Genomic DNA, 72,089 nt, shown 5'->3' with positions numbered 1-72,089 from the left:
TCTTGGAAAGGTTTATAAGAGATAGGATGTATAATCATCTGGAAAGGAATAACTTGATTAGAGATAGTCAACACGGTTTTGTGAAAGGTAGGTCTGACAAACCTTATTGAGTTCTTTGAGAAGGTGACCAAACAGGTGGATGAGGGTAAAGCAGTTGATGTGGTGTATATGGATTTCAGTAAAGCATTTGATAAGGTTCCCCACGATAGGCTACTGCAGAAAATATGGAGGCATGGGATTCAGGGTGATTTAGCAGTTTGCATCAGAAATTGGCTAGCTGGAAGAAGACAAAGAGTGGTGGTTGATGGGAAATGTTCAAACTGGAGTCCAGTTACTAGTGGTGTACCACAAGGATCTGTTTTGGGGCCACTGCTGTTTGTCATTTTTATAAATGACCTGGAGGAGGGCGTAGAAGGATGGGTGAGTAAATTTGCAGATGACACTAAAGTCGGTGGAGTTGTGGACAGTGCGGAAGGATGTTACAAGTTACAGAGGGACATAGATAAGTTGCTGCAGAAAAGTGTGGGGTGATTCATTTTGGAAGGAATAACAGGAAGACAGAGTACTGGGCTAATGGTAAGATTCTTGGTAGTGTGGATGAGCAGAGAGATCTCGGTGTCCATGCACATAGATCCCTGAAAGTTGCCACCCAGGTTGAGAGGGTTGTTAAGAAAGCGTACGGTGTGTTAGCTTTTATTGGTAGAGGGATTGAGTTTCAGAACCATGAGGTCATGTTGCAGCTGTACAAAATTCTTGTGCGGCTGCATTTGGAGTACTGCGTGCAATTCTGGTCGCCGCATTATAGGAAGGATGTGGAAGCATTGGAAAGGGTGCAGAGGAGATTTACCAGAATGTTGCCTGGTATGGAGGGAAGATCTTGGGTGTCATTCTCCGACCCCCCGCCGGGTCGGAGAATGGCCGTTGGCCGCCGTGAATCCCGCCCCCGCACCCGCCGAAGTCTCCGCTCCCGGAGATTGGGCGGGGGCGGGAATCCAGCCGCGCCGGTTGGCGGGACCCCCCGCTGGATTCTCCGGCCCGGATGGGCCGAAGTCCCGCCCAGGAATTGCCTGTCCCGCCGACGTAAATCAAACCTGGTATTTACCGGCGGGACCAGGCAGCGTGGGCGGGCTCCGGGGTCCTGGGGGGGGGCGCGGGGCGATCTGACCCCGGGGGGTGCCCCCACGGTGGCCTGGCCCGCGATCGGGGCCCACCGATCCGCGGGCGGGCCTGTGCCGTGGGGGCACTCTTTCCCTTCCGCCACCGCCACGGCCTCCACCATGGCGGAGGCGGAAGAGACTCTCCCCACTGCGCATGCGCGGGAAACTTTCAGCGGCCGCTGACGCTCCCGCGCATGCGCGGGGAAACTGACAGCGGCCGCTGACGCTCCCGCGCATGCGCCGCATTTCCGCGCCAGCTGGCGGGGCAACAAACGCCATTTCCGCCAGCTGGCGGGGCGGAAATCCCTCCGGCGTCGGCCTAGCCCCTCAATGTTGGGGCTAGGCCGCCAAAGATGCGGAGACTTCCGCACCTTTTTGCCGGCGCGATGCCCGTCTGATTTGCGCCGGCTTTGGCGCCAGTCGGCGGGCATCCCGCCGTTGGGGGAGAATTTCGCCCCTTATGAGGGAAGGCTGAGGGACTTGAGGCTGTTTTCGTTAGAGAGAAGAAGGTTAAGAGGTGACTTAGTTGAGGCACACAAGATGATCAGAGGATTAGATAGGGTGGACAGTGAGAGCCTTTTTCCTCGGATGGTGATGTCTAGCATGAGGGGACATAGCTTTAAATTGAAGGGAGATAGATATAAGACAGATGTCAGAGGTAGTTTCTTTACTCAGAGAGTAGTAAGGGCGTGGAATGCCCTGCCTGCAACAGTAGTGAACTCGCCAACACTAAGGGCATTCAAATGGTCATTGGATAGACATATGGACGATAAGGGAATAGTGTAGCTGGGATTTAGAGTGGTTTCACAGTTCGGCGCAACATCGAGGGCCGAAGGGCCTGTACTGCGCTGTAATGTTCTATGCTCTATGTTCTATGGTCCTATCAGAGGCTGTTCTATTGGATGATAAAGCCAATAGGAGGATGGTGGTTGTTGCTAGTATGACACCCACCTGATGTGTAGGATCGTTGCTGGATCCCAGGCCACAGATACGTGATGAAGGAGGGGACGTGGGGTGGGAGTTGCAGGGAAAGGGGGGTCATCAACAAGCTATGGGTGGGAGGGAGTGGTTCTCAGCAGGCTCCCCTTTCCCAAAGCTGGGTTACTCGGTCAGGTCAGTAGTGCCTTTGGTCTACCACCGACCCCCAGCCCACTGCGGGAGGCCACAAGGAACCCCGCTCCTCTTTGTGCTCCTTCTAAATAAGCCCAGAACCCCCCCTCCACCTGCTGCTGGTCAATACCAGTGGTCTTAAGATGAGGCCCTTAAGTGGACATTAATTGCCCACATAAGGGCCTGAATTAATTGTCCTTAAGGGCCAGCCAGTGGCCTTCCTGCCCTCAACTTACTTAGAGTGAAGGAGGGAAGGAAGAGGGGGTCCCCACCCATCAATCTCCCACTGATTAATTACCCCCCCCGCCCCTCACACACCCCTGCCACAGAGAGGACAGAATGTTCCATCCAGTCAGCTGTTCAAGCATCACAATCACATGACCCAAACATATTGCATGACACTCACTGACAGACTTCCTCTCTTGGAAGAGGCGATGACACAACCAGAGCCAGTAAGAATGAATTGGAGGAGGAAAGCAATGCCCCATGGATGAGAAAGTGGTGGCCATTATGGAAAGGGCCATAGGTGAGGCCGCGACAACCAGTAGAGCTGAAACTATTGAAGAAGGCGGTACTGTCAGACCTAATCATTCAGCTCACATCTCATTTGCTCCTTATCGAACAATCTTTTCTGACTTACAAGCTGCAGTTGGTGTAAGCAGAAACCTCTTACTTTCTCCTCTTCCCCCACCTCACCACAACCCAAACCTTGTCTGCTACACGGCAGCACGGTAGCATTGTGGTTAGCACAATTGCTTCACAGCTCCAGGGTCCCAGGTTCGATTCCGGCTTGGGTCACTGTCTGTGCGGAGTCTGCACATCCTCCCCGTGTGTGCGTGGGTTTCCTCCGGGTGCTCCGGTTTCCTCCCACAGTCCAAAGATGTGCAGGTTAGGTGGATTGGCCGTGATAAATTGCCCTTAGTGTCCAAAATTGCCCTTAGTGTTGGGTGGGGTTACTGGGTTATGGGGATAGGGTGGAGGTGTTGACCTTAGGTAGGGTGCTCTTTCCAAGAGCCGGTGCAGACTCGATGGGCCGAATGGCCTCCTTCTGCACTGTAAATTCCAAGATAAAAAAACAACCTTTCAGGTACCCAAGAATTGGTGCGGAGGAGAAGTGAGAAGACAGCGATGATGCAGACATGCCATCACTCAACCTCACCCTGCAACCACTGGCACTGAGCATAACGATAGCTTAGAGGTGGGATTTTCCTGTGGCAAGACACTGGGTGCAAGTGTGCAGCAGGTAGGACTGGGAGATGGGAGGGGGGTGGGGGCAATAATGGCACAGGTCCCAATTCACTGGAGCTTTGCTGCAGAGGACTCTGGTGCCTACTTTCAGGCTGCAGAAAATACCTGATACAAAACTGCAGATGCTGAAGTATGAAAAAAAACCCAGAAAGTGCCGCAAATACTCAGCAGGTCAGGTAGCATCTGTGGAGAGAGAAACAGAGTTAATGGGCAGGATACTTTAATAAGGACACGGGGAGTCCGCACCGAGTAAAAATAAGAAAAAAGTTTCATATATATATAGACCCCCTACTGGGTTCCTGCTTGGTAGGTGCCTTACTGGCTGACCTTATAGACACTGAGTAATTGAGATACCCCATCCCTAGCGGGTGGGAGCTCGTATTCTGTAAGGAGCACGGGGAAGACAAGCATTCCCACCTCCGCCGGCCGCGCAAATTGATGCATGCGCAGGAGCGCCAGCGTGTGCTGGCGTCATCCCAGCACATGCGCACGGGGGTTCTTCTCCGCACCGGCCCTGGCAGAGGTTGGCAGCGGCCGTTGCGGAGGGAAAGAGTGCCCCCACGGCACAGGCCCGCCCACGGATCGGTGGGCCCCGATCGCGGGCCAGGCCACCGTGGGGGCACCCCCTGGGGCCAGATCCCCCCGCGCCCCCGAGGACTCTGCAGGCCGCCCATAGAGCCAGGTCCCGCCAGTAAGGACCTGTTGTGATTTAATCCAGCGGGATCGGCCGAACTCGGGCGGCCACTCGGCCCATAGCGAGCCGGAGAATCGCCGGGGGTGGCCACTGCCAACGGCCCCCGACCGGCGTGGCGCGATTCCCGCCCCCACCAAAACCCCAGCGCCGGAGAATTTGGCAGCCGGTGGGGCGGGATTCACGCCGCGAGACAGACCACTGGGTGGGTGAGACCATGTTCCGAAGATCTTACAGCTGTGGCCCTGACGAATACTAAGCCCCTCCTGGCCTATGTACTCAGGAAAGATTATTCAGTGACGTTGCTGGCTGCCGCATACCTTTACCTGTGGTGGATCCCAGTCAGGAACATTGGTTGCCATCGAGACCCCTTGTATATTAAAATGAAATGAAATGAAAATCGCTTATTGTCACAAGTAGGCTTCAAATGAAGTTACTGTAAAAAGCCCCCAGTCGCCACATTCCGGTGCCTGTTCGGGGAGGCTGGTACGGGAATTGAACCCATGCTCCTGCCATTGTTCTGCATTACAAGCCAGCTGTTTAGCCCATTGTGCTAAACCAGGCACCTCGATTGGCATTTATTCAACTCCTGTAAACCTATCGCAGACACTATGTGAAACTCTTGCACTTTCTGCTGTGTGCTTTGTGTATGTTGCTTGTGTCATGATATGCGGACACACACATAATGATGTACAGACAAGCAGCTAATGGACACAGAGAACAGGACATGACCAATAAGCAGGCAGGACACTCAGGGGTGGGATCTGACTATAAAAGACAGGAGGCACTCACACTCCGCCTCTTTCCACTGATGAACATCTAGAGAGTCAGTCAAGGGTGTTGTTACAATCTCACACCCCCACCACATGGGTAAGAGCTAGTCTGGTTTAGTCAGACAGAGTAACCACACTTAAGTTAGCAGAGAGTCGAACTCACAGAGAACTGTGCTGATAGTTCAATAAACCTGATTGAACTAACTTCAAGGTCTGGAGTATCTTTTTGATCTATGCTGCATCCAGTTACAGCTAGTGTTAGACCAGTGTACCTAACACGACAGCTTGTCTATTGATGCAGGAATATGATATACTTTATCTGATTATTTCATAAAAGAACAGTCTTCATCTGAGAGCAGGGTGAACTGTGCTTTTTTAAATTCTTTCGTGGGGTATGGGCACTGCTGGCATTTGTTGCCTATCCTTAATTGCCCTTCAACTGAGTGGCCGTTTCAGAGGGGGCAGGTAAGGGTCAACCCCTGTTGGTCTGGATTCACATGTAAGCGAGACCAGGTTAGGGAGGCAGATCTCCTTCCCTAAAGGACATTAAGGAAGCGAATGGGTTTTTACAACAACCGGCAATAGTTTCATGATTACCATCGTTGAGACTAGATTTTAACTCTGGATTTATTAACTGAATTTAAACTCCGCCAGCTGCCATGGTAGGATTTGATCCGGTGTCTCCAGAGCATTAATCTGGATTACTGGTCCAGGGGCATTACCACTATGCCACTGTCTCGATCTTGGCAAAGAAGCCAGCAGTGAATACCTCTGACACATACAGCGACTGAATAACAAACAGTAATTGAATGAAAATAATACAATCCATCAATTATATGAAGGCGGTATGCAACAACATTTGAAACCCTGTTTGCTTGATTTATCCACAATGGTAAATCTCCTGTGGCATTATTTTAGCAATGCTCCAACACGCTGATAGTTTGGTGAAGTGAGGAGCTGACTGCAACAGTGTTCAATCCCTTGAGCCAAACAATAGGAGCTGGAACCCATAGTGAATCAAGAATGAGTGCAAGCAGCAAGTGGGCAGGGGAGTCACATGATAGTGGGAATTGAAGTGATGGATTGGTGAAAAGTGGCAGCGTGAGTGGAGCTTAGGGAGGAGAAGAATCAAAGAACAAACAAAGAACAAAGAAATGTACAGCACAGGAACAGGCCCTTCGGCCCTCCAAGCCCGTGCCGACCAGACTGCCCGACTAAACTACAATCTTCTACACTTCCTGGGTCCGTATCCTTCTATTCCCATCCTATTCATATATTTGTCAAGATGCCCCTTAAATGTCCCTATCGTCCCTGCCTCCACTACCTCCTCCGGTAGTGAGTTCCAGGCACCCACTACCCTCTGCGTAAAAAACTTGCCTCGTACATCTACTCTAAACTTTGCCCCTCTCACCTTAAACCTATGCCCCCTAGTAATTGACCCCTCTACCCTGGGGAAAAGCCTCTGACTATCCACTCTGTCTATGCCCCTCATAATTTTGTATACCTCTATCAGGTCTCCCCTCAACCTCCTTCGTTCCAGTGAGAACAAACCGAGTTTATTCAATCGCTCCTCATAGCTTATGCCCTCCATACCAGGCAACATTCTGGTAAATCTCTTCTGCACCCTCTCTAAAGCCTCCACATCCTTCTGGTAGTGTGGCGACCAGAATTGAACACTATACTCCAAGTGTGGCCTAACTAAGGTTCTATACAGCTGCAACATGACTTGCCAATTCTTATACTCAATGCCCCGGCCAATGAAGGCAAGCATGCCGTATGCCTTCTTGACTACCTTCTCCACCGGTGCAGCCCCTTTCAGTGATCTGTGGACCTGTACTCCTAGATCTCTTTGACTTTCAATACTCTTGAGGGTTCTACCATTCACTGTATATTCCCTACCTGCATTAGCCTTTCCAAAATGCATTACCTCACATTTGTCCAGGTTAAACTCCATCTGCCATCTCTCTGCCCAAGTCTCCAGACAATCTAAATCCTGCTGTATCCTCAGACAGTCCTCATCGCTATCCGCAATTCCACCAACCTTTGTGTCGTCTGCAAACTTACTAATCAGACCAGTTACATTTTCCTCCAAATCATTTATATATACTACAAAGAGCAAAGGTCCCAGCACTGATCCCTGTGGAACACCACTGGTCACAGCCCTCCAATTAGAAAAGCATCCCTCCATTGCTACCCTCTGCCTTCTATGGCCTAGCCAGTTCTGTATCCACCTTGCCAGTTCACCCCTGATCCCGTGTGACTTCACCTTTTGTACTAGTCTACCATGAGGGACCTTGTCAAAGGCCTTACTGAAGTCCATATAGACAACATCTACTGCCCTACCTGCAGGGCAAACTGGAAGGAAACAGGTGCCTCCCTGAAATGGCCAAAAAAAATGTCTCTGAAAGAGTGGGCAAAGATGAATTGCTGTGAATGAGAAGGTGTGTCATGAACAATGGACAGGGGAGAAGAGCAGCAACATAAGTGGAGGTGGAACGGAAAGCAGACTGGCTTTGTGAACTTGGAAGCCAGCTGCAATGTAGGAAGAAAAATGTCATCAACAGACTGGGGGGAATTGGGAAAACATTTGAGATTCAGCAAACCAGGGTGGGGTTAATTAAAACAACATCTCCAAATTGGGGTCAGTGTGGAGAAAACCCCGGTTCTATTTGGAAGAATACCTCTGAAGTAAAAGGAAGATCTACATAGTTCCTCCATAAGGATTGAGGAAGATTCCTACAGATACATTCTGCAGGGACCATTCCCTCTGGAACATCCTGGCCTACTTGTCCATCACCTCGAGGTGCTTCACTTGCACCTCCTTCAGTTTGGTCAACTGTTTTCGCTGCTCCCAATACGGTTTCCCTTACACTGGGGAGGCTAAATGCAGACTGGCTGACTGCTTTGAGGAGAATCTTCCCTCTGTCTGCAAACATGACCCAATCTTCCAGTCACTTGCCATTTCAATTCAGCATCTTGCTCTCATATCCACATGTCTGTCTTCAGCCTGCTGCAATGCTCCAACGCAAACTGGAAGAATCACACTTCATCTTCTGATTGGGTGCATGAGCCTTCTGAACCCAACATTGAGTTCAGCTACTTTAGACTATGAACTTTCCCTCTACCTTGACTCTCTCCTTGTGTTGTCTGTTATTCTGTACTTCTGGCTTGTCCCAACATAACTCCACTCCTTCCTCCACATGGACACTGTTCCTTGTTATTCAGTTATGTTCCCACTGAACACTGACCACTGTTCTCCTATTAACATATTTTGCTATCCTACCTTTGCCACTACTAACACTCTTCAGTCCCTAATGTCACCATTAACAGCCCCTTTGTCTCATGTCTGTGACAGCTGTGTCAATCTCTCCTTAGCTCCAACTACCATTGACGTTTCATTCTGCCCCATCCCCCTCTCCAAGTATATAATTCATCACATTTTTAATCCCCCTTCAGTTCTGTAGAAAGGTCAGCAGGGGCTGTTTAGCACAGAGCTAAATCACTGGCTTTGAAAGCAGACCAAGGCAGGCCAGCAGCATGGTTCAATTCCTGTAACAGCCTCCCCGAACAGGTGCTGGAATGTGGCGACTAGGGGTTTTTCACAGTAACTTCATTTGAAGCCTACTTGTGACAATAAGCCATTTTCATTTTCATACGGACTCAAAATATTAACTCGGTTTCTCTTTCCACAGATGCTGCCAGTCCTGCTGGGTTTATCCAGCATCTTCTGTTTTTATTTAAGTGAGCACTTACTGTATTCATAGAATCGTAGAATCATAGAATACCTACAATGCAGAAGGAAGCCATTTGGCTCATCGAGTCTGCACCGACCCTCTGAAAGAGCACTCTACACAGGCCCACTCCAGAACCTTCGAGTGGCTCAGGTTATTGTTGGGACATCTGGTGCAAGACTAGAACCAGGTATGGGTCAATCTGCCAACACTACCATGAAAGATTTTGTTTCCCTTCTTTCTCCTTAAGCCTAACGTTACTTAAATTTCCTCTTATTGATGTTGGCCCAATGCATCTGTTGCTACTGGTGTTAGACTTGGCATACCTTTCAAATAAGATTACTCCATTCATTTGCTTCCGGCCCTGTGCAAACTCACAAAAGCCCAAAGATTCCAAATAATAGTCAGTGCACCAGAAATTTCCTCCCTATTCTCTTTTATGTTATGGCTAGGATTGACCTAAAGTTTGACATTGCAAACTATGTCACATGTCAGATATAAACTAGAGCTCCCAAACCTTGTAACAAGTATTGAATCAAACCTCCATTTCCAGGATAGAGCCCACTGTTGTACAAAGCTCCAATCCCATTTTTCACACTGACCTTATTCATTATGCAGCCTGTTAGCTAATTGTTTGCTCTCAACGTTCCATGAGCTGAACGGTATTTTGGCTTCATCCAACCCACTTAGATATCCCGATATTGATGAAAAGCCGATGGTGTACTTCCTTAGAATGTAGAATTGATTTCAAGACATCTGGAGGCTTTTGGGAAGTTTGATGCATTAGCAAAATGCTAGGAATCATGCATGATGTATAGAAGGTAATTATGTTTAAGTTTGGAAGTAAAGCTGCTAAAGTGAATTAAAATTTCCAACAAAAAAATAAAAGTCCTGCCCTATGTTTTGGCTAGTTTGACATTTAACCATGAAAGATATGTTTCAAAGGAAATTTGGCTTTTACTTCTAGCCTCATCTCAGTGTCTACTCATTATTCCTCCCTCGTTTCCTTAATCACTATCCCCGTGTCATCATCTCTTTATCATTTCAACACTTCATCACCTTCCTATCATTCTGCCATTTCTTAACTCCTGCATATTGTAATCAAGCCCTCACATCCCTTTAATATCTCCCCAACATCAGCCGATTATTCCACTTCATCCCCTACATAATTTCTCTGTCATCTCATCATTAATTCATCGCCAGCTCATCAATATCTTGAAACCATGTCGTTATCATTGTCCAAATCTCTCTATAATTCCCAATTACAACTTACAAGTTCACGTGATTTTGAGCTGGTTGCTGACATTGCAAAAACATCCATCAACTGATCCCCATCAATACTAACATTTCCTCAAAATCTCCAAACTGCTTCATCAATTTTTCAATTGCAGTTCATAGGCAAATCTGAAGATAAATCCCACCTAGCTAGTTGACTATAAATATCAAACTTTGTCATCTTATCGCAATCAATCATTATCTTGTCCATTACATCTACCCATCATCATCAAGTTATCTTCTTATTACCATTATCTCACCATCTCCTTATCACTATCATCTGAAGAACTGCTCATCAGCTTTTTCCTCTCTGTCATCCATCTGATGTGGAAAGTGCAGGATTACCAGTGCTCATCATGTCAAATGTTGTTCTTCTCTCTGGGTGTGCTTATCTGTGTGTGCGGACAAATGTATTGAAGGGGACAAAAATGTGATTAGACAAGGGGACACAAATGCTGTGTGAAGAAATCTGCGGTAACTGAAGGTTTTTGAGACACTTCTTTTCGCTGAAGGCTCTCCTGCAATGATCGTAATAAAGACTTTCTGACTTCGACTTGCTCGACAGTCTGTGGCTTTTGTCCCACAACAGCACCTCATAAATCCTTTATCCCAGCTAATAAATTCAAACCTGGAGATAGATCAAAAATCAGCGTGAGTCATTATGAGTCTAGAATGCACACGGTGACTCCTCACCACCTCCTCATTATCATTTTATTGAGAACAAACAAGTGAACTGCCCCATTCATATTGCAAAACAAAAATCGCACCAGAGGGTTAAGAATTGTGATGCGAATATTGCATACATTAATCTCTTGCCTTTAATGGTGTTTCGGCTCTGCTTCAAAAGACAGAGAGAATTTGGGGAAGAACTGTACATACAATAATAAGGAATTGGATAGATCTGCGATTATGAACAGTGACACTTGTGGAATAGAGATGGCTGTAGCCTTGGCAACCTGAAGTCTGCTTGTCTTCTGTTTCCTGATCCCAGTTGATTGCTGAGAGTTACAGTTACTGACAATTAACATTCAGTGATGTGTCCAGCAGCTACTGAATGCAAATGTACGCAAGACATTGGTGAAGGAGATAGTCGGCACTCCTATCTCATTAACTTTCCCACACAATCTTGTCCAATTCCGCTGTCATGTTGTGACATTTGCAATAAACCTTTCAAAATGAAATTCATTTCTCCGTGGGGGGTGTAGCTCTTCCAGTTCTTGCATATTATAGAATAAATCGCCTTTAAATAGTCATTAGTATGGCTTCAAGTTTTATAAATTAGATTTGTCACTTCTGATTTATCTTTAATCCCTTTTGCTGTCTGGGCAGCTTCAGAAACTAGAAGTGTCTAAATTAAGCTAATTTTCCCAAATAAATGACCATTTTACTTGTACAGGTGTTCACTGATTCAAAATGTTCCATTTCTCTCCTACCTACCTGAATGTAATTTTTTCAACTGAAGCACTATTGCCCCTTCACTGCCTCACCCAAGACATCATTATTCATGGAGAAAGTTTTCCCTGTTTTTCTGATTGAAGTTCTGCAGCAACATACACTCAGGGAATTATTCTCACATACATGGCAGCTTGGGAGGTCTTGTGGCGCAGTGGGTAGCATCCTTGCCTCTGAGCCAGAAGCTCTGGGTTCCAGTCCCACCCCAGGACCCGATGGCCAAGGAAGGTGTGTCCATAACGTTGCCAAACAGGTTGAGTGTCAATCTTCAAAATCCTTCAACTTGCCAATGGCAGGTGGCAAGAGCTAGGGAGAGACTCCTGGGGCAAAATTCTCCGTAATCAGCGCGATGTCCGCCGACCGGCACCAAAAATGGCGCAAATCAGTCCGGCATCGCGCTGCCCCAAAGGTGCGGAATCCTCCGCATCTTGGGGGGCCGAGCCCTCACCTTGAGGGGCTACGCCTGTCCCGGACTGATTTTTGCACCGCCAGCTGGCACGGAAATGACATTGCCGGGATGCGCATGCGCGGGAGCGTCAGCGGCCGCTCACGGCACCCCAACGCATGCGCAATGGAGGGGGTCTCTTCCGCCTCCACCATGGTGGAGACCGTGGTGAAGGCGGAAGGAAAAGAGTGCCCCCACGGCACAGGCCCGCCCACGGATCGGTGGGCCCCGATCGCGGGCCAGGCCACCGTGGGGGCACCACCCGGGGCCAGATCACCCCGCGCCCCCCCCAGGACCCTGGAGCCCGCCCACGCCGCCTTGTCCCACCGGTAAGAAAGGTGGTTTAATCCACGCCGGCGGGACAGGCATTCCAGCAGCGAGACTTCGGCCCATCCGGGCCGGAGAATCGCCGGGGGGGGGCCCGCCAACCGGCGCGGCACGATTCCCGCCCCCGCCGAATCTCCGGTGTTGGGGAATTCGGCAACCGGCGGGGGCGGGATTCACGCCTGCCCCCGGCGATTCTCCGACCCGGCGGTGGGTCGGAGAATCTCGCCCCGGGGCGGGATTCTACGACCCCTCACCAGGTCGGAGAATCGCCGGGGGCCGGCGTGAAAACCGCCCCCGCCGTGTCGCGAATTCTCCGCCACCGGAGATTCGGCGGGGGCAGGAATCGCACTACGCCAGTTGGCGGGAATCCCCCGGCAATTCTCTGGTCCGCGATGGGTAAAAATCCCGCCACTGTCAACCCACGCCAGCCGGCGTGGATTGAACCACCTTTGGGACGGCGGAAAAAGGCGGCGCGGGCGGGCTCCGGGGTCCTGGGGGCGATCTAGCCCCGGGGGGGTGCCCCCACGGTGGTCTGGCCCGCGATCGGGGCCCACCGATCCACGGGCGGCCTGTGCCGTGGGGGCACTCTTTTCCTTCTGCCTTCGCCATGGTCTCCACCATGGCGGAGGCGGAAGAGACCGCCTCCACTGCGCATGCGCGGGGATGCCGTGAGCGGCCGCTGACGCTCCCGCGCATGCGCCACCCCGCAAAGTCAGTTTCACGCCAGCTGGCGGGGCGGATATCAGTCCGGCTTGGGCCTAGCCCCTCAAGGTATGGGGCGCGATTCTCCACTCCCGCGACGCCGGTCCGACGCTCTCCCACGATTCTCCCAAGCTGCGGGAATGGCCCCATCGAGTTCCGCGGGCCGCAGGCCTGAGAATCGCCCGAGACACCCAAAATGGCGATTCTCATGCACACCTGCTATTCTCAGGCCCGGATGGGCCGAGCGGCCAGCCCAAAACGGCGGGTTCCCCCCGGTGGCGTCCACACCTGGGGTATCATTCTCCGACCACCCAGCGGGTCGGAGAATGGCCGTTGGCCGCCGTGAATCCCGCCCCCGCCGGTTGCTGCAGTCTCCGGTACCGGGGATTGGGCAGGGGCGGGAATCGGGCCGCGCCGGTTGGCGGGCCCCCCCCGCTCAATTCTCCGTCCCAAATGGGCCGAAGTCCCGCCGAGAAATTGCCTGTCCCGCTGGCGTAAATTAAAGTACGTATTTACCAGCGGGACAAGGCGGCGTGGGCGGGCTCCGGGCTCCTGGGGGGGGCGAGGGGCGATCTGACCCCGGGGGGTGCCCCCACGGTGGCCTGGCCGTGATCGGGGCCCACCGATCCGCGGGCGGGCCTGTGCCGTGGGGGCACTCTTTCCCTTCCGCCTCCGCAACGGCCTCCACCACGGCGGAGGCAGAAGAGACTCCCTCCACTGCGCATGCGGGGAAACCTTCAGCGGCCGCTGACGCTCCCGCACATGCGCCGCCCGGAGATGTCATTTCCGCGCCAGCTGGCGGGGCAACAAACGCCGTTTCCGCCAGCTGGCGGGGCGGAAATCCCTCCGCCGCCGGCCTAGCCCCTCAATGTCAGGGCTCGGCCCTCAAAGATGCGGAGCATTCCGCACCTTTGGGGCGGCGCGATACCCATCTGATTGGCGCCGTTTTGGGCGCCAGTCGGCGGACATCGCGCCGTTGGGGGAGAATATCGCCCCTGGTCTCTGCCGTCGGGAAACAGCGCGGGAATGCTGGGGGGGGGGGGGGCCTGCAGGGGGGGGGGGGGGGGATCCTGCACCGGGGGGCACCTGAAATGTGGGGTGGCCCGCGATCGGTGCCCACCGATCGTCAGGCCGTCCGCTCTGAAGGAGGGCCTCCTTTCTTCCGCAGCCCCGCAAGATCCGTCTGCCATCTTCTTGCAGGGCGGACTCGGAGAAGACGGCAAACACGCATGCACAGGTTGGCGCCGGCCAACCAGCACATGCGCGGGTGACGCCAGTTATGCGGCACCGGCCGCGTCATGTATGCGGCGTCGCCTTTACACGGTGACAAGGCCTGGCGCGTGTAAATGACGCGGCCCCGCTCCTAGCCCATTATCGGGCCCTGAATCGGTCGGGATAGGGGCCGTTTCGTGCCGTCGTGAACCTCGACGGCGTTCACGACGGCGTGGGCACTTCGGCGCGGGAGTGGTGAATCGTGCCCAAGGACTCTGCCCCTCAAGATGCGGAGACTTCCGCATCTTTGGGGCGGCGCGATGCCGGACTGATTAGGGCCGTTTTTGGCGCCGGTCGGCGGACATCACCCCCAAAGTATTTCCTTCCATAGTGCAGGGTCAATACTGCACCCTACTTAATGTCATGGCCAAGAACAGCTAACCTTAGCTCACATATGTAATCTGGAACCTTTCTGGCCTCCGTGGTTCCCTACCTTACCATGGAGAAATGGAATTATGAAAATTGGTGCGCTGTCTGTTTTCCCCCCTTTAACATATACACACAGATTGATTTAAGCTGATGTCAGAAGGGAGAATCTGATGAGACATAGGCAGCTATGTGGTGTATTTTTTAACTCAGCCACCTCGCTATTTTCCTTAAAATTTCCCATCCAATCAGCAACAGCAAACTGTGCTGACCTGCATGACCTAATCTCAATGCCCCAATATTTAAAGAGACAATCCAAAAACGTAAGGTAAAAGAATTGGCTCTCAGAGAACTGGAAATGTTGCATTTTGGTTAAGACAGGCAAAAGCTGTTCCCTATTTCGATTAATTCTCCCGGAACACTCAACTATGCTGCGGGGGAGCTGGAAGGAGATGCTCTTCCCCAGCAGTGGGAGGAGGAAGCTAGCTGCTGAGATAGGGAAGACATTGATGCAGTTTACAGAGGAGGTCAGGAGCAGGAGTGTGATGCCACAGTCCTGTATTCAATGGAGGAAGTGGTTTAGTGACTTAAACGGGGCAGGAAAGGTGACTACAACAGCACATCCACGACATCATCCCTCAAACACATTTACCTTTCAGGTTCACCCATCCTTCGCTTTGTATCCACTTTCTCACATCCCAATCCAGGCAGCCACCATGCCCAGCCAAGCTATTCATACACTATATCATGCCTTTTCCTAACCAGAGCCCATCGTGAACACATTGACATCTTTTGCAGGAGGAGAGAGCACAGAGTATCAGTGAGAGCAAGAGAGCAGGAATGCGCCCTCCATACATCACAGAACTGATAAGGAAGCACTGAAGAAGAGTGGAGTTATGGTCCCTTGCTGTTGGAGATGAGAAATTGGCAATCTCCCCTCTATATGGTGACATGATTAAATAAAAGCCATGTCAAATTGTACGTTTAGTCATGTTGGTTTTGTTTTAAAAGCGAGTGAAATATGATCACTTTCATTGTGATAACTTGTTTACAACGTTCTAACCTTGCCAGGACTAATTAATATCTTTTATACTTCTTCATGGAGCCGGTGGCCATACATGGCAGGGGGCGAGTCAACAGCAAAGCTGCATCTGTCCGAGGGTGGTGCAGTGTCACAGGACTCATACTGATAATGCACCAGCTCAGATTTTCGCATCTCAGTTAGACCAGGAAGGCGGATAGTTGGGTTTTCACTGGCGACGCGCACTTCACAAGTGAGCAAGAGCAGATGATGGAGGGACGTGCTGAATTTAAGAGTCTGCATCGGAGGCTGGAGCCCTCTCAAGCTCTGCTCAGCTGGATATGGATGCTGTACCTCAGGGGCCATCGATGAAGAGGGGAATCATTGAGCAGCAGCAGACAATCAATGATGGTTGCACGAATAGGCCTTCAGAGTGCACTCTCGACAAGTCAGGGGGAATCATTTTTCCTGTGCTTCTTCATTTTGAGGTGGATCAACACTGCACAGGAACCAGTGCAATCAACAGCAACAGGAGAGGAAACAATACAGGAGGCCGAATTGGAAGTAGGTCCTCAGCACATCCAAGAGCTTACAGGATTAGTATGATGTACTCTCACATTGAGGCAGACGATAGGTTTAATGCCAATCACAGCACAACAAGGAACATGATAGGGCAAACCATCTGTCTGCTGAAGATGTGATTTTGCTGCATTATGACCCTTTCAGAAACTCTTAATGTTTAAATAGAAATCCAAATACCTAGTAATTACCTGACGGGACTACACCACACAACTTAATATTTTTAAACAAGAACAAAAATAAATTAAACAAAGCAGGCGCCACTGACTTAACATTATAATTAAAATGACTTACGTTATAAATCCAGTTCTGCATACTATTCCCTCCCAATGCCCTCACCTCACCTCCCCATCCCAAGTATTCCTGCATCTGGCAAAATTTTAATTTCTTTAGAAACCAACCCACTGCCTTCCAGGATTCACTAATTCTCCTCTCTATTCCCACTTTCTCAAGGTAAGATTTAACGGGATCCTTCCATTAGCCTTTGGTTAAGCGATCCTCCAACTTTTCCTTAAATACCTCAGGACTGTGGATGCCTCAGCTCCTTTACCTGGTTGCTGGCAGATAGCTAGTTGCCTTCTCACAGCCATCCAAGCTAATTCTGCTTTCTGCCACAAGGCTCTATAAGCATCACTGTGTATTTCTTCCTCTTGGCTCAAATGAAAATCTTCGAGCTTTGTTGCTCTTCATTCCAAACTGAGCTCCAGCCCTACCTGCAATCCGCTAGCTGAACAATAAGGTTCATACTTTCTCTGTTCAAGGTATAAGCCTGACTAATATTCTTCTCCTTTTGGCTCTCTCAGTTCTGTGAAAGTCAGCCTTTACCAAACCCCGATAGAATAAACTAAAGAACATTTTAACCCACAGCACATGCTCAATTCATTTTTTCCAATTAAGGGGCAATTTAGCATGGCCAATCTACCTAGCTTGCACATTTTTGGGTTGTGGGGGCGAAACCCACGCAAACACGGGAAGAATGTGCAAACTCCACATGGACAGTGACCCAGAGCCGGGATCGAACCTGGGACCTCGGCGCCATGAGGCCGCAGTGCTAATCCACTGCACCACCGTGCTGCCCTAGCTCATGCCCATGATAATATGACATAGCTGGGATGTACAGAATTGTAACAGAAATGTAAATTTTATTTTTACCTTCAACATAACTCTTTAATCCTGTAACCTATTGAATAATTTATATCTCTCATGGATGCGATTACCTTCTCTCCAAACTCACTGCATCCATCAAAAACCCCCATGTTTATAAATGCCTCGAGCAACTTTCATCTGAGAACAACATAAACAATTTTAGTCTGTTTAATGAGAAATGATAGCCCTTCTTGCTCCATTACAAGTTTGAGATGGGTTATCCAGTGTTACGGGTTTTTTTTACTATCCACATAATATAGACACAGCTTAAGCAAATCTAGGCTTGTTTAAATTGTCTTTACTTAAGGGTTGTTTCGCAGTTTCTTAACCAGGCATTTCTATTCATCTTACCGCCTCCAACCTAGGAGTTTTATCTAAAATATTAATATAAACTATGAAATTATATGATTATGACAGCACCCTAATCATGCTGGGATGGTCCCCAGTATGACCCAGTAAAGGTGTCACAGATAGTTGTGTGCTGTGCAGCATTCAAAAGGTCGGAATTCCACCTGGGTAGCAGATCAGGCAATGAGCAGAGAGCACCCAGCTAACATTTAATGTGTTAATTCAATGAAAGACAGGAAAGCAATTTGATTTAAATTATCTATAAGGAGTGCAATGAGCCAGAGCTCAGTGCATCATTCTGATGGAACCAGCAAAGTGCTCCTTTAGGACAATTTTTAAAAATTAATTTATGGAATGTGGGCATCGCTGGCCAGACCATTATTTATTGCCTATCCATGAGCTGCCCTCATGAACCGTTGCAGTCACTGAGGTGTTGGTACATCCATAGTGCCATTAGGGACAGAGTTCTGGGACTTTAACCCAGCGACGGTGATGGAAAGGCAATATATTTCCAAGTCAGGATGGTGAGTCACTTGGATGGAAACATCCAGGTGGTGGTGTTCCAGAGTATCTTCTGCTCTTGTCCTTCTAGATGGTAGTGGTCCTGGATTTGCAAGGTGCTGCCTAAGGAACCTTGGTGAGTTCCTGCAATGCATCTAGTAGATGGTACTGTTAGGACATTGTTGTCAAACCTTTTGTCTGTCTTGTATTCCCTTTTTATCCCCATCTTGCTGCCTGTTTGGATCTGCAATTTTCGGTTAGCTGCTACAACATTACTGCACCATTTGGGATTTCTGTTAAGCTAGGCAGAGCTGGAACACCCCTGTACTGATGAACGAGTCCAGGACGTTCCCTTTAGGCTCTATGGCAGAACCTAAATGGCATTACCAGTTATATACTTCAGGACATGGCCAGCTCGGTCTGTGGTGCCGCTATCAAATCACTTTTGATGATGGATGTTTGAAATCACCCACCCAGAGTACAGTCTACATTCTGCGCCATTTCCACCCTCAGTGCTTCCTCCAGTGCTGTTCAACAAGACGGAGTACTGATTCATCAGCTGAGGAGGGACAGAGCATGGTAATCAGCAGGAGGTTTCCTTGACCATGTTTGACCTGGTACCATGGAACTTCACGGGGTCCGGAGTCAATGTTGAGGACTCCTAGGCAACTCCCTCCTGACTGGATACCATTCTGCCGCCACCTCTGCTGGGTATGTCCTGCCGGTGGAACAGGACATATCCAGGGATGGTGATAGTGGTGTCAGGGACATTGTCTGTAAGGTATGATTTTGTGGGTTTGACTACATCAGGTTGTTGCTTGACTAATCATAGAATTATAGAAGTTTACAGCATGGAAACAGGCCCTTCGGCCCAACCAGTCCATGCCGCCCAGTTTTTACCATTAAGCTAGTCCCAGTTGCCCGCACTTGGCCCATAACCCTCTATACCCATCTTACCCATGTAACTATCTAAATGCTTTTTAAAAGACACAATTGTACCCGCCTCTACTACTACCTCTGGCAGTACATTCCAGACACTCACTACCCTCTGAGTGAAGAAATTGCCCCTCTGGGCCCTTCTGAATCTCTCCCCTCTCACCTTAAACCTATGCCCTCTAGTTTTAGACTCCCCTACCTTTGGGAAAAGATGTTGACTATCTCCCTTATCTATGCCCCTCATTATTTTATAGACCTCTATATGATCATCCCTAAGCCTCCTACGCTCCAGGGAAAAAAGTCCCAGTCTATCCAGCCTCTCCTTATAACTCAAACCATCAAGTCCCGGTAACATCCTAGTAAATCTTTTCTGCACTCTTTCTAGTTTAATAATATCCTTTCTATAATAGGGTGACCAGAACTGCACACAGTATTCCAAGTGTGGCCGTACCAATGTCTTGTACAACTTCAACAAGACGTCCCAACTCCTGTATTCAATGTTCTGACCAATGAAACCAAGCATGCCGAATGCCTTCTTCACCACCCTGTCCACCTGCGACTCCACCTTCAAGGAGCTATGAACCTGTACTCCTAGATCTCTTTGTTCTATAACTCTCCCCAACGCCATACCATTAACTGAATAGGTCCTGGCCTGATTCGATCTGCCAAAATGCATCACCTCACATTTATCTAAATTAAACTCCATCTGCCATTCGTCGGCCCACTGGCCTAATTGATCAAGATCCCGTTGCAATCCTAGATAACCTTCTTCACTATCCACTGTGCCACCAATCTTGGTGTCATCTGCAAACTTACTAACCATGCCTCCTAAATTCTCATCCAAATCATTAATATAAATCACAAATAACAGTGGACCCAGCACCGATCCCTGAGGCACACCACTGGTCACAGGCCTCCAGTTTGAAAAACAACCCTCTACAACCACCCTCTGTCTTCTGTCGTCCAGCCAATTTTGAATCCAATTGGCAACCTCACCCTGGATCCCGTGAGCTTTAACCTTCTGCAACAACCTACCATGCGGTACCTTGTCAAAGGCTTTGCTAAAGTCCATGTAGACAACGTCTACTGCACTACCCTCATCTACCTTCTTGGTCACCCCCTCAAAAAACTCAATCAAATTTGTGAGACCTGGGGCGAAATTCTCCCCCAACGGCGCGATGTCCGCCGACTGGCGCCAAACACGGCGCCAATCAGACAGGCATCGCGCCGGCCCAAGGTGCGGAATGCTCCGCATCTTTGGCGGCCTAGCCCCAACATTGAGGGGCTAGGCCAACGCCGGAGGGATTTCCGCCCCGCCAGCTGGCGGAAATGGTGTTTGTTGCCCCGCCAGCTGGCGCGGAAATGCGGCGCATGCGCGGGAGTGTCAGCGGCCGCTGTCAGTTTCCCGCGCATGCGCAGTGGGGAGAGTCTCTTCCGCCTCCGCCATGGTGGAGGCCGTGGCGGAGGCGGAAGGGAAAGAGTGCCCCCACGGCACAGGCCCGCCCGCGGATCGGTGGGCCCCAATCGCGGGCCAGGCCACCCCCCAGGGTCAGATCGCCCCGCGCCCCACCCCCAGGACCCCGGAGCCCGCCCACGGCGCCTGGTCCCGCCGGTAAATACCAGGTTTGATTTACGCCGGCGGGACAGGCAATTGAGCGGGGGGTCCCGCCAACCGGCGTGGCCCGATTCCCGCCCCCGCCCAATCTCCGGTACCGGAGACTTCGGCGGGGCCAGGATTCACGGCGGCCTACGGCCATGCCCCGACCCGGCGGGGGGTCGGAGAATGATGCCCCTGATTTTCCACGCACAAAGCCATGCTGACTGCCCCGAATCAGTCCTTGCCTCTCTAAATGCTTGTAGATCCTGTCTCTCAGAATACCTTCGAGCAACTTACCTACTACCGACGTTAGGCTCACCGGTCTGTAGTTCCCAGGCTTTTCCCTGCTGCCCTTCTTAAACAAGGGCACAACATTCGCTACTCTCCAATCTTCAGGCACCTCACCTGTGGCTGCCGATGATTCAAATATCTCTGTTAGGGGACCCGCAATTTCCTCCCTAGCCTCCCACAACATCCTGGGATACATTTCATCAGGTCCCGGGGATTTATCTACCTTGATGCGCTTTAAGACTTCCAGCACCTCCTCCTCTGTAATATACACACTTCTCAAGACATCACTATTTATTTCCCTTAGTTTCCTAACATCCATGCCTTTCTCCACCGTGAATACCGATGAGAAATATTCATTTAGGCTCTCACCCAACTCTTGTGGCTCTGCACATAGATGTCCTTGTTGATCCTTAAGAGGCCCTACTCTGTCCCTAGTTACTCTTTTTCCCTTTATGTATCTGTAGAAGCTCTTTGGATTCTCCTTTGCATTATTTGCCAAAGCAATTTCATGTCCCCTTTTTGCCCTCCTGATTTCCCTCTTAACTCTATTTCGACAATCTCTATACTCTTCAAGGGATCCACTTGATCCCAGTTGTTTATGTACGTCATATGCCTCCTTCTTCTTTTTGACCAGAGTCTCAATATCTCGAGTCATCCAGGATTCCCTACTTCTACCAGCCTTGCCCTTCACTCTAAAGGGAATGTGCTTACCCTGAACCCTGGTTAACACATTTTTAAAAGCCTCCCATTTACCAGCCGTCCCTTTGCCTGCCACCAGTCTCCCCCAATCTACCTCTGAAAGTTCCTGTCTGATACCATCAAAATTGGCCTTGCCCCAATTAAGAATTTTAACTCTTGGACCAGACCTATCATTCTCCATAGCTATCTTAAAACTAATGGAGTTATGGTCACTTGTCCCAAAGTGATCCCTCACTAACACTTCTGTCACTTGCCCTTCCTTATTTCCCAAGACGAGGTCAAGTTTTGCCCCCTCTCTAGTCGGTCCATCCACATACTGAATGAGAAATTCCTCCTGAATACACTCAACAAATTTCCCTCCATCCAAGCCCCTAATGCTATGGCTGTCCCAGTCAATGTTGGGAAAGTTAAAGTCCTCTACTATTACCACCCTATTTTTCTTGCAGCTATCTGTAATCTCCTTATATATTTGCTCCTCAATTTCCCGCTGACTATTTGGGGGCCTGTAGTACAGTCCTATCAAGGTGATCTCTCCCTTCTTATTTTTCAGTTCCACCCACATAGACTCAGTGGGCGAACTCTCGGACATATCCCCTCTAAGTACTGCCGTGATGTTCTCCCTAATCAAAAACGCCTCTCCCCCTCCTCTCTTACCTCCTGTTCTATCCTTTCTCTAGCATCTGTACCCCGGAACATTGAGCTGCCAGTCCTGCCCCTCCCTTAGCCATGTTTCAGTCATAGCTATAATATCCCAGTCCCATGTGCCCATTCATGCCCTGAGTTCATCCGCTTTGCCCGTCAGGCCCCTTGCATTGAAATACATGGAGTTTAATGTAGACTTTCCTTGCTCTCTGCCCTGCTTTCTCTGGTCATGCTTTACACACTCTCCCTTCCTGCCTTTTGTTTCTGTCCCCACTGACTTCCTACATCGGTTCCCATCCCCCTGCCACATTAGTTTAAACCCTCCCCAACTGCACTAGCAAACACACCCCCGAGAACATTGGTTCCGGTCCCATTCAGATGCAGACCGTCCGATTTGTACAGGTCCCACCTCCCCCAGAACCGGTCCCAATGTCCCAGGAATTTGAAACCCTCCCTCTTGCACCATCTCTCAAGCCACGTATTCATCCTAGCTATCCTGTCATTCCTACTCTGACTATCACGTGGCACTGGTAGCAATCCTGAGATTACTACCTTTGAGGTCCTACCTTTCAGTTTAACTCCTAACTCCCTAAATTCAGCTTGTAGGACCTCATCCCGTTTTTTACCTATATCGTTGGTGCCTATATGCACCACGTCAGCTGGCTGTTCACCCTCTCCCTCCAATCTGTGAGAAAGTTCTCCAATTTTGGCGCAAGCCCCCAGATGTTAGTCAGGAAAACTTTGCAAGGTCAACAGGGTTTGCCATTGTTGTTCCCAGGGCCTAGGTTGATGCCGGCTGATCCATCCTGTTTCTTTCCTTTTCATTGACTTTGTAGTGGCCGAATACAACGGAGTGGCTTGCTAGGCCATTTCACAGGGCATTTGAGAGTCAACCACATTGTTGTGGACTGTGTGCTGCAGAGGGAAAATCACAGCCTGGTGTGCAGACCTTTCGCACAGTCACTGTCCCTGAACGTGGCTGTCTCTGTGCAGGGCTGCAGAGGGAATAGTGATGGTGAGAGCTGCATCTGCAGCCTATGGATAGGGAAGACATAATACATGGGAGTATGTGAATCTCTCATGGAGATGGTCACCTCTGTATGTAACGGTGCACACATACTCCAGATGGGATGGGAAGTGGTCCACCTGGGGCATGGGCACTTCGCAGGTGATGGGCTTGGAGTGGAGCAGCTGAATGTCAACCACAACCACAATGGGATCGGGAATTATTGGGAAGGTTGAAGGATATCTGGGTTTTTTTTTCTACCTTTGTCTTGTGAGGCATCAGGTAAATTAAAGGCACATGGACAGTGAGGGAGGGAGCGTCAAACTCGATGATGAAGTAGAGGTGTAGCAGCACCATCTTGAGGTCCTGGAACAATGATGCCCAGCAAGGACAAAAGTAGATAGATTCTGCCTGGAAGGGTTAAGGGGCAGTGAGGGAGGACTATTAAGCTGGACTATGGGGCCTTCTTCTTGAGGCAGGCAGTCACTTTTTCGTGCCGCTACAGTGCACAGGATCCAGGTCAGAAAAAGGGTTGCATTAGGCACCCAAAGATGTGGAGCCCAACAATTCCCATAGGTTTACCAGAGCTTCTCTTTCTGAACCCTTTAATAATTCTTGTCTTCAATGTTTTGTTTCAAAGAGAGGCAATAGGGCCAATGGATCTAGGAACTGGAAGAAGATGAGAGCTCATTGGAAGATAAAGATGCGGGAGTCTAGTAAGGCTAGGGGATAGAATGAGTGCGATGAAACCATGGGGGAGGGCAGATTTGGGAGACGTGCCTGAGATACTACAATTACTGACAGGTTCCAGGAAAAGTAAATTTACAGAAGGTCATATGGCCACACCTCCCCTAGCCCTCAAAGCCATTCCTTGTTATCTGAGGGGATGTCCAAATAAACGCTGAGAGAACGTGTGCTACATTCACATTTGCAGGTTATGGCTTCATGACTCGCTAAGGCATGATCTCAGCTTTGGTTGGTGGTGCCCTGCTGGTGCCCTGATTCTGTTAACTTGAGTTCACAGAGGAGCAACATCGATGCAAGATAAGTCCTGATGCTTTTGTCACAATCTATTGATACAAAGACTGCAATGATAGAGATGAGGACCAGCTTAGGGATCTCATTAAAAAGCATGGGCTAGATTCTCTGGTCGCCGACGCCGAAATCGCGCTAGGCGTCCAACCGGAGAATCCAAGTTTCTGACTAAATGGGGACGACGCTGCTTTCGCGATGCTCTGCCCCCTCCAAAGCAGCGTACTCGGAGAGTACGGCGCGCCACGTATCGGCGGCCTCAGGACATTGCTTGAGGCCCGTCCCTCGATGCTCTGCCTCCGACCGGCCGAGTTCCCGACGGCGTGGGTCACTCATGGTTTCACCAGTCGGGAAATGAGCGTGGCGGCTGCGGACTCAGTCCAGCGCCACCACTTCGGGGGAGGACCGATCCGCGGACAGGGGGGGGGGGGGAGACATTATTCAGGGCTGGGGGCACTGTTGGGGGTGGTCCGGGGCACACGAGCCGGCCAAAGGAGGGGCACTATTTCACGGGCTGGGTCTGTGAGCGGCCTCCGCATGTAGCACGGTGCGGCCGCTGCAGGCCACCGCCGTGCGCATCTGCGACCATGGACTCGGCGTATCGGCAGCTAGAGCCGGGTGCTTTACCCTGCCGGCTTGCTAGCCCCCAGGAAAATGGGGACACGGTGGCCGTTTTGCGCCATTTTTTCTGACGGAAAGCGCCACTGTTGCCACGCCAGTGTGGGGACATAGCCCCAGAATCGGAGAATCCAGCTCCATGTTCAGGCACTCACTGGATTACCAAGTTCACATTCACAATGCCTTCAGTTGACCCGAACATTCACAAACCAATCAAATTATTTTTTAAAAATACAATTTCTTTACAGTGATAGCACACCCATGAACGAGAAGTGACGTCAACATTTCAATATCTTTCCTAACCCTAGCACTACATCTTGGTGCAGCCCCGATATCTATAGCAGGGATGGAAGCAGCATGCTGACTGCTACATCCTGGTGCCTCGGATGACCTGGCCAGCGGTTCTCTGGTAGTCCGAGACCTGGAGGGCCCAGTCCTGATAAGGTGCTCATGCTCAGGGCAGAAACGCTCTTGACAATCTGTGAGTGGCTGCACACCCTTGCAGTGTCCTGCAAGGAGGCCCTTGGGTATCCGGCTGATGGTCAACTTTCCTGTGAGTGCTCAAGGGCCCCGGCCTGACTCCTGCAGGATGTGGGGCACCTGGAGGAAGGTCAAGGTTCCTCATCCCCATGTTGCCTACATCCTGATTGAGCCCACCAGGGTGTCTGAGCATGGAGTGCAGGACCAAGCACAAATCCAGCAAGACCTGCAGAACCCAGATCTCCGTGATGGACACCAACCTTCCCATGGTGACCTTGAGGCACTCACATGTCGGAGCCATGACATCAGACGGAAGGCGGGTGACTCCTCCATCATTTGCTCTAGCCCGCTGAGTGACGGCCGTGTCTCTGTCTGATGTCTGCTGCCTGTTGTTGCATCTCCACCATTTTTGCTGGCAGCTGCTTCCAAAGGCTCCTCATCTGACTGAGACAGAGCGGGTGGCTGGTCTCCAGCAGACCTCTGAGTGCCAGTCACCTGGGCTGTCCCTGCCTGCGACTGCTGCGGGGAGTGTCAGTGAGGTAGTCTCCAGAAACTGACCCCGAGTCGAATCTCGAACTAAGCCCCATCGAGTTGTGTGTCTCTGTGCTGGTGGAGGGTGCAGCTGAGCACTGTGATAGATCTTCAGGAGCCTCCTCATCCTTGGAAGTGCTCTGGGGGCTCAAAGTGTTGCTCAGCTGGGTGGAAGGCCTCAATCTGCTCATACCTAGAAAATACAGAATAGAATTTTAGTTGAGGAACAGAAGCTATATCAACACTCCATTTGACTCACTGCGACCATCAGGATTTGATGATGTGATGGAGCTGTGATCTGTGCCAGGTGTTGGGAGGGGTCGATCTCCCCTTCCCCAAAGGAGCGAACCCTGTCCTCCCCAGAAAGGTCGGCTGCAGCCTCCTCAAATTGGGTGAGGAAAATTAGCTCAGCCATCCCTCCCCCGGTCTCGGTTCGCTCATGTTTGTTGTGTGCCAGCTTGGCCTGAATGAAGGCCAAAGAAAGGCATGTGATCAGAGGGGATGGAGCAGAGTTTGGTAAGATGCATGTCCAGTGAGTGGTGAGCCTTCCTCAGAAGTACCAAGAGGATGGAATGTGAACGATATGATAGGTGGGATGTTGTTGATGTGAAAGGGTCCATGAGAAAATCTGTTGATTGCGTGGCACGGTGGCACAACGGTTAGCACTGCTGTCTCACAGCGCCAAGGACCTGAGTTCAAATCTAGCCTTGGGTGACTGCACATTCTCCTCGTGTCTGTGTGGGTTTCCTTTGGGTGCTCCGGTTTCCTCCCACTGACCAAAGATGTGCAGGTTAGGTGGATTGGCCATGTTAAATTACCCCGTAGTGTCCAAAGTTGTGCAGGTTAGTTGGGATTGCAGGGATAGGGTGCGGGTTCAGAGGGTTGATGCAGACTTGATTGGCCAAATGGCCTTCCATTGTAGGAATTCTGTGGATATGTTTCACCCGCTAATGGATGTGTGTGATCAGTGAAAAGAGCAACAGTGTTACAACATGATGCCATGATAAGAGTTTGATACTGGAGAGAGTTGAGAGATGACTTATCTGGCAGAGTGGATGAGATCATTCACCCTCTTCCTGCTCTGTGTGGTGCTTTGGGCGTGGGTTCTCGCCTTGCTGACCTCCTAGGCAACGGCCTCCCAGGCCAGAGACGTAACATTTGGGTGGTCCTTGGAGCCATCCCTGGGTAGAGGACATGTTTCTGCGTCCAGACTACATGGATCAAGGTATTGAGGGCCTGGTGACTGAAGTGGGTGCTATCTTCTTCTTGAGGCTGGTAGCCTTCTACGTTTGGCTGGATGGCATCTTTGGCAGTCTCTTGATGACAGGAGGACTGGGGAGAGTGATATGAGTATGTTGCACTGCCATTTAAATAAAGCTCCTGCACCTTCAAACCCACCAGCTGATGCCAGGTAGATGAATCGACTGCCAACCTGCCTGGCGATTTGGAGAGATACTCTCCTGGGCATAATCACTAAGGTTCCAAACGTGGAATCGGGCCCAATTTCCAGCCATCCGGCCAATGTGAATGACGTCCGCACTTCACTTAGATAAAAATGAATTCCACCCTTAGGAACTGAGAGTAATAAAGGGTATGGGAAAATGGCAGTGAATTGTAGGCAAATATAGTCCAGTCATAGCCAATAAAATGTGGAGCAGAATCAATGGTGAAACTGCCTACACTTGTTGCTATGTCACTGATCAAAAGTCTATCTTGCATGTCACAATAGCATACAACCAATTTTACAGGAGGGTGTTAAGCAAAAAACAATTACTCAGTTGAATTTTAATCTTTTCTTTCTCCTTTAATCTCTTGTTTCAGGGATGAGTGTGTTCTACTCCTGCCAGTGCTGTTAGTAAAGAGATTAATTTTCCCTGGCAGAGTGGATGAGATCATTCATCTGCTTCCTGCACTGCACTTTTACACAAATCTTTACATGACAGTCACTCTGTGTAACACCCTAGAATTCTCTGCTTTGTAGAATGGTATCAGAGGTTTGATTAGTTGCCTTCTTAATTTTGCTTCCATCACCTCATGCTGATCTTAGGCTCTAAGATCAAAGTGCACATAGGATATGAGCTTACAAATGCTTAAACATGGCAGAAAGAGAGGGGAGGGATGGTGACAGGTGTCTAGTTGTAATGTTCCATCTATCATGAAATGGGGGGCAGGCTTGAGCAGCCCGTTTCCTGCATGTCAATTTTGTCCATTTGTACATTTTTCTGCAAACACTTTTTGCATAAAACATTGGTTAGGCCACATTGAGAGTTTTGTGTGCAGTTCTGGAATGCACATGATAGGAGGAATGTAATCGCACTTAAAAAGGTGCAGAGGAGATTTACCATGATGTTGCCTGGGCTGGAGAGTTTCAGTTATGATGAGAAATTGGATAGACTGGGGTTGTTTACCTTGGAGCAGAGGCGATTGAGGTGGGACATGATTGAGTTGTAAAGAATTATGAGGGGCATGAATGGAATACACAGGAAGAAACGTTTTCCCTTGTGGAGGGATCAATGACCAGGGGGTATAGATTTACAGTAAGGGGCAGGAGGCTTAGAAGGGATGTGAGGAAAACGATTTTCACCCAGAGGGTGGTGGAAGTTTGGAACTCACTGCCTCAGAGACCCTCAACATATAAGAAGTATTTAGATATGCACTTGTGATGCCAAGGCATACGAGGCTGTGGGCCAAGTGCTGGAAAAGGGATGGGATTACTTAGGTGGTTCTTTTTGACAGCGCAGATGTGATAGACCAAAGGCCTTTTCTGTGCTGTGGACCTCTATGACACTTTGACTCCACTATTTTAATGCAGGCGTTAGTTAATTTAAAATAAATAGATTAATATGTCCTCCATAAAATCAAAGGGAGGAATTTCAGTTGGAGATTTTGAGCTCATTCCATAGAAGTTCGACACCTACTTTTTAACACAAGGTGCTCCAACCTATGGAGATTGTTTTGCATATCTTCACAAAAACACTGGGCGGGATTCCCCGTCAGCTGCGCCGAAACCGAGAAACACAATTGGGCACGGAATTCGGCATCAGCCAAAAATCGTCTAGATGTCCCGCTAGGGCAACCCCCTCTGGCCCCAGATGTCCCATCAGCTGTATGGGCGTGCTCCAGCACAACCAGTGCCAACTTGGGGGCTGGGATTAATGTGTGTGGGGATTGTAATGTGTATATGTGGCTGCAGCTTGTCAGCCTCCCGAGTGTCAATCCCGACCCGGCAAATCCTGTACCGTTTTTCATTGGAATCGTGTGTGTTTCACGTGGTAATGGTGCTAGCCCCTTAATAGTAGTGGAATCAGTCCAAGTGTCAACACTGAAGAGCTGGATTCTGCGTCTCGCCGCGCCAGATTTCTGGTTCAGCACGCCAGCGGAATGCTCCGTTTTGCCGGCTGGTCAATGGGGTTTCCCTTTGTGAGGCAGCCGCACGCAGTTGGGAAACCCCCGGGCTGCCGGCAAAATGGAGCATCCCAACGGTGGAGAATCCAGCCCTTAGTCTCAGAAATGGGAGATCCTGCCCAAATGGCCTCCTTCTGCACTGTAGGGATTCTATGATGGGCTACAAATGCATGCAAAAAAGATCAGCCAGGTCTCTTATTCCTCAGTCATATCCAGGACCCTATGGTGCATTGAGAGTGGAATGGGATGAGCAGGATTAAACCCGGCTATGATGCCCTCCCCCAAAGGACTTAATTTAAAAATAATGGTTTAATGTCGATGCTAAAATACTGAACCTTCAGGACAAACCAGACTTCACCGTTTGGGGGAATTAGCTGAAGAGCGATATCAGAGACTTGCAGGAGCTACAGGACTGTATCCAAGCAAATTTTAGCTGCTTCAGGACAGAAGTTGAGAAAATCGGAAGGTGCAAATTATCAACTTGATGCCACTGAGCATCTGGATGCCTCATAGGGAATTTGTGGGTGGCTGTCAGCTGCGTGGGAGTGTATCAGAACTGACCACTTGCCTAACCCTGTACAGGATGGATTAGCTCTGTGCCTTTCTCTTTCAGAGCATTTGCGACAGACTCCTTTGTGGTGCAGGGAAGGGAAGGCTGGGGCGAGAGAGCAGGGAAGTGGAAGGTGCTTATTCCTCCACTTATCGCACTACTTTTAAATTTAGATGCACTCATCATAAACCACCAGCGTGTCAGGAAGGAGAGGCAGAGGCAGGGAGGGAAAATGAAATGACAGGGATATCAAATCGAGCTCTGACAGCTACTTCAAGTCACAAATTGATTGTTACACTGGAGCAGACTGCGGATGCTACTTCAGAAGATGAGGGGCACAGGCTACAATGAATGTCACAGCTGAAGTGAGATGGATTGGCTTCACACACTGAGACACACGTCACCTGTCATTGGCTGATAACAGCCACAAAAAGCAGGTACCGGAGCAAAAGCTGCCTGAATTGATTCATATTTTAAAAAAACCCAGTTATCGCAGTTTCTGCTCAAAGTGGTTTCATAATTACTGGAGCGATAGAACCTGTCAACCAACAGAGAGCCTGCTGTTGAAGTGAAGCATTTTTGTATTATGCTAGCTGATGATAAAGTAATCCGACATACATTTGAACATGAGGTCCAAATCAACCCTTTCAGGGCTATGCTCGTGCTAGTTTTCCTTCCCCTGAGTTTACAAACTTGCACTCCTCAGTGAAGCACATATGTTAGATATAGCACTAAGCGAAGGGGATCAAAGGATATGGGGGGGAAAGCTCTTATTTTCTATGGTTCTGTAACAAAAATTTGGTGAGGACCACAGGGCTTTCCATTTGAATAGTTAGCCGGCCCTGTGTATTTGCCTGATCTCCCCACCTGAATCACCGGTCCCCACAAAACTCAGCCCTAATATGTAAAAATCTACTTGATGTTTTGTTAAAGAGAAACAAATCCCCAGAATATTCTAGAATCCAATGCTTTTTAAGAAAAATTGCCTTTCACTTCCTCCATTTCTCCTGAAGTTGCTGACTCGTGGTGAGGTTAGAACCTCCCCATTCCCACTGGCACCCTCGGCCTTTCTATAGTACCTCCCCCAAGTGGCCTTTTGTCAAGAGTAAGCCTAAAGAGAGAGGTGAAGAAGACATCACCACCAACCCAAGCTCAAGAACAGCACGGTGGCACAGTGTGTCATGATATGCAAACATGCACATAATGATATACAGACAGGCAGCTAATGAACACAGAGAACAGGACATGACCAATGAGCAGGCAGGTCACTCAGGGGTGGCATCTCACTATAAAAGGCACGAGGCACTCACACTCCGCCTCTTTCCACTGATGAACATCTACAGACTGAGTCAGGGTGTATGTACAGTATCACACCTCCAGAACGTGGCTAAGAGCTAGTCTGGTTCAGTCAGACAGAGTAACCACACTTAGGTTAGCAGAGAGTTGAACTCATAGAGAACTGTGCTAACTGTGCTACTGGTTCAATAAATCAGATTGAACTAACTTCAAGGTCTGGAGTATCTTTTGGTCAAAGCTGCATCCAGTTGCAGCCTGTGTTATCCCAGAGTATATAACACATCACGGTGCTTAGCTCTGCTGCCTCACAGCTCCAGGGACCCGGGTTCAATTTCGGCCTTGGGTGGAGTGTGTGGAGTTTGCACTTTATCCCCGAGTCTGCGTGGGTTTCATCCGGGTGCTCCGGTTTCTTCCCACAGTCCAAAAGATGTGCAGGTTAGGAGGATTGGCCATGGTAAATTGCCCCTTAGGTTGGGAGGTTACTGGGTTATGGCGATAGGGTGAATACATGGGATTAAGTAGGATTGGTGTAACTCGAATGGCCTCCTTCTGCATTGTAAATTCTATGATTCTTTAAATACAGACAGCTTGAGGCATTTATCAAAAGAGTGATTCTGCTGCTGTTTGGGAGGATTTTGTTTGAAGATTTGACTAGACAATGGGTGGGATTCTCCGACCCCCCACCGGGCCGGAGAATCGCCGAGGGGCGGCGTGAATCCCACCCCGCCGCCCCGAAGCCGGCTGCCGGATTCTCCGGCGCCAGTTTTTCGGCGGGGGTGGGAATCGCGTCGTGACGGTCGGGAGCCGGCGATCCTCTGCTCCACGATGGGTCGAGTGGCCGCCCGTTTTCAGCCAGTCCCGCCGGCGCAAATCAAACAAGGTCCTTACCGGCGGGACCTGGCTCTGCAGGCGGCCTGCGGAGTCCTCGAGGGGGCGCCCACGGTGGTCCGGGGGGGGGCCCCACGGTGGCCTGGCCACGGGGGCACTCTTTCCCTCTGCGCCAGCCGCTGTAACGGTCCGCCATGGCCAGCGCGGGGAAGAACCCCCTGCGCATGCGCTGGGATCACACCAGCAGTTCTGGGAACACGCTGGCGCTCCTGCGCATGCGCCAAGTCGCGCTGGCCGGCAGAGGCCCTTCGCCAACCCCGCCGGCACCGGCCTAGCCCCTGAAGGTGCGGAGGATTCCGTACCTTCCGGGTGGCCTGACGCCGGAGTGGTTTACACCACTCCTCGCCGCCGGTACGGCCCACCCCGCCGGATAGCGGAGAACCCCGGCCAATAACTTCACCATCATTGCATCATCCAACTACACAGATGGTCAACATCAAGCTAGATGGACATTGGTCGATCATCATTGTTTAGTAATTCCTATGTTCCTATGATTTCAACAACTAGCCTCCTGGTCTAGTAGACAGTTTACTTGGTAACTCTTCCTGTCAAATTTACTGAGTGACAGGTTGAAAAGCAACATTTTGTAGATACTGAGTAACTACGGAGGCTGGCTCTATCATCTCACACCCCCTCAGTTATTTACCATCCGACCCCACACAGAATCATAAAAGTCCCATGTCTATAAACTCCTGTGGAACCTTCAGACCTCTTCATTACTCTGGATGTTGGTATTTTGTCAAAGTGTCCCACGTACGAGGGAAAGGAAATAGGAGAAATGGCAAATCTGATTGGCAAGCCATCCAGTCATCCCCCTTTTATATATCAGACCAATAGTGAGTTAGACTGAACATCAATCTGACCCCACTACCCACACTTTGCCCAACATCCTCTCCATCTCTCTCTGCTTGTAGCTGCTCCTACAAAAAACTTGCACTACCTACATCCACTGTGATTTGTCTGCAACCACTCCATGACATCTGTCACACTAGGTCTCTCTTCTCCACATTACCCTCCAGAGGAGATCTTGAAGCTTTTCCGCTCAAATCAAATGATATCGGGAAGTGTGGATCGTGAGGATCCTCATTGTGGCTCCAGTTGTGATCCGGACCATGAGTGCAGGAAATTCATGGGAGATGTCAAGATTGAGGGGGCATCTATATGATCAAGAGAGCTTTGGAAGGAATTTAGCATATTACCATACCACATCAAAACATTATGTCCAACATTGGGTGGGAATGTGAGCTGTGAGGAGGATGCAGAGATGTTTCAGTGTGATATTGACAAGCTGAGTGAGTGGACAAATGCATGGCTGATGCAGTTTAATATGGAGAAATGTGAGGGTATCCATTTGGTAGCAAAAACAGGAAGTCAGATTATTATCCGAATGGCTATAGATTGAGAGAAAGGAATGTGCAATGAGATCTGGGTGTACTTGTACACCAATCACTGAAGGTAAGCATGCAATTGCAGCAGGCAGTCAAGAAGGCAAATGGTATGTTGACCTTCATAGTGAGAGGATTTGAATACAGGATCAGGGAATCCTTGCTGCAATTATACAGGGCCTTGGCGAAATAACATCTGAAATATTGCGTGCAGTTTTATTCTCTTTATCTGAGGAAACGCCTTCTTGCTCTGGAGAGAGTGTGGGGAAGGTTTACCAGACTGATTCCTGGGATGACAGGACTGATGTATGAGGAGAGATTAAGTTGATTCGGATTATATTCACTGTAGTTTGGAAGAAATAGGGGGGGATCTCACAGAAACCTATAAAATTCTATCATGACTTAGACAGGGTAGATTCAAGAAGGATGTTCCCGATGGTGGAGTCCAGAACCATTGCTCACAGTCTGAGGACACGGGGTGGACCATTCACGGCAGAGATGTCGAGTCATTTTTTCACCCAGAGAGTAAGTGATTGGCCTGTAGAATTCACTACCACAGAAAGCAGTTGAGGCCAAAACATTGTGGGCGGGGTTCTCTGTTCCTGAGACTCTGTTCCTGAGAAAGCGGGCAGCATAATCAAAGACCCCTCCCACCCGGCTTACTCACTCTTCTAACTTCTTCCATCGGGCAGGAGTTACAGAAGTCTGAGAACACGCACAAACAGACTCAAAAACAGCTTCTTCCCGCTGTTACCAGACTCCTAAATGACCCTCTTATGGACTGACCTCATTAACACTACACGCTGTATGCTTCATCCGATGCCCATGCTTATGTAGTTACATTGTATATCTTGTGTTGCCCTATTATGTATTTTCTTTTATTCCCTTTTCGTCCCATGTACTTAATGATCTGTTAAGCTGCTCGCAGAAAAATACTTTTCACTGTACCTCGGTACATGTGACAATAAACAAATCCAATCCAATCCAATCCAAGTGTTGACACTTGCGCAGGATTCGTGGAGTTTCACAACAGTAAAACTGGAGCCCACCTGGACCTACTATTGAGGGGCTAGCAGTGGCACCATGTGGAATGCAATCGATTCCAATGAAAAACAGTACGGGATTCGTTGGATTCGAGATTGACACTCAGGCGGCTGACATGCTGCAGCCGCATATACACACTTCATTCCCCACACACACTATCCCAGCCAACAAGATGGCAGCGAGGAGAGCAGCACTACGATTTATGGACGCTGACTTGCAGACCCTCTTGGACGCGGTGGAGGAGAGGCAGTGAGCCCTGTACCCCAGCCTGGGAAGGAGGCTGCCACCCGCCGCCATTCGCCATGCCTGGATGCAGGTGACAGAGGCTGTAAGAGCCACCAGCAAAATCGTCTGGACCGGCCAACAGTGCAAGAAGAAACTGCACAACCTCCTCAGGGCGGCGAGGGTGAGCAGGCAGCACTGTGCCCATGGCGCTAATCCTATCCCGCACACCCATAACCGCTCCCCGCCCCTTTCGAACCCCCACCCTGCACCACATGTCCGCACCCATACCGACCGCCATGGCCAGGTGCCCTTGCCACTGATGTGCAGATGCCTGCGTTGGACCGGGGTGGGCACAGTAAGAAGTCCTACAACACCAGGTTAAAGTCCAACAGGTTTGTTTCGAATCACTAGCTTATGGAGCACTGCTCCATCCTCAGGTGAATGAAGAGGTAGGTTCCAGAAACACATATATAGACAAAGTCAAAGCTGCAAGACGATACTTTGAATGCGAGTCTTTGCAGGTAATTAAGTCTTTACAGGTCCAGACAGAGCAACTGGAGAGAGGGATAATCACAGGTTAAAGAGATGTGAATTGTCTCAAGCCAGGACAGTTGGTAGGATTTTGCAAGCCCAGGCCAGATGGTAGGGGATGAATGTAATGCGACATGAATCCAAGGTCCCGGTTGAGGCTGGACTCATGTGTGCGGATCTTGGCTATACGTTTCTGCTCGGCGATTCTGCGTTGTCGCACGTCCTAAAGGCCACCTTGGAGATCGCTTACCCGAAGAACAGAGGCTGAATGCCCTTGACTGCTGAAGTGTTCCCCGACTGGGAGGGAACATTCCTGCCTGGTGATTGTCGCGTGATGTCAGTTCATCTGTTGTTGCAGCGTCTGCATGGTCTCGCCAATGTACCACGCTTCGGGACATCCTTTCCTGCAGCGTATGAGGGGGACAACGTTGGCCGAGTCTCACGAGTATGTACCGCGCACCTGGTGGGTGGTGTTCTCACGTGTAATGGTGGTATCCATGTCGATGATCTGGCACCTCTTGCAGAGATTGCCATGGCAGGGTTGTGTGGTGTCGTGGTCACTGTTCTGAAGGCTGGGTAGTTTGCTGCAAACAATGGTTTGTTTGAGGTTGTGCGGTTGTTTGAAGGCAAGTAGTGGGGGTGTGGGGATGACCTTGGCAAGATGTTTGTCTTCATCGATGACACGTTGAAGACTGCGAAGAAGGTGTCGCAGTTTCTCTGCTCCGGGGAAGTGGACGACGAAGGGTATTCTGTCGGTTGTGTCCCATGTTTGTCTTCTGAGGAGGTCAGTGTGATTTTTTGCAGTATAGACTTAATTACCTGCAAAGACTCACAGTCTAATCATGTGTCTTCTCTTGTGTCTTGCAGGACCTGCTGGTGGTGGGGGTGGGAGGTTGCATCTGGAGCCTCCGCCCCCAGGCAGTGCCACAGCCAAAGCCCAGGGTGCCGAGCAGCGATGAGGAGAGCAGCATGCACATGAGCCATGGACCTGAAACCCAAGACACCCCAGAGCTCGAGCCTGAGGCCACCAGCATGGATTTCCCATCCCAGCTGTCTCCAACACCCTCCACCATCCCAGAGACACTCACCTCGGCTGGGCACTTTAATGAAGAGGCTCCTGGGACACCATCTGGTGCACACCACACAGCTGATCCGGTACATCAGGAGGAGGTGGGAACTCCCAAGAGGGCGGACGGTCGGAGGGTAGGCCATCCCCAGAAACTAGCTGCCGTCTAGACGGGTTTCGGGCTTCTGGAATGGGCAGTCCCATTGATTGTGGAGATGCGATTGCAGAGCCAGAGACTACATGAGGGGTTGTCAGCGAGCATCCAGCACCTGCAGGTGGAGTTGGAGGAGTCCAGATGCGTGCAGGAGCAGGAGGTGATGCCGACCTGCGTGCCACCCAGACCAACACCGCATGGGTGGTGTCCGCGGTGAAGACATTAGGAGCGAGGATTGCGGCTATGGGTCAGCATGTCTAAGGCCTGGGGCATTCTGTACAGGCGCTGGCCGAGGCCCAGGACAGGGTTGCCTCCTCACAGACTGCCATTTGCCAGAGCCACCTGGAAATTGCAGCGGCGCCCCTGAGTGTGGCCCAGTCACAGCGGGCCATGGCTGAGAACGTTGGCAGCATTGCCCAGGTGATGGCCGACGTGTTGCAGACACAGAGGAGGCACATTCACTGGCTGATGTGACACAGACCCAGAAGGTGGTGGCATAGTCAATGGGTGATGTGGCACAGTCCCTGACGGTGATGGTCCATTCCCTGTGCTCCACGGCTACCAGCATGCAGACCCTGGTTGAGACCAGAACAGGCCTCCAGGACTGGCAGCAGCAGGTGGCAGGGAGCCCCAGTGGATAGCTCTGTTCGCACCCCACTCCATGGAGTAGCCTGGGGGCCATCGGGCACCCCAAGGGAGGAGGAGTTTATGGGGCCCATGCCGGTGACTCCCGCATGAGTGGTGCCGGAACACACCAGCACCTTGGACTCCTCTCTTCCTGTCCCTGGTGCATTTGGTGGGCAGCGGGCAGAAAAGGATGGCACCATGCCACCTGGGACACTGGAGCAGCAGCCGGGCCCTTCCAGGCCCAGCCGCCCCAGCAGACGGCTGCCAATGAGGACCCAGGATGCAGGGCGGGAATCACAGCAGGCCGCCTCCACTCCTGATCCACTGTCTGAGAATCCAGACCTAGCATTAGGGCCGGGAAGGCCAGAAAAGTAGACACCAGTTACGTTGGCCTGGGTGAAGGGCACAATTTAATTAAAGGGGTTCGGGCACATATCTGTAAATATTTGTTTACGTTAAACACTTGTTAATACTGTTACAACCTGCCTGGGAGCTCTGTCAGATGGTGATGAGGGGTGGGCTGGTCTAGGCTTGCCAGAGAGGGTATGCAGGGTGTGTGGGGGAGGGGCGGGGGGTTGAGTGGGTGGAATGGGCAGACGTTGTGGGTGGGTTGGGCTCTTCCCACCCCCCCTCCTGATTGTCTCCACCACTATCATCCCAGGAATCCGGTGGGACCGTGTGCTAGAATGGCCAACTTACATGCAGGGATCACCCAGGTGGACGGTGGAAAGTTGTACCGTGGGCAGGAGTCAGATGTTGTCAAACGATGCAGAGCAGCAGAGTCCATGGCAGAGCGGGTTGTCATCATCTCCCATCCCATGGACCAGACCCGCTGTCACTGCCAACTCAGGGCCGTGTAGTGCGGGCAGGCATGTATCATGGAGGGGGTTGTAGGCATGGGGGAGGTGGCCGGCGGTGGGGGAGGGGATTGTTGGGGTAGAATGTGGTGTCCGTACCCCTGGCCTGTTCCTCCCCTTTCCCAATCCCAGTCGGTGATCCTGAAGGCGTTCAGAGCATCCTGAGCGCCCTGACCTGGTGCACATGTCGTGAGGCCACCCTGGGCCCCATGTCCTGCCCATTCTTCCCCTCCCCCGCATCCTCCTCGTCAGTCGAGGCCAGGTGTTTCTCCTCCTCCTCCAGCACATCACCCCTCTGCTGCGCATTGTTGTGGAGAACACGGCAGGCCGCCACGATGCGGGCGACCCTCTCAGCATCATACTGGAGGGCCCCTCCAGAGCAGTCCAGGGACCTGAACAACATCTTCAGGAAGCCGAAACACCGCTCGATCACATGCCCAGTCCGCCAGGTCCTCGAATGACAGGCGCTGCCGGTACACATGAAGCCTGATGCAATGCCTCCTTTGCAGCTCCTCTTCCTCGGCCTCTTCAGCAGCCGGCTCTCCATCCTGGGCGGCTGCCTCCTGTTCCTCTGGGGCAGGCTGTTGTACGCTCCATTGCTGCAACTATCTCGTCCTTGAGGCTGCGCCTGCTTGTACAGCCACAGGGAATCCCCCAGGGCTGTGGCGACTAGGAGGAAGGCCATCATTGCTGATTGTATTCCAACATCCATTGTCTGCAGGCGGTGCAAGGCTGACATGTTAACATAGTGCATACCCTGAGCCCACCCAGGTCCACCGGGATACATGGTGGCCCCGGGTGGCACTGCAGGCTCTACACCCGCGTGCCCCCCCATCTCCGCACCCCTGGCCCTGTCGGAGCTGAGCACCATGGGGGCCTCTGCCCCTGGTGCCCATCCCTGATGCCAGGGGTACCATCAGCTGGCACTGCCCTTGTCAGCAGTAAGCTCGGTGGCCACCACCAGGCGCATCCGCAGGGGCTACAGTGGGCATTGCCCAAGCTGGGCCATGCGATGCCCTGCTGGCGGGTTGCGGCCGGTTGGGTGGTGGGTGGTGTTGCGGAGGAATGGGTGCGGGGTTGGGGGCTTGGGTGGGGGAGGGGGGTTGGGGCACCCATACGGCTGGGGTCAGTCTGCAGAACCAGGGGCCAGGTGGGTTGTCAGTTGGGTGCGCAGAAAGATGTCTGCCTTGCAGGCCGCGGCAATGGCGGTCCGTGTCTGGACACCGCCCCAGGCCCGTGGGGGTCACCCCGGCCACGCGACCCATTCCCCCATCACCTCCACCCTCGCCCTGGCAGGGCCCCACACCAGCCCACCCCAGCCAGCCCGGCCAGTGTCTGGCCCGGTAGCCCACAGTCGCACCTCTCTGTGCCCTGTCTCCTCTCTCTCCTTCATCTTCCACGATGGCGGTTTCACGATTTTTAAAGGCCCAAGTGAACCGGGCCACTGGGAACCCGGCCCATCAAAGGCGGAAAACAGTGGAGGCCCCGGAAAATACCGGGGAAGGCCTGCTAATGAAACGCAAGCGGTGTTTACTGTACATGCGTTGCAAAAGGCATTGGTGCGGCTGTCAAGTTGATGGAGATTAGTCGTCAAATCACAGGAGAACGGGCCGTATGGCCATCCCGTCGATGGCAGCGAACCCCGCTGCTCGGGATAAGGCACGGAATGCCTTGCCGTGGCCTGCAAGGCAGCCATTTTGCTGACCACTCACTTTGGCTTTGGTTCTGCAGAGTGACACTGCCCGTATGGGTGCCCCCACCCCTGCATCCCACCCTCTGCCATTCCACCCCTAACAGCCCTCCAACTAGCCACCCCCCGCCCGCCTGAAACCCCCGCTGTGATACATGCCTGCCGCACTACAGAGTGCGGGCTGTGGGTTGGCAGTAACGGGTGTGGTCCATGTGATGGAGGATGATGGCAACCCACATTATGATGAGCTTGGGTGCTCCACATCGCTTGACAATGTCTGACTCTTGCCCATGGCAGCAGTTTCCACAGTCCACCTGGGTGACCCCTGCATGCGAGCTGGCCAGTCCATCATAAGGTGTCATTGTATCCCTGAGGTGGTGGTGGTGGGGACGGTCAGTTGAGAGGGTGGGGAGACCGGGCCACCCACAGGGTTCGCCCATTCCCCCCCCTTCCAACGTCCGCCCATTTCCCCCCCCCGCGCCCCCAAGCCCCCCCCCCCCCCCCCCCCCCCCCCCTCCCCAGCCATCCCAGACCAGTTCACCCTTTACACCCATCAGACAGAGCACCGAGGCAGGTTGTAACAGTGCGAACAGGTGTTTAATGTGAAAAAATATATATCTATACATACCCTAGCCCGTATCACTATACTGAGCCCTGCATCCGTGCCAACTTAACTGGTGTAACTGGTATCTAACTTTCTGGCTTTATAGGTCCTAAAGCTACATTTAGGAGGAAGTACAGACAGTGCATCAGGAGTGGAGGCGGCCTGCTACAATTCCCACCCTGCGATCTGCGGTTGTCCCTCCTATGGGACAATCGGGCCTGGATGGACCCAGCTGTTGCTCGGGTGTCCCAAATGGCATAGTGCTGCCCTGTTTTGCCCGATACCCATCAGATGCGTCAGGGACAGGAGGGGGGGGGGGGGGGAGTCCAAGATCTGGCGGTGTTCCAGCATCTCCACTGCGGGAGTCACCCACACAGGCCCCATCACCTCCTCCTCCCTCGGGGTGCCCGATGGCCCCACGGGTATGTGGGACAGAGGTTGCTGCCAGGGGCAAAGTGCTGCCTACTCACCCTGGCCGCTCTGAGGAGGCCAGTCCAGACGGTGTTACTGGTGGCACTGACCACCTCTGCCACCTGTGCCCAGGCACGCGAACGGCGATGGCTGGCAGCCTCCCTCCCCGGCAGGCAGACAGAGTGGCCTGTCTCTCCTCCACAGCGTCCAGGAGGGTCTCCAGCTCGGCGTCGGTGAAACATGGTGCCGCCTTTCTTGCTGCCATCTTGTTGGCTGGGATGGTGTGTATGGGGAGTGAAGTGTGGATTTGCGGCTTCAGCTTATCAGCTTCCTGAGTGTCAATCACGGACCCGGTGAATCCGGCACCGTTTCTCATTGGAATCGATTGTTTTCCAATGGTGCTGGTGCTAGCCCCTCAACGGTCACTGAATCAGTCCAGGTGTGGCGCCAGTTTTGCTGTTGTGGAACTCCACGAATCCTGCCCCGGCGCCAACACTTAGTCTCAGGAATGGAGAATCCAGCCCATGAAATCTGATGGGACATTACACCCAAAATGAAACACATTTCAGCTCCACTAATCAAATGAATAACACAGGTCCATGCGGCTCAACTGCTTTGTACATTTACCCCCGAAGGGAATAAGGATGTTTCACATCTTGTGCTATTTTATCTGATTTCTAAACCTGCTCCATCAACTACTCACATTTTACAAAGAATGAAAGGTTTCACTTTCACAACCCATTCATTCACAGACATGTTTGCTCAGGTCTTGTATTATTCTGACATGTGCAAAATCTTCCTTTCACGGCACCCCATTATTATTCCATGAAATCATGTTCTTTTGTCATGATCCATTCATTCACATTAATTCCAAGATCATGCTGCTCTCAGAGTATAATTCTCAATTAACAGTGACCTTTAGTTACAATGAGTCCCTCTGTAATTGAGTGGAAGGTGCGAATGCCGGGCTTAACTATTCCGTTCATGACTGTGAGGAGTAAATTGCAAAGTCCGTGCAATAGCTTCAAATGCTATAAGCTCACCTGAGATATTAGTAAGAGCCTCAGACAATGAGGCATCGAAGCCATTAGCGATATTGATTGTGAGATGAGGACAGTAGTCTCCTGGACTGTTGCAGTACGCCGGTAGCAGCCTTTATTCAAATGTTCTGTTTCCCAAACCTGACTCAGGTGCCAATTGTGACAGCATTCCCTCTTCTAAATCAGAAGTTTTGTGGGTCAACTCCCATTTCAGAGCCTTTTACAGAAGGCCCAGGCTGGCATTCAACTGGGGAAATGTGGTTGCTACGTATTGTTTTCATTTCTGTTGGTTGCGACTGTTATTTCTCATAAGGCGTAAGGTATGATATAAAACGCCTTTCATCTGACATTGGTTATCAAGGTTTGTGCTATAAATTGTGTTGTCTTTTATCTCCTCATTGATCTGAGGTGGCTCATTGTTGGAGGTGGAAAGGTTCAGATTTTGATGGCTCAACGCATCTCAGCTCATGTTGCAGTTGGATCACCAAAAATGTCACTTCTGATCACTAGGCATGGTCCCCGGTAGATCATGCACCATTGACTTAAAGTGACGTTTTTTATTCTATGCTGAAGGACAAAGAATAAAGAACAAAGAAAATTACAGCACAGGAACAGGCCCTTCGGCTTTCCCAGCCTGCGCCGATCCAGATCCTTTATCTAAACCTGTCTTCTATTTTCCAAGGATCTACTTCCCTCTGTTCCCCGCCCATTCATATATCTGTCTAGATGCATCTTAAATGATGCTATCGTGCCCGCCTCTACCACCTCCGCTGGCAAAGCGTTCCAAGCACCCACCACCCTCTGCGTAAAAAACTTTCCACGCACATCTCCCTTAAACTTTCCCTCTCTCACCTTGAAATCGTGACCCCTTGTAATTGACACCCCCACTCTTGGAAAAAGCTTGTTGCTATCCACACTGTCCATACCTCTCATAATTTTGTAGACCTCAATCAGGTCCCCCCTCAACCTCCGTCTTTCCAACGAAAACAATCCTAATCTACTCAACCTTTCTTCATAGCTAGCACCCTCCATACCAGGCAACATCCTGGTGAACCTCCTCTGCACCCTCTCGAAAGCATCCACATCCTTCTGGTAATGTGGCGACCAGAACTGCACACAGTATTCCAAATGTGGCCTAACCAAAGTCCTATACAACTGTAACATGACCTGCCGACTCTTGTACTCAATACCCCGTCTGATGAAGGCAAGCATGCTCTATGCCTTCTTGACCACTCTATCGACCTGCGTTGCCACCTTCAGGGTACAATGGACTTGAACTCCCAGATCTCTCTATACATCAATTTTCCCCAGGACTCTTCCATTGACCGTATAGTCCGCTCTTGAATTAGATCTTCCAAAATGCATCACCTCGCATTTGCCTGGATTGAACTCCATCTGACATTTCTCTGCCCAACTCTCCAATCTATCTATATTTTGCTGTATTCTCTGACAGTCCTCCTCGCTGTCTGCAACTCCACCAATCTTAGTATCATCTGCAAACTTGCTAATCATACCACCTATACCTTCGTCCAGATCATTTATGTATATCACAAACAATAGTGGTCCGAGCACGGATCCCTGTGGAACACCACTAGTCACCTTTCTCCATTTTGAGACACTCCCTTCCACCACTACTCTCTGTCTCCTGTTGCCCAGCCAGTTCTTTATCCATCTAGCTAGTACACCCTGAACCCCATACGACTTCACTTTTTCCATCAACCTGCCATGGGAAACTTTATCAAACGCCTTACTGAAGTACAGGTATATGACATCTACAGCCCTTCCCTCATCAATTAACTTTGTCACTTCCTCAAAGAATTCTATGAGGTTTGTAAGACATGACCTTCCCTGCACAAAGCCATGTTGCCTATCACTGATAAGTCTATTTTCTTCCAAATGGGAATAGATCCTATCCCTCAGTATCTTCTCCAACAGTTTGCCTGCCACTGACGTCAAGCTCACAGGTCTATAATTCCCTGGATTATCCCTGCTACCCTTCTTAAACAAAGGGACAACATTAGCAATGTGTAGCACAGATGATCCAGTGACAGGCTGGCTTCCAACAGGGCCATGAAGTTCTTTGATGCAAGAGATGGCGATGAGGCCGATTAAACAAGTGACCTAAACAAACGGGGATCCTCTTCACAAAGAATGAACAGAACAATCTAAGGCAAATCAGCCAAGAGACAGTGAGGGAGATCACAGAAAACACCCCCGCTGCCAACTTTGCCCCAGGACCTGGCTGTATGGCATTAAGAAATTAACAATCTGACCAGGACTGACAAGAGACAGTGAGGGAGATGGCAGAAAACACCCCTGCTGCCAGCTTTGCCCCAGGACCTGGGTGTACGGCATTAAGAAATTAACAATCTGACCAGGACTGACAAGGTAAGACTTCCCTTCATATCTCTCACACTTTCTGAATAGCTTCAGCACTCTCAATCCTGTTCCCACTTCCTATGGCTTTCCTGAAGTCAGTAGAGATGACGTCACTCCATCTCCTTGTTACTTGAGCTCACCCCCTCAAAACTTGCAACTTCCTTCTTCACCATTTTGGCCACAATTGCTCCTTCTTCTTGTCATCACGCACACTGTGCTAAGCCCCCTCACATATTTTAAAAAGTCATAAATAGGGAATATATTAACCCACTTCCACTCCACCTGCAGAACAAGCTAGTATGCAACAGGTGTCAAACAGCCTGGAAACCTCCTGCCACACGAGAGACATTGACACCATTGGGAGAGGCTGTAATCCATATTATTGGCAGACAAAGGGTGTGTAGCCTTGGAGATGGTCAGACTGGAAGTCAGACAGGTCAGAATGTTTTGGTAGCTTCCTTTCTCTTTTCTCTTTCTACTTAACTCTATTTCATACTCTCACGATCACACACTCAGCATGACAAGCTGATGTCACTGCTCTGCATCTGTTGCTGTTTTCTATCATTACTATATGCTGAACTGTGTCCATCTCCTTTCTTCTAGCTCATCAGTATGTGAGGAAGACTGGGGGGGGGGGGGTGCATGGGGAGCAGTGTCACTCACTCTTCCTCTTTCAAGCACTTTTCCTCAGCATACCCAATGGTGGCTCGATGTGTTAATAGTAATGTTTATTATTGTCACAAGTAGGCTTAAATTAACACTGCAGTGAAGTTACTGTGAAAATCCCCTCATCGCCACACTGCGGCGCCTGTTCAGGTATACTGAGGGAGAATTCAGAATGGTCAATTTACCTTACAGCACGTCTTTCGGGACTTGTGGGAGGAAACTGGAGCACCCGGAGGAAACCAACGCAGACACGGGGAGAACAGCCAGACTCCGCACAGACAGTGACCCAAGCCGGGAATCGAACCTGGGACCCTGGAGCTGTGAAGCAACAATGCTAACCACTGTTACTCCCATTGCAGAGAAAGGTTCTGCAATATATGGCAAACTGAGTTACAAGGGACACTCATTCTAGATGCAATGGAGAAGCTACCAGACCTCTCCAGGCATTGCTTATTTGACCCATGTATCTTCTTGTGGTGCTTTTCTGCCATCGAATGAGATAAAAGTAGTTGTTCTTCCAAAAGGAGATTGAATCACCAACTTAATGCCTATGTCAGCCTGGCCAAAGCCGAAAGCATGATGTTCAAAGGTGTCTTGACTTGGATTGAAAGAAGCAATGCTATTCTTGCAATAGGGTTTGTCAGAACTCCATAATAAAGCAAAGTCTCCCAAGCACTGGTCCTGAGAACTGTAGGTGTACTGTCTTGAGTTTATAAACTCTGTTTGGAGAGTGAGGACTCGTGCAAGAGCAACGTATTCGGTATCCTCTCTATGAGGCTGCAGTCCTGCCTGGTCATTTCTGCTCATTCTGTTCTGGTTATAATGAGTGTGTGAGAAGGGCCCCACCACACACACACACACACATATGCACAGATGTACACATTCTCACACAACAATAATTATGCTCAGAATGTTCCAGAATGCCTTCTAATCTGTCAGTGCATTTGCATCTTCCTGTATCTTCATATCTATCAACACCTTCACATCTATCTGTGCTTCCACAGCTGTCAGCATCTTCACATCTGCCAGCGTCTTCACATCTGCCAGTGTCTTCACATCTGCCAGTGTCTTCACATCTGTCAGTGTCTTCACATCTGCCAGTGCCTTCACATTTGCCAGTGTCTTCACACTGCCAGTGTCTTCACAGCTGTCAGTATCTTCACATCTGTCAGTGTCTTCACATCTATCTGTGCTTTCACACATGTCAGTGTCATCACATCTGCCAGTGTCTTCACATCTGTCAGCGTCTTCACATCTGTCAGTGTCTTCACATCTGCCTGTGCTTTCACATCGCTCAGTGTCATCACATCTGTCAGTGCTTCCTCATCGAGGGCAGCATGATAGCACCGTGGTTAGCACTGTTGTTCACAGCGCCAGGGACCTGGGTTCAATTCCCGGCTTGGGTCACAGCTGTGTGGAGTCTGCACGTTCTCTCCGTGTTTGCGTGGGTTTCCTCCAGGTGCTCTGGTTTCCTCCCACAGTCCAGAGATGTGAAGATTAAGTGGATTGGCCATGCTAAATTGCCCTAAGTGTCCAAAAATGTTAGATGGGTTACAGGGTAACAGGGATAGGGTGGAGGTGTGGGCTTATGTAGGGTGCTCTTTCCAAGGGCAGATGCAGACTCGAGGGGCCGAATGGTCTCTTTCTGCATTGTATTTTTATAATTCTGTGATCTGTCAGTGTCTCCACATCTGTCAGTGTCTTCACATATTCCAGTGTCTACACATCTGTCAGTGTCTTCACATCTGTCAGTGTCTCCACATCTGTCAGTGTCTCCACATCTGTCAGTGTCTTCACACCAGTCTGTGTCTCCACATCTGTCAGTGTCTCCATATCTGTCAGTGTCTTCACATCTGCCAGTATCTTCACATCTGTCAGTGTCTCTACATCTGTCAGTGTCTCCACATCTATCAGTGTCTTCACATCTGTCAGTGCTTCCACATCTGTCAGTGACTCCACATCTGTCAGTGTTTTCACATTTGCCAGTGTCCACATCTGTCAGTGTCTCCACATCTGTCAGTGTCTCCACGTCTATCAGTGCCTCCACAACTGTCAGTGTCTCCACATCTGTCTGTGTCTCCACATATGTCAGTGTCTCCACATCTATCAGTATCTCCACATCTGTCAGTGTCTTCACATCTTTCAGTGTCTCCACATCTGCCAGTGCCTTCACATCTATCAGTGTCTCCACGCCTGAGTGTCTTCACATCTGTCTGTGTCTCCACATCTGTCTGTGTCTCCATATCTGTCTTGCTTTCACATATGTCGGTGTGTCCACATCTATCTGTGTCTCCATCGCTGTCTGTGTCTCCACAAATGCCTGTGCTTTCACATCTGCCAGTGTCATCACATCTGTCTGTGTATTCACATCTGTGGCATTGTGGCACAATGGTTAGCACTGCTGCTTCACAGCATCTGGGACCTGGGTTCAATTCTGGCCTTGGGTGACTGTGTGGAGTTTGTACATTCTCTCCGTGTCTGCATGAGTTTCCTCTGGGTGCTCCGGTTTCATCCCACAGTCTAATAATGTGCAGATTAGGTGGATTGGCCATGCAAAATTGCCCCTTAGTGTTGAAAGATGGGCAGGTTAGATGGGTTTGCCACACTAAATTGCCCATTGGTATCCAAAGATGTGCAGGTTTGGTAGGGTAATGGAGGAATGGGCCTAGGTAGGGTGGTCTTTCAGACAGTCGGTGCAGATTTGATGGGCAGAATGGCCTCCTTCTACACTGTAGGAATTCTATGGTTCTATGATATGTCAGTGTATTCACATCTCTCAGTGTCTTCACACCAGTCAGTGTCTTCATATCTGTAAGTATCTTCACATCTGTCTGTGTCTTCACATCTGTCAGTGTCTTCACATCTGTCAGTGCTTTCACATCAGTGTCAGTGTTTTCACACCTGTCTGTGTCTTCATACCTGTCAGTGTCTTCACACCTGTCAGTGTCTTCACACCTGTCAGTGTCTCCACATCTGTCAGTGTCTTCACATTTATCTGTGCTTTCACATCTGTCTGTGTCTTCAGATCTGTCAGTGTCTCTACATTTGTCAGTGTCTCCACATCTGTCAGTGTCTCCACATATGTCACTGTCTCTAAATCTGTCTGTGTCTTCACATCTGTCAGTGTCTTCACGAGTGGAGGGCAAGAAGTTGGGAAAGGACTAAGAACAGTTCAGTAGATTTTCCAAAACTGCCTGTGAGAAAAGCAGCTACAGATCTATAAATACCTCTGTTTACGGGAACTCTAAAAGTATTTCAATTACTTGTGATCAAAGAATATGAGTATAATATTGCCTGAGGTCTTTTTGACATCTTTTGAAATGACTTCCTATTTAAAATAAATATTAAATAAATATTGCACATTAACTGGAGCTCTTTGTGTTAGCTTATGCACTGCACAAGTTAATTACCAGTGCATCCTAAATCCAATCTTGAAAGTGAATTATGCAGAGAGTAAGGAAAGAAAGGCCCAGTATGTACTCACCCTGATGTATCAGGATTCTGAGATGGGTAAGTTGTGGGTGTTAAATTGGCTGACCCTCAATAAAGGACACAGAGGTTGCAATGCATGATTAGCCAACTTCATGCTGCCTGCTTATTTCCATGATTACTGCATACAACCAGTGCAGCACACTTCTTCAATGGCTGAACACATCAGTGGGCCAATGATAATAATTATAATAATCGCTTATTGTCACAAGTAGGCTTCAACGAAGTTACTGTGAAAAGCCCCTAGTCGCCACATTCCGGCACCTGTTTGGGGAGGCCGGTATGGGAATTGAACCTGCGCTGCTGCCTTGTTCTGCATTACAAGCCAGCTATTTAGCCCACTGTGCTAAACCAGCCCTTGCAGCCTTAGTGGCCAATATCCTCAGTGGCTAGCTGTACTTAAAACTAACCTGTTGAAAGGGAGACGCATTGAGTGACACGGTAGCACAGTGGTTAGTACTGTTGCTTCACAGCTCCAGGGTCCCAGGTTCGATTCCCGGCTTGGGTCACTGTCTCTGTGGAGTCTGCCCGTTCTCCCCGTGTCTGCGTGGGTTTCCTCCGGGTGCTCCGGTTTCCTCCCACAAGTTCCGAAAGGTGTGCTGTTAGGTGAATTGGACATTTTGAATTCTCCCTCCGTATACCCGAACAGGACCATGGCAACTAGGGGCTTTTCACAGTAACTTCATTGCAGTGTTAATGTAAGCCAACTTGTGACAATAAAGATTATTATGTAATATTATGTCTCTTGGTGGTGCCCAGGTCACATTGAGTATTGAACTGTGGAAGAATCACCAATTGCTGACTATGGGAGAGAATGTGCACCCTGGCTTTTGAACATTACACTGATGTATTGGTGGAAGAGGTGGAAAGAATGAGACTTGCCCTGTTTCCTTTAAAAAATAAATTTAGCGTACCCAATTATTTTATTTTTTTAATTAAGGGGCAATTTTAGAGTGGCCAATTCACCTACCCTGTACATCTTTTTGGGTTGTGGGGGTGAGACCCACGCAGACACGGGTAGGTTGTGTAAACTCCACACGGACAGTGACCCGGGGCCGGGATCAAACCCGGATCCTCGTCGACGTGAGGCAGCAGTGCTAACTACTGCACCACCGTGCTGCCCGACCTGCCCTTTTTCATAATTGAGGGACGGAAATCCTGTAGACACATGCTCAGAAGGCAGTGGCAAGAGAAAATGGCAGAGGTCAGTGCCAGGATTCCAGTGTCCAGCATCTGGATGCAGTGCAGGAAGATGTTTAATGACCCCGGACATGTTGTCAAGGCCAGTAAATGCATCTCAAAATATCAGATCTTACCAACAGTACCACTCGCCTCATCCACTGCTCAATTCAACACATCCCCATCACTCACCTAGCAACAATCTCCAATCTACCTGACGTTTACTTGCTTCACCTCTCCCTCACACACAGTTCCGCTGCAAAGCCTCACACCTCACAGCTTGCACACACACTGTCAGCTATTCACAGAAAGCAGCCACGTCACCCAAACAGATTGAACAAGTCTCACTGACACACTTCACGCTCTCTTGCATGAGAGGCAGCAAGAATTGGTCAGAAGGGAACAGTTGCACATGCATCCTCCAACATTGGATGTTGGGCTGAATTCTCCGCTTCCCGCCACCGGCAGTGAGAACAGCGCGCAAGTGAAAAATCGCGATTTGCGCCTGGTGTCGATTCATAGAATCATAGAAGTTGCAGTGCAGAAGGAGGCCATTTGGCCTATCAAGTCTGCACCGGCCCTTTGGAAATAGCACCCTACCTATGCCCACACCTCTACCCTATCCCCGTAACCCAGTAACCCCACCCAACCTTTTTGGACACAAAGGGCAATTTAGCATGGCCAATCCATCTAACCTGCACATCTTTGGAATGAGGGAGTAAACCAGAGAACCCGGAGGAAACCCACGCAGATACGGGGAGAAAGTGCAAACTCCGAACAGGCAGTGACCCAAGGCGGGAATCAAAGCTGGGACTCTGGAACGGTGAAGCAACTATGCTAACCACTGTGCTACCATGCCCCCCCCCCCTCCCACCCCATGATTCCGACGCCATGCTCCAGTCTTCCACTGGTGGCGTTAGCAAAGTTCGCGCCCCGCACCGGTGGGTGCATGGAAACCATTATTTGTATGCATTTAAATCCCATTAGCAGGTTGGAGACATCATGCTCCACCTCTCCGCGATTCTCCACCCCTCTCAGGCGGAGGTCACAAGGTTGTGAATGGTTGCAAGTATTTACAAATGGGGAATGGGTACCATGGCTGTTGAGGGGGACCATGAGGCTACGAAAACTTTCATGACCTCTCAAAACTTGTCGGGCTTGCTGGGGGCTGGCTGCCTGGGCTGCGGGCAATAGCGGGTGTCATAATATACACCAGCATATCATGGTGCAGACACACACACTGATGGACACACAGCAAGACCAATCAACACACACAACACCACAGCCAATCACCAGTTAGAGCACATTCACTATAAAGACAAAGGGCATCAGTTTTCCCGGTCATTCGGGATGCAGCCTCTCAGAAGGACAGAACTTACAGTTTACAGCACAGATCTTCACCATGTGCTGAGTGCATAGACTGGTTAGGACAGTCATAGGTCTTTAGTTTAATCTAACATCGTGTTAACCCACAGTGAAAGTATGTTCAACAGTTTCTAGCTTAATAAAATAGTGTTGTACTATTTTAAGTGTTGGTGGCCTGTATGTGTTCTGTGGATCCAGAGCATCCAACACATCAGCGGGGACGACTTGGTGCCAAGTTCATGGACTCGGGGTGTGCCCCCTCAAGTTCGGGGTGGCCTGGCTCGAAACCATCATTGCTGCAGTGTGTGATTTCAAGGCATCCCTCTGGTGCTACTTACAGGCCCCTGGCCACTCACACTACTGACTGCTCACTGTGTCCTGTAAATGCTCAGAAAGCCTCTGGTGACGTGGGAGCCCACCCAAGTCACCCCTCTGCAAACCTTCATATCCCAGCTTTATCACCAAGGGGATGGCATGGCCATGCTCAATAACTGGCCCACCAAGTGTAGGTACTCCTCAGTGCAGTCCTCACAAGTGCAGCCCCACTGCAGAGGAAGCGAGGGATTAGCAGAGCTCACCCTAACCAAAGGATACCTACACCATGGCCTTTTGAACTTTCCCTGGCACTCTGCCCCTCTCAGAGCAGAGACCTCACCAGTGACCCACACCCCTCATGATCACGGGCTGTCTCCTCCTGGTGAGGCTGGCAGCATTGACTGTCGTTGCCAACTCCTCCCAGGCCCTGTTCATGAGGGAGGGCTTGAGTCTGCTGGGGACGACAGTGTCCCTCGTCTCTTCATTGGCATCGGGCAGTGGGTCCACTTCAGACTCCCAAACTCAGGAGGGAACAGTGGCATTCTTTGTGGTTCTAATCCTAGAATGGTTGGTGTACTGTTCACAAAGACCACAAATAGCTTTTATATTGAACAAAGCTAAAGATTTACTTGCACTACTTAATTGGATTCGACACTTACTCCTGGATAAAAACAGTTAATAATAAACATACAATCTACACTCATCTATTACTAATCTCTACACTAATACATTAACTATGATCTGCTCTCACTCACACTATCTTTCCTACAGTCTGTCTTCGAGCTTTCTCCTCAACCTCTCACCCACAAGGCTTAGCATCGATGCCTTCTAGAGTTCTACATCTAGCTCCCTCTAATGGTTGATTTGGACATAACATTAACCCTTACAGTTCTATACATTTATCCTAATGTCACAGGCACGTCTTCTGGTTCCTGGGAATTTGAATTTCAATCTGACCTCTCAACCTCTGACCTTCCTCAGGAGTGCTCACCTCCCTGAATGGAGCTGACAAGGCTCCAGGGCTGCTGAACTTCTGAAAGGGTCGGCAGCATTGGCATCTCGAAGCAGCGAGCCCAGAGGTGGCCATTTAGGAGGTCTCCTCTGGTAAAATTGCTGAACCGGTCGCACATTGGGCAAGTACAGGCTCAGGATTGCCATTTCATCCTGACATTGGGGTCCCAAAGCCTGGAGTAAAATCCCATCCCAGAACTCAATGATAAAACTGACAATGTTGGTGTGCATTCATGCTTATTCCAGAAATCAGTGATGGGTAATTCCTGTAATATGTGTATTCCCCTGACTCCAATACTCAGCGATGGGTAGTAACTCTGATACCAGGAGTCACCAATGGGTAAAGTACATACAGTGCATATCCTGTTAAAGTAAGGGGTGATCTTATTCCCTGTCCTCGGACTGTGCAATATGCACCAAGTTAGGGGTCACTTTACAAAGCAGAATTCTAAAACCTGATTGAGAACAGGTAACTTGGGTCATTTTCTATTTTTGTTCTCTCGGGAAAAATCCTTAAACACAGTGACAACAACAAGGACCATGGACAGCAGCAGTTCAAGAAGGCAGCTCACCACCACCTTCTCAAGGGCAATTAGGAATGGGTAATGAATGCTGGCTCAGCCAGGAAAGCCCACATCCCATGAATGAATAAAAAGGAAAGAATTTCAGGTGTGCTCTATGCATAATTTGTCTATCTAAATGTAATAAAATTTCCCAAAAGAAATCGAGCACAATCAAATGGTCGATATCAACTCCTGGCAGGCAAAGCTCCCAATCAGCAATGCAAAACTTAGAATTGTTCTCTAATGTTTCAAACAGTACATCAAAGTAACATAGCAACCGGAGTAGGTCATTCAGCCCCTCAAACCTGTTCTGCCATTCATTTTATACTGTGGCTGGTCTATACCTTAACTTCATTTACCCTCTTACCTCTAAATACCTTTGGAGGGAGACAGTTCTATATTTCCTCAACCCTCTGTGTGAAGAACTACCGCCTGGCATCTCCGCTGAATGGTCAAGATCTAATTCCAGGTTATGCCCCATTGTCCAGCACTTTCCCCACCAGGGCAAATGTTTTTTCTCTATATGTGCAGAGAGGAGGAAGCTAACATTTCGAGTCTGGATGACTCTTTGTCAAAGCTTGAGAGAACTGGAAATAGGGTCAGGTTTATACTCTTGTGGGGGCAGGGCATGGAGCGGTGGGGCTGGATAGAGTGCCAGTGATAGATGGAGATTGAGAAAGTTGTCGGCGACAGAAAGACAAAGGGAATGTAAATGGGGATAGTACAATATAAATCTGAACCTATTTCCAGTTCTCTTCAGGTTTGACAAAGAGTCCAGACTCAAAACGTAAGCTCCATTCCTTAAATCTTCTAGGCTTGAAGGAATACAAGACCAGCCTTTCCTCATACTTTCACCCCATTTGCTCCGCTGCCATTCTAGTGAACCTGTGCTTACAAAAAAAAATAATGCTGATGAACTGTGAGGATTAGTAGTGTTATAGAAATGGGACCCACGGGGCAGCACGGTGATGCAGTGGTTAGCGCTGCTGCCTCACGGTGCCGCGGTCCCAGGTTCGATCCCGGCTCTGGATCACTGTCCATGTGGAGTTTGCACATTCTCCCCGTGTTTGCGTGGGTTTTGCCCCCACAACCCAAAGATGTGCATGCTAGATGGATTGACCATGCTAAATTGCCCCTTAATTGGAAAAAATGAATTGGGTATTCTAAATTTTTTTTAAAAAGAAATGGGACCCACTCTCTCGCATTAAGGATGAATCATTTTTTTTTTTTTTAATTTGGAGTGCCCAATTCATTTTTTCCAATTAAGGGGCAATTTTAGCGTGGCCAATCCACCTATCCTGCACATCTTTGGGTTGTGGGGGCGAAACCCATGCAAACACGGGGAGAATGTGCCAACTCCACATGGACAGTGACCCTGAGCTGGGATCGAACCTGGGACCTCGGCGCTGTGAAGCAACAATTAAGGATGAATTCTGCCGCCGTCTGTTAGAGCTGACACAGAACAGTCATGATGGACAGGGATTTATTTTCAAAGGCCTGTTAGTTGACCAAGGTCATAGCGTAGAAACTGATATTCATGTAAACACAGATAGACCTGATAAGAAGACACACTGAACAAACTGTTTGGAAGAAAGTAACATGGTGTTCACATCACATCTGAACAAAGGGATGGTCTCATAAAACTGGAGTCGAGGATAGGAAGGAGTATTGATTTCCTGGTAAATTAACAATTGAATGGGCAAAAGTAATTAAACAAATGATTGACATGAGGTATCCAGCTGCTGCTAAAAGGTATATAAATAAGCAATTGTGGTAGCACGACCTCTTTAAGGGGGCAGGGTTTGCGGCTCACATGACCGGCTCAGGACCAATTGTGCAGGAGCACCCGAACCCTGACCAACAGAGAGGCAGCGTGGGGCCCTGGGTGTAGGGACCATGGCACGGTGGACCCTGGAGCTGGAAATTCAAGACCGAACCAGCATTGCTGGACGCGACTGTGGTAAACCACTGTTGCACCTATATTAGGTGATGTAAGGTAGGACCGTTACTACAGGTTCGCCGGTAGTCCCTGCCTGCTGGCTCCGCCCAGTAGGTGGAGTATAGATATGCGTGTCCTCCATTCAGCAGCCATTTCGCCAGCTGCTGTGGGACGCCACACATCTTAGAGCAATAAAGCCTCAGTTGTAACCAACTCTAGTCTTTGTTCAATTGATCGTGCATCAGCGACTCCCCAAAAATTTCTAAGCTCATTTGTGGCGGGTTTTTCATGGAGTTTCCCGCCGGCTCTGCCAGCGAGTTCCCCAACACAATTCAATGACACTTATGGTGCGATTCTCCCAAAAGGGAACAAAGGGCACGATTCTCTTGCCGCGTTGCACTCAAGCGAGAGCACAATGCAGCCAGAGAATATTGGGAGAACCCTCCCAACAGCCTTCGCGCCCCATGGCATTCATCCAAGTCCCGCGAGATGTCGGAGTCGGAACACCGTCCAAAAGGGCGGGAACAAACGGCGCTCCCGGAAGTAGGTCGTAAACCTACTTATGACTTACTCACCTGGGATCCACAAGCCTCCCTTGATTCTCCGGCCTCCCCAGGGAGGCTGCAGCTGGGTGCCAATCAGTGCTGGTCCACACAAACGTGGGCCATTGGAGACCCCTGGATGGGCAGGATAAATGCAGGGTGGCTGCCTGGCCCTCCCCCTGGAATGTGGGCACCTTGGCACTTCGACCCTGGCATGCTGCCAGGCTGGCAGGAGCACTGCCCAGGGACCAGGGTGCGAGTGCAAGGGGTCCCATGCCAAGGTGGCACTGCCAAGGGACAGGGGCCGAGGGGGGACATGCTCATGAAATGAGGGTGGAAGGGGAGTTTGAAGGGTGCGGGAGTTCAGGGCAGGTAAGTAGGGGTCTCCAGGAGGTTGGGGGTGATGTGGGGGCCTGGAAGGGAGGGGGTGCTGTAAGGGGCCTTGGGGGGCCTGAAGAGGATACCCCCGGGGACCCCATAATGGGATGTTCTCACTTGTGGGGTAGTGCCCATGTGTGTGGAGGGTGACATTGCCCATGGGTGGGAGGGTTTGGGGGACCCACAAGATCACTTAGAGATCGGGGCACCCTTCCAAAAATGTGGCCTGAACTCTACGTTCAGCTCCCCAGTGCTAAAAAAAAAATCTACGGCCGCAATTCTCTGAAATAATTTCAAAGGACGCAATTCTCCTGAAAAATGTCTCAGTGTGGTAGCGAGTGGGAATTACTGCGAGCTTCCCAGTGCTCCGCCCAGCGAGGCTGGCAACGCAATTCAACGTTAATTGGTCCACTTAAAAAGGCCCCACGGGCTTCTCGCCGCAAATGATGGCTTGCCAGCTGATTCGCTGGGACCGTGCTCGCCAGCCCCCCGCTAACAAGGTTGAGCAGCACATAGGCTGCACTTGCACAGCCAACCCCAGCCAGTTCGCAAAAATGGCGTTGAGGAGACCAGCCGTAACCGCTGACCTGGACGCGGTGGAGGCCAGGACGGATGTCCTCTTCCCCCGAGGGTCCAGGAGAGTGAACATAGAGCAGCCAGTGCTGCCTGGGATGAGGTGGCGTCAGCCGTCAGCTCCCGGAGTGTGACCAGGAGAACTGGCCTTCAGTGCCGGAAAAAGGTCAACGACCTACACCAGGCAGCACAAGTGAGTAGACACCAAGGCCCCCCCCACCCCCCCAAAGGAGCATCCACCCCCAACCCCACAAGCAACCTCCAGCCCTCCCTCCCCCCCTCAACCCCTCCATAACCCTACCTTCACACCCCCTCTCCCACCACTGGTGAACCATACATGTGGCTAACGATGCCCTCTCTGTGTCTCCGCATGAAAAGCTCTCCCACATTTGGTGGGAGAAGGCCCAGACTGGTGGAGGTGTGCCAGACATAAGAATCATCACCTACTTTGAGGAGCGGGCCCTGGAGGTGACCGGTGTGGCCGAGGGCAGAGCGGTCACCAACACGGAGGCTGCCGGACGCCGCAAAGGTGAGGAACCACCGAGCCCCACCTGGAGGACCTGTCAAACGTGAGTGGTGATTGCCTTACTGACTTACTCATCCCTTCCACTGACCACATGTCCATTCTCCTGCAGGTCCTCCAGCCGATGGAGCCGGCCTATCCCGGGCGGCCCCCTTCCCTGACTGCGAGGAGAAGACCTCGGAGGAGAGCTGTCATAGTCTGTTATAGTCAACTGTTATAGTCACGGCACAGCTGTCATCCCCACCCTCCACCAGCGCAGATTTGTGCACCTCGCTGCGACGTGTTAGTGGGCAGGCTTCGGGCGCACAATCTGATGAGCACCACACTGCTTCTGATGTACATCAGGTGGAGGCAGGAATCCTCAGGCGAGACAGCAGTCGGAGGGCTGCTGGATCCCAGGACCCAGCTGGGTCCCAGCCTGATGCTGAGCCTCTGGAAGTGGGTAACCCGGAGCGGATGGAGATGATAGGGAGTGGCTGGGACATTCAGAGGGAGATGTCAGCGTTGCTCCCGCAGATCCATAGCCAATTGGAGGAGTCCCAGAAATTAGGGGTGCAGGAGAAGGCGCCGGCAATGGATGGCACGGAGGCGAACACTGCTAGGATGGCGACCGCAGTGGAGAGCCTGGTGCACGACGTCGGCACCATGAGTGAAGGTGTCCAAGGCATCGTGCAATCGGTGGTGGCTGTAGCTGAGGGTCTCGGTCTCGCTAGGGAATGCCATCCAGTACCAGGCCGACCTTGATGAGGTTCTGCGGGACATGTCCCACCCTCAGATGGGCATGGCCGAGCCAATGCGGACCTTGTCACAGTCGCAGGTGGGCATGGCTGTGCCGCTGTAGAGCACGTCCCAGTCACTGAGTTGCATTGCTGAGGGCGTCGACACAGTGGTGCGGACTACAGGGAGCGGCCTGAGCTGGCAGAGCCAAATGATACAGGGGCAGGCGGGGGTGACTGGGAGGAGGGGGCGCTGAGTGCCAACCCGAACCCGTCACATGAGTTCCACCCCTCTGATGAAGCCGCGTCTCGAGGTCAGCACACAGGACAAGGAGGCACGGCTATGCATGTGCCGTTGACAAGTGCGCCGGGGCCGTCCGGCACCAGAGCTCCCAGAGGACACCCACCAGGGGCATCGAAGGCCACGGGGCAAGGTAAGCAGCTGGCAGCCTCCACCTCAGATGTACATCCTGGGGAAACACCTAAACGTAGTGGTAGAGCTAGGAGGGCCAGGCACATTGAGGATCACTGAGGCCACCGGGGGAAATGTGATTGGGGGTAGGAACATACGGTGGGGGGGGGGTTGGGGCTTTGGCGGGATGCAAAACTACCGGGAGTGGGGCATTGTACAGCACATTAAACTCCTTTTTGCACAACCATTATTATGCCTCAGTCACTTTCTTCCACAATGCGGCATGACCTCCGGACCCTTTTCACATCTCTCCAGGCTCCCCCTCCCCTCTCCAAGGCACTCACCCACCCTCCAGCCGTGGACATGTCCGCGGAGCTGTCTCCCATTCCCTGGGTGTTCGGATGTTGGCTGTTGCATGTGTGGTTTTGCCTTCCGCAGTGTTCAAGCACAGCGTGCAGGCATCATGGTGCGTTTGGGATGCTAGGCAATGACTCCCACGTGCTCCATGGCCTGCCCACCCATGGGAATCCACTTGGCACCTGTGAAGTGCTTGCTTAACCAAGATTGCCAATTCCCTATTGGCAATAGCCTTTAGCTGCGCAGCCAGAGGCCTCAGCAGTCGGTGGGTTTATGGGTGATCGGTGAGGCAGGTGGACAGGGACAAGGGTTGTCCCTGAAAAGGGTAAAATGATCCATGGTTGGTATGGTGGTACCGCAAGCGGTTGCCCCAGGTTCCCACCTCCCCCCCCAGCAGCTACCCGTCCACCCACCCACGGTAGACCATCCCTGTAGAGGATTCCCTACCCCCAACAAGCACTGGGATGGGAAGCCCAATGCCCTCAGGCTCTTTGCCTGTGGGAAAAGATGGCGACTCACCTCCTCAGCTCTCCACAGAAGCTCTTCCGCCAGGTTCACGGTTTTCAAAACGAGTATTAATCAGCGCCAGTATGACCACTTGCTGTGGAGGCAGCTGAAAGACAGGAGGCAATTCGTTAGATATGGGGTCACTCTCGTTAAGTGTATGGAAATTGGGCTTAAGTGGTGATAATTGGTTTCTCGAGTGCCGATCCGTCTGGTCCCCGTTTGTGGGGACCAGTGCTGAACGGAGCTCGGCGAGGTCTCTGAGGCGAAGGGATTGAATCCTTGAAAAGTCAGAAAGCCTCACTCTAATGTGCAGATTTGTTAAAAAGTGATCCTGCCCATTGTGGCCGGGTTTCACATCGCAACATTTTGTGAGTTTGCGTTGAATCTCACAAGGCGTTGCGAGCCGGGAACATGCTGGGAGCGGGGTCTCCTGGGTTTCAATGGCTGTGCTGCACCCCAGCGAGCAGTTTTAAGGCACATCGTGGTTGTTGGATCATGCCCTTAGTCACTTTGTTGGGTCTTGGGGAGTTTGTCACCGGTTTAGCCCATTTTAGCACTGGGGAGCTGAACTCAGAGATCTGGCCGCCATTTTGAAAGGGTGCTCCAATCTCTAAGTGAGCTTGTGGGTCCCCCACATCCCCCTACTCATGGGCAATGCCACCCCCCCCCACACACATGAGCATTACCCCCCCCCCCCAAGTGAGGACATCCTGCTATGGGGTCCGTGTGGTCCCCCTCCCTTTCCAGCACCCCCACTCGTCACCCTCCCAGAGGCCCCTACTTACCTGCGCTGCACACCTCCACTCTTCAAACCTCCCCCCCCCCCACCCCCCCCCCACCACCACCACCCTTCTCTCATGGGCACGCCCTTCTCTGGCCCTGACGCTTAGCAGTGCCACCCTTTCACCTGGGCACCCTTGCACTGCCCCCTGCACCCGGGCAGTACTCCTGCGGCTTGGCAATGCTATTTGGGCACATTGGCAATGTCAGGGTTGCCATGCTGAGCAGTGCCAAGGTGCCCATGTTCCAGGGGAGGGCCAGGGAGCCACCCTGCCCTATCCCTGACCACCCAGGGTCTCCAATGGCCATTCTGCCTGCACCCCGTTTGTGTGGACCAGAGCTGAATAGCGCCCAGCTGCGGCCTCGCTGGGGAGGCCGGTGGATCCCAGGTGAGCTCGCCAAAGTCGATTTAAAACTGATGTGTTATGTACTCTGAGATAACACAAGCTGTAACTGAATGCAGCTTTAACCAAAAGATACTCCAGACCTTGAAGTTAGTTCAATCTGATTTATTGAACCAGTAGCACAGTTAGCACAGTTCCTCTGTGAGTTCAACTCTCTGCTAACCTAAGTGTGGTTACTCTGTCTGACTGAACCAGACTAGCTCTTAGCCACGTGCTGGAAGTAGGACACTGTAAATACACCCTGACTCACTCTGTAGATGTTCATCAGTGGAAAGAGGCGGAGTCTGAGTGCCTCATGCCTTTTATAGTGAGATACCACCCCTGAGTGTCCTGCCTGCTCATTGGTCATGTCCTGTTGTCTGTGTTCATTATCTGCCTGTCTGTGCCTGTCTGTATATCATTATCTGCATGTCTGCATATCATGACATCTCTCCTTTTTTTAAATGTTTTGTTGGCACATGGGAACGTACTTACCTGTGGTGGCATATATTAACATATTTACAAGCGGTGGCATATGTGAACGTATTTACATGTGAAGACAGCTGTCTGATGTGAGAAAACAGAATATAGCAAACAAAACAAATGTTCATAAGTCCAGTCTCTGGGGCTTGTGTCTGACCCTTGTCGACCGCCGGTGAGGTGGTGGTGGGGACGACGGCGCCTTGACAGGCGGGATGGAAGTCTGACTGGTGGCCTCGTAGTTCGAGGTATCAGGAGCTGGCAAAACGATGGACGGAAATGGAGAAGAAAGCGGTTGCGGGCAGGCAACTTTGCGCAGTGCCCGTCTGATTCGTCGCACAACAGAACCATCAGCCATACGTACAACATACGAGCGGGGCGCAGCCTGTCGAACAACGACAGCTGGAGCAGACCAGCCACCATCCGGTATCTTGATCCTGACAGTGTCTGCCGGGGATAACACTGGCAAATCGGTGGCATTAGCATCATAGCCCTGCTTTTGCTGGTTTCGGAGCTGCTGCATCTTCTGCAGCACCGGGAGGTGATCCAGGTCAGGCAAGTGTATGGCTGGAAGTGTCGTCCGCAGGTCCCTGTTCATCAGGAGTTGAGCCGGCGACATGCCAGTGGACAGTGGGTTCGCCCTGTACACAAGCAGCGCGAGGTAGATGTCAGAAGCAGAATCCGCGGCCTTGCAGATGAGCTGTTTCACAATGAGCACCCCTTTTTCAACCTTCCCATTGGACTGCGGATAGTGTGGGCTGGAAGTGACATGTTTGAAATGGTATGACTTGGCAAACATAGACCACTCGTGGCTGTTGAAGCATGGGCCATTTGTCACTCATGTCAGTGAGTGAGATACCATGCCTGGAGAACGACTTCAGGGTAATTGGAGAAATAGTCATTAATCAACACATAGTCACGACCATTCGCACGAAAGAGGTCGATGTCAACCTTGGACCACGGGGAGGTCTCGATTTCATGCTGCTGGAGCGTCTCCTTGCTCTGCGCTGGCTGGAAGCGTTGACAGGTCGCACAGTTAAGGATCATGTTCGCGATGTCCTAGCTAATACCGGGCCAGTAGACAGCCTGCCTGGCTCTGCGTCCGCACTTCTCGACGCCCAGGTTTCCCTCATGGATTTGGCAGAGCACCAAGCTCTGGAGACTGAGCGGAGTGACAATCCGGTCCAGCTAGAGAAGGATACCATCAATCACCGTCCGGTCGTCCTTTACATTGGAAAATTGAGGGCACTGCCCTTTCTGCCAGCCATTAGCGAGGTGGTGCATGACACGCTGCAAGAGGGGGTCTTTGGCTGTCTCCTCGCAGATACGAACCACCTTCTCATCAGACGCCGGGAGGGTGCTCGCACACAGCTGCACCTGTGATTCAATCTGCCGGATGATTTTCAGTGGTTCACTGGGCAATGTGATGGAGCGGGACAATGCATCAGCGATGATGAGCTCCTTGCCAGGCGTTTACACTAAGTCAAAGTCGTACCTTCTGAGTTTGAGGAGGATGCGCTGCAACCGAGGCATCATGTCGTTCAGATCCTTGTGGATAATGTGCACCAGAGGCCTATGGTCAGTCTCGAAGGAGAATGTCGGCAGGCCGTAGACATAGTCGTGAAACTTGGGAATGCCAGTGAGAAGACCCAGGCATTCCTTCTCTATTTGCGCATACCTTGTTTCGGTGGGCGTCATGGCCCTCGATGCGTAGGCTACCGGTGCCCAGGATGAAGTGTCATCACTTTGAAGCAGCACCGCACCGATGCCATCCTGGCTCGCATCTGTCAAGATCTTCGTCTCCCTGTCTGGGTCGAAAAATACCAAGACGGGTGCAGTGGTGAGCTTGGCTTTCAGCTCCAACCACTTTGCCTGATGTGCTGCCTCTCACTCAAAGGCAGTGGACTTTTTCACCAGGTTTCGTAGGGCCGTGGTGTGTGAGGCCAGGTTTGGGATGAACATGTCCAGAAAATTGACCACGCCCAGAATGCGCAACACCGCCTTCTTGTCTTCAGGGACCTTCATGGCTTTGATGGCCTTGACCTTGTCTGTGTCCGGGTGCACATCCTGCTGAGAGATCTGGTCACCTAGGAACTTGAGTGTCGGCATGCCATAGCAACATTTGGACATGTTCAGCCTTTGGCATGGACACAGCGGAATACCTGCTGGAGACGGGAAACATGCTCTTCAGGGGTCGTGGACCATATGATGATGTAATCCACGTGCACACGAACCACTTCAGTGCCCTCCATCATCTGCTCCATGATGCGATGGAAGATCTCCGATGCCGAGACAATGCCAAACGGCATGCGATTATAGCAGTATCTGCCAAACGGTGTGTTGAAGGTGCAGAGCCTTCTGCTGATCCAGCTGGATTTTCCAAAATCCATGTGACGCATCTAACTTGGTGAAAAAACATGCAGGTGCCATCTCACTGGTGAGTTCCTCCCGCTTCGGGATGGGGTAGTGTTCACGCATTATATTCTTATTGAGATCCTTGGGATCAATGCAGATGCGCAGTTCTTCCGAAGGCTTTCTAACACATACCATTGAGCTGACGCAGTCAATCGGTTTGGTTACCTTGGAAATGATGCCCTGTTGCTGAAGATCCTTGAGCTGTGCCTTCAGGCGCTCCCTCAGCGGAGCCGGGACCCTGTGTGGTGCGTGGACCACTGGCTTGGCATCAGGTCGTAGCAGAATCTTGTATCGATATGGCAGCGTGCCCATCCCGTCGAACACATCCGGATACTGAGCGAGGATGTCATCAATGCCGGCCTGAAGATCCACATTGGAGGGTGTCGTTGTGTAAACCCGCTGCACAAGGTTCAGCTGCTTGCAGGCATGCGCGTCAAGTAGGGATGCCCTGTCTGTCTTGACAATTTCAAAACGTAACCGTGCATGGGTGCTCCGGTTGGAGATGAGTAGATGGCAGGATCCCAGTGCCGGGATGGCATTTCCGTTGTCGTCCAGGAGCCTGCAGGCTGCTGGAAGGACCTTGGGGGGCTTCTTGATGCGTTTGAAATTTGCCTGTGAGAGGAGGCTGGCAGAAGCACCTGTGTCCAGCTTAAACTGGATGGAGCAGTGGTTGACCTGCATCACCGCATGCCATTCATCCGCAGAATCCACAGCGAGGATGGATTGAATTTGTGATGAGTTGGATGTGGCATATTCACATTTGGTAATGATGCCCACACAGTAGGCGGAGTCCAGGCATTCTTCCTCTGTATCTGTTGTGCTGCCAGGATCAGAATCATTGTTGCACACTCTCAACGCGCCATCTTCGGAATTGGGAGCGCTGGCCCCTGACTGGTGGTGCAGACCTGCACAAGGCTGCATAGTGTCCAGGCTTCCCGCAGCTTAAACATCGCCTGCCTCTTGCAGGGCAGTGTTTCTTTAAGTGGGCGTTGCCGCAGTTCGAGCACGTCATTATGTCGGCGTCCTGACGCTCCGCGTATCGTCGCACATGCGCAGTGCGGGTGTCGGCTGCTTCGCTATCCCGTTCGCATCGGGCATGCGTGGGGCCCCGGGAAAAGCGCGTGAAATGGCCGCTTTCATCAATGCTGAGGCGCTGCATCCGGGAGATGGCCTGCACACTCTCTGCCACGTGGGAGGCAAGTTTCTCATTTTCAGCTGATTTGTACTGGGCATAGCGATTTTTGGCGTGCTCATGCACTGTGCATGTTTCAATCGTGACGGGCAGGGTCATATGCTTGATTTTCAGTAGCTGCTCTCTCACAGGATCAGAGTGAACTCCAAAAACGATTTGGTCTCTGATCATGGAGTCAGCAATATCACCAAAGTTGCAGGACAGCGCCAGCAGGCAGAGGTTACTTAAGAAGGAGTTGAAAGTTTCATCTTTACCTTGAAGACGCTATTTGAATATGTAGCGCTCGAAGATTTCATTGGTGTCCACTTCACAGTGATTGTCAAACTTGTCCAGGCTGGTCTGAAACTTTGTCTTGTCCTGGCCTTCGGTGAAGTGAAAAGAGTTGAAGAGTTCGATGGCTTGATCACCCGCTGTTGAGAGGAGAAGCGCGATCTTCCTTGCATCAGATGCACCCACGAGATCTGAAGCTTCGATGTACAGCAGAAACTTTTGCTTGAATGCCCGCCAGTTGGCACTGAGATTGCCGGAGGTCCTGAGCTGGTGAGGAGCCTGAATCTTCTCCATGGTGCCGGGATACATTCGCTGGTTGTCACGGAAAGGACTGAGGTAAACCACCTAGGTTAAGCAGTCTCCTGGTAGCACAATGTGTTATGTACGCTGGGATAATACAGGCTGCAACTGGATGCAGCTTTAACCAAAAGATACTCCCGACCTTGAAGTTAGTTCAATCTGATTTACTGAACCAGTAGCACAGTGTGGTGGTATGTATTAGGGGTAGTACGGTACCCAGTGATGCCGAGAGGCTATTGGTGGACAGACACTGGGTCCTGATTGGATCTGCTGCCTGCTGGCTCCACCCAGTAAGGCGGAGTATAAGAACCCGGGTTCTCCCAGCAGCCGCATTCTGTAACCGAGCTGCTGGGGAACAAGTCTGCGTAATAAAGCCATTGATTGACTTAATCTCTTCTCGCCTCGTGAGTGTTTGATTGTGCTAGACACAGTTAGCACAGTTCTCTATGAGTTTGACTCTCTGCTAACCTAAGTGTGGTTACTCTGTCTAACTGAACCAGACTAGCTCTTAGCCACTTGCAGGAGGTGTGATACTGTACATACACCCTGATCACTCTGTAGATGTTCATCAGTGGAAAGAGGCGGAGTGTGAGTGCCTCGTGCCTTTTATAGTGAGATACCACCCGTGAGTGTCCTGCCTGCTCATTGGTCATGTCCTGTTCTCTGTGTTCATTAGCTGCCTGTCTGTGCCTGTTTGTATATCATTATCTGCGTGTCTGCATATCATGACAAAAAACGGCATCAACGAGCGCCATTTGGTCACGCCCCTTGTGGGCATGTTTCTTACTTGGACGCCTCGCGGGACTTGGGTGAATCCTGCAAGGCGTGAAGACTTCCGGGAAACCCTTAAGAGGCCTCTCCCAGCGTTCACCAGCACTGCTCGAGAGAGAGAGAGAGAGCAGAACGTGGCCGGTGGATCGCACCCTCTGTATATAGTTGTCTTTTCCTCCTGTTAATAAATCCCTTTTAGTTGTTACTGGAAGTCTTCAATGTATTGTCTAGAGCTACCCCAGCAATCAAGGAGGGGAAATTTAGACAGTCAAGTGGACCGCTCCTCAAGGTGGGTTTGTGCTAACTTCAGCTTCATAGACAATCAAAGAAGAGAAATACCAGAGGCTTCAGCAATCAAGCCATTGTGTCCAATCTGGAGCAGTTAAACAGTTCTCACCTATTACAGGTTGTATTTTTTAAAATTCATTTAAGAGTCAACAACATTGCTGTGGATCTGAAGTCACATGTAGGCCAGAACCAGTAAGGTCAGCAGATCTCCTTTCTAAAAGGACATTAGTGAAGCAGATGGGTTTTCATGACAATCGGTTCATGGCTTTATTCCAGATTTTTATTGATTTCAAATTTCACTATCTACCATGGTAGGATTCGAACCCCGGGTCTAACTCAGCGACAATACAGACTACTTTTTAAATGGAAAGAGATTGGGTACAGTGAATGTCCAAGGTGACTAGGGGGGTTCAGGTGCATAGATCCTTAAAATGCCACAAACAAGTGCAGAAAAATAATCAAAAAGGCTAATGAAATGCTAGCCTTTATTTATTGAGAATTGGAATATAAAGACACAGGGGTTATGCTGCAGCTATACAAAACCCTGGTTCGACCCCACTTGAAGTACCGGGAGCAGTTCTGGGCACCCCACCTCAGGAAGGATATTTTGACCATGGAGGGAGTGCATCGTAGGTTTACAAAAATGATACCTGGACTACATGGGTTGAGTTACAAGGAATAGTTACTCAAATTAGACCTGTTTTCGCTAGAATTTAGAAACTTAAGGCGTGATCTGATTGAAGTATTCAAGATATTAACAGGGAAAGACGGGATAGATAAATATAAACTGTTTCCACTGGTTGGAGATTCTAAAACTAGGGGGCATAGTCTAAATGTTAGGGCTAGACCGTTCTGGAGAGATGTTAGGAAGAACTTAATTCAAAAGGTGGTAGGGATTTGGAACTCTCTCCCACAAACATCAGTTGAAGCTAGAACAATTGTTAATTTTAAATCTGATATAGATCGATTTCTGTCAAGCAAAAATATTAAGGGATATGGGCCAAAGGCAGGTATCTGGAGTTAGTTCACAGATCAGCCATGATCTCATTGAATCATAGACTTTACAGTGCAGAAGGAGGCTACTCGGCCCATCGAGTCTGCACCGGCCCGTAGAAAGAGCACCCCACCCAAGCCCACACCTCCACCCTACCCCGCAACCCAGTGACCCCACCCAACGTTCTTTTGGACACTAAGGGCTAAATTAAACACGGCCAATCCACCTAACCTGCACAGCTTTTGACTGTGTAAGGAAACCGGAGCACCCGGAGGAAACCCACGCAGACACGGGGAGAACGTAAAAGCTCCACACAGACAGTGACCCAAGCCGGGAATCGAACCTGGGACCCCTGAGCTGTGGAGCAACTGTGCTAACCACTGTGCTACCGTGCTGCCCTCATTAAATGGTGGGACAGGCGCGAAGGGCAGAATAGCCTACTCCTGTTCCTAATACTACTACGTCACCACCTCCCCCACTATGTGACTTCTGATTACCTGCTGTATTTAAACAGACGCTTCTCAATAAACAGCTTGTTCACCCGAACCCCATTGGCTATGACGCTTGATCAACTCTTACACCTGCAGCCCCTACAAGGCCACTTGTTTAAAATAGATTGCCCCAGCATTGTTCTACCATTCTACCAGGTCTAATTTTTCCTTAATGAATTTATGGGATGAGGGTGTCGCTGGCTAGGCCAGCATTTATTGCCCATCCCTAATTGCCCTTGAGAAGGTGGTGGTGAGCTGCCTTCCTGAACCGCTGCAATCCGTGCTGTGCAGGTACACCCACAGTGCTGCTAGAGAGGGATTCCAGGATTTGCCTGCATTGTTTTACATTTATTTATATTGCTTTATGTGATTCTCTACTCACCACTAAGATGCCCCTCTTTCTTGATGAATAATATCAATGTGACTAAGACTGAGCCAATAGGTGAATTCAGGGTCTGCAGTTTTGGTAGAAGTGATCACATCAATGACTATGGAACAGAATACTTGGCAAGTGAAGGATCTCTGAAAATCAAGCAGAGGTCATGAGAATGATTGGTGAGGGATTTATATGAAAGATGGAGAACCAAGGACAAATCAATTAAAAAGAAAAGGTGGGTGGATTATCTTTGGGAAAGGCACAAGGCATAAGGATCAATGCATCTTCAGCTTTGCAACATATATGGTATTCATTGATATTCTAAGAATTGAAAATAAAGGTAAATGCGACATCATAAATCAAGATACCAGCTATTAGGCAGTGGTGTGGTTTAAAGTATGTGGGTCTGCTTGGTTAAAACTGTAGACATTAAACCAAAATATAATATTCAGGTCAGGTTACCAATATCTCAGGAAGAAAAACCAAGGAGGAATTCCCGAGGCTAATTCACAGGCCCATGGCACGATAGCACAGTGGTTAGCACTGTTGCTTCACAGCGTCAGGGTCCCAGGCTCGATTCCTGGCTTGGGTCACTGGCTGTGCGGAGTCTGCACATTCTCCCCGTGTCTGCGTGGGTTTCCTCTGGGTGCTCCGGTTTCCTCCCACAAGTCCCGAAAGGCATGCTTGTTAGGTGAATTTGACATTCTGAATTCTCCCTCAGTGAACCCGAACAGCCATTGGAGTGTGGTGACTAGGGGATTTTCACAGTAACTTCATTGCAGTGTTAATGTAAGCCTACTTGTGACAATAATAAAGATTAATATTAAAGGCAGCACTCGACATTCCAGAACTTACTGTGAGGAAACTTCAGTGCGTCCTATTTCTGTATGTTCACATGTTTTGATACTTCCTGAAGAGAACTGATTCTCCTTTTTGACAGCAAATGCGACAGCCAATCATTTTCTTTCAATACTAGTGGATGTACTGTGGCGATGCTCACAGTCAGCCAACTTTTGAAGGAGGATGGATCCCAATTGGCAAGCGAAAATATTAGCCAGAAGTGAATTGTTCCCAAATGGATTTGTTTAGCTCCTTCTCAAAATCAAATTTTCCTACCGGCAGCTTCAATCAACCCCACACCACTGCCTCCCCCCCCCCCCCCCCCCCCCCCCCCTCCAACTCCCATCCCCTACCTAAGGTCAGAAAAAACAGTGGTTAAATGTTTTTCTGTATCTACATTCTGGAGTGCAACAGTCATGTCATATATGCATATGGCTTTGTATATATGCAAGTCCTCACACTAACGCAGCGGATACACTGTTCATGGAACATTTACTGCAACAGATTTTTATTATACTTTTGGGAAGAATTAAAATGAGTTTGCTGAAAACAGCAGATCAATTTTTTAATTACTTGTTGTGAAAAGTGATGATAATGTGTCTGACAAGCAACCTGCTCCCAGGCGATATATTTTTCTTTATCTTCTTTATTTATACTGATTTCTTTCCACTTTTTCACAATTAAATGTTTACATCTACTGAACACCTCCTTCTACACAGGCAAACATTGATTTTCCTAGTTAATCTCCTCCTTTATATGGACAAACAGTGCTGTCGCTGAAGGTGCTTGCTGTTCCCCTCTATCTCTCTTTCATTCCCGTCGATAGTGCTAACGGCTTCTCTGGCCAAGTACTCTCAATGTTTAACAATATAAAGTTCAGACAAGATATAGGAAAGAAGGGAGGAGAGGTGGCAGTATCGACTAGGAAAGACATTGCAGCGTTGGAAAGAGGAAATGTCTTTGAGGGAACTTTAAGAAAGACACGGGAGCCCTTATTAATGTTTTATTTATACAAGCAATTTTTACACTACCTGGTAGGTCGCTCCCGGCTTCCCCTTTTGGTTGGTGCCTTACTGGCCAACCTTTTATACATTGTTCGATTGAAATCCCCCGCACATCGAGGAGGAGTTCAAACTCCGCAAGGAGCACGGGGAAGACAAGCATTCCCATCCCATAAGGTCTCATGTGGGATATTACATTCCTCCCCCCCCCCCCAAAGTCCAGAGATCCCCTCGACAAGCGATGACGGGAGAAGGAGAGCAGGCGGAGGACGTTGGAGTATCTTTGTCTCCGACAAGTCATCCTGGAGCTGATGCGCTGGATCAGTTGGCATACATCTCACTGGCGAACGGCGCCTTTGGCAGGAACGTCGTGGCGGACGTTCATAGAATTTACAGTGCAGAAGGAGGCCATTCGGCCCATCGAGTCTGCACTGGCTCTTGGAAAGAGCACCCTACACAAGCCCACACCTCCACCCTATCCCCACAACCCAGTTACCCCACCCAACACTAAGGGCAATTTTGGACACTAAAGGGCAATTTAGCATGGCCAATCCACCTAACCTGCACATCTTGGGACTGTGGGAGGAAACCGGAGCAACCGGAGGAAACCCACGCACACACGGGGAGAACGTGCAGACTCCGCACAGACAGTGAACCAAGCCGGGAATCGAACCTGGGACCCTGGTTCGTCAGGAGGCGGCTGAACATCGGAGTCGCTGTCTCTATTTCGAGCATGTTGTTATTGTAAAGTGTAAAGCCATTGTAAATAAGCCTTCCCTGCAGTGAAGCTTTCTTTATTCTGAGGGAGAATGCATTACAAAACTTGAATAATTCACCTCGGAGGTCAGAAACCTCAGTTCCCAGTGCGCTTCATGGGGGATGGGGGGGATGCGGACTTTTCGTGATGGGGAATGGAGGTTGCCCCTCAGGGGTCGAGGGAGTTTGCCATGTCTGGTTGCGATGCCCATGGGTGGGGGTGTGGGTGACCCTCAAATTAACTTTGAGATCAGGGGACCTTTTAAAAACGACACACCGATCTCTGAGGAACTGGTCTTGTCGATGTCTTTAGTTCCCCAATCCAGAAAAATTTCTAAGGGCGCGATCTTCCCAAAAGGGAACAAAATCCCCGAGCGAGCGAGTTTAGCCACGTGTTTCCTGGGACTCACAGTGCCGAGAAACATATGGCTATCCAACTCGACTCACTTTGAATAAGGGGTCTAAACCTCTGGCTTGAGCGCAACGCGACCAGAGAATCGCACCCTTAGTCATTTTTTGGGAGAATTTTGCCCCGGATCTTTCAAACCAGGTTTCATTCTGGGACATGACTTGTTTAGCATCACCATCAGCTGTGCTTGTAACAACACCCGCTCAGGTGAATACTGGAGGAGTCTATCTGAGCAGTCAAGGCAGTGGAACTGCTCTTTCAGGACACCACTGGTTGGCTGCATGGCTCTCAGTGTAGTCGTGCTGTCCTCCTATGGTCAAGTGGCGGAGGGGTATTATTAGCCTGGTGTAGAGCTGGTATCCCTGGTCATCTAGCAGCCAGCCTTTGGTTCTTTATGATGGCCCAAAGATGGTGGTAAGACTAGCTGCCACACAATTAAGGTGCCCTGACTGTTGCCAAGATATTACGCATGCACGAGGAGGATCTTCTGGTCTAGTTGTACACTTACTGGACTTTGGTAAAACGTGCTTATGGAACATTTCCCTGTTAACATGTGGCCCCCGCAGAGACACATGCGTGTAGTCAATTGCACCCTGAACAATTTAAATTTTGCCAGCCTCGCAAATCCACGGGTGGGATTATCCGCTGACGTGATTCTCCGTTTTGCCAGCGCCCAGGGGTTTCCTGACGGCGTGGGGCTGCCCCACAATGGGAAACCCTATTTTCCGGCCAGCGTACCGGAGAATCCCGCCGGCGGGTCGGGGCAGAAATGTGGCGGGGCGGAGAATCCAGCCCCATGTGTGCTCTGCTTCTGCTACTCTCTGGTCAGTAAGAAGGTGGCAAAATTCCCTCTCCTTCTACACAGAACCTTTGTGCAGCGATGGATGGCAAATTGTGAGATATTGCTAATGTCAGCTGCTCCGGAAGTGGGGATTCCACTAGTGTAGAAATTGAAGGTGATGTTAACCTTGATGGCCACTGGCAGTGCCATCCTCACCCTGCTGTGAGGCTGCAGATCAGGTTGCAGGATGTGGCAGAGTTAATTTGTCATCTCTGGTGAAATGCAGCCACTTAACTGGCACACTGCTCCCGGCAGAGGTGACGGGTAAGAGAAGTCTTCCCATTATACCCTGTGATCTGTCGATTCCTTATCCCCAGCTTCCGCTCTCATTACTCAAATAATGATGCAGTCTTTTCAAGATGCCCCTGCTTTAAATTAACTCTTTCCCTGCTTTTTGTGTTGTTCCTGAAATACATAAAGATGCAAATGAATGGAAGAGACTTGGGTTCAGATACCTCGACAGATCCATCGGCCCCCAACAATAAAGGTAAGGTAAAGTCACCATAGTCCCAGATGACCATCGGCTGTTTTCCCCTTTGAGGGGTAGAGCTGACTGGTGGTGATTGAACCTGAGGTTCACCACACCTCAGGTGAGGAGCAAGGTCATGAATAACATCAGCTGGCAGGGGAATTGAACCCACAGTTGTTGATCTCACTCTGCATCATGAACCAGCCGTCCAGCCAACTGAGCTAAACCAACCCCCCAGCGATGTGTCCCAGGGAAAGCGGCTCACGTTGTAGAAGAGTGCCCCAAATTGCACTGCTCCACCAAACAGAGAAGCCAGAGATTGGAGGAGGTGGAACAGCAGCAGCCTTCAGTGAACAAGGGAGGCAAGGAG

The sequence above is a fragment of the Scyliorhinus torazame genome, chromosome 12 (genome assembly GCF_047496885.1).
Source record: "Scyliorhinus torazame isolate Kashiwa2021f chromosome 12, sScyTor2.1, whole genome shotgun sequence".
Classification (NCBI taxonomy): Eukaryota; Metazoa; Chordata; class Chondrichthyes; order Carcharhiniformes; family Scyliorhinidae; genus Scyliorhinus; species Scyliorhinus torazame.
The sequence above is the reverse complement of the archived record's forward strand: the minus strand, read 5'-3'. Positions refer to the sequence as shown.